This window comes from Lutra lutra, chromosome X (assembly GCF_902655055.1).
Source record: "Lutra lutra chromosome X, mLutLut1.2, whole genome shotgun sequence".
NCBI classification, from domain to species: Eukaryota; Metazoa; Chordata; class Mammalia; order Carnivora; family Mustelidae; genus Lutra; species Lutra lutra.
The window spans coordinates 78,729,087-78,801,175 of NC_062296.1; the positions used below are offsets into that span (position 1 = coordinate 78,729,087).

At 38.7% G+C, this 72,089-nt stretch overlaps 1 long non-coding RNA gene across 2 annotated transcripts; it reads right to left on the reverse strand.

Annotated features, from left to right (window-relative positions):
• Positions 1–31,246: 31,246 nt before the first annotated feature.
• On the reverse strand, positions 31,247–42,839 carry LOC125092289 (uncharacterized). Of its 2 annotated transcripts, none has more exons than XR_007124861.1 (3): positions 42,561–42,839; positions 41,778–41,828; positions 31,247–31,315 (listed from the first exon to the last, which is right to left on the reverse strand). It is a non-coding gene; the product is annotated as an uncharacterized LOC125092289 (long non-coding RNA). The 2 variants fall into 2 exon arrangements; XR_007124862.1 differs by having other exon boundaries at positions 31,271–31,315; positions 42,492–42,839.
• Positions 42,840–72,089: the final 29,250 nt, after the last annotated feature.

Below are 72,089 nucleotides of genomic sequence, written 5' to 3' on the forward strand. Positions count from 1 at the left end.
GGGGAATTTAACACTCCCCTCACTGAAATGGACACATCATCCAAGCAAAAGATCAACAAGGAAATAAAGGCCTTAAATGACACACTGGACCATATGGACATCCCAGATATATTCAGAACATTCCATCCCAAAGCAACAGAATACACATTCTTCTTTAGGGCACATGGAACATTCTCCAGAATAGATCACAACCTGGGTCATAAATCAGGTCTCAACCAGTATCAAAAGATTGGGACCATTCCCTGCATATTTTCAGACCACAATGCTCTGAAGCTAGAACTCAATCCCAAGAGGAAATTTGGAAAGAACCCAAATACATGGAAACTAAACAGCATCCTTCTAAAGAATGAATGGGTCAACCAAGAAATTAAAGAAGAATTGAAAAAATTCACGGAAACAAATGATAATGAAAACACAATGGTTCAAAATCTGTGGGACCCAGCAAAGGCAGTCCTGAGAGGAAAATATATAGCGATACAAGCCTTTCTCAAGAAACAAGAAAGGTCTCAAATGCACAGCCTAACCCTACACCTAAAGGAGCTGGAGAAAGAACAACAAAGAAAGCCTAAGCCCAGCAAGAGAGGAGAAGTAATAAAGATCAGAGGAGAAATCAATGAAATAGAAACAAACAAACAAACAAAAAAAAAAAAAACAATAGAACAAATCAACGAAACTAGGAGCTGGTTCTTTGAAAGAATAAGATTGATAAACCCCTGGCCAGACTTATCAAAAAGAAAAGAGAAAGGACCCAAATAAATAAAATCATGAATGAAAGAGGAGAGATCACAACCAACACCAAAGAAATACAAACAATTATAAGAACGTACTATGAGCAACTCTACGCCAACAAATTTGACAATCTGGAAGAAATGGATGCATTCTTAGAGACATATAAACTACCACAACTGAACCAGGAAGAAATAGAAAACCTGAACAGACCCATAAACAGTAAGGAGATTGAAACAGTCATCAAAAATCTCCAAACAAAAGCCCAGGGACAGATGGCTTCCCAGGGGAATTCTACCAAACATTTAAAGAAGAATTAATTCCTATTCTCCTGAAACTGTTCCAAAAAATAGAAATGGAAGTAAAACTTCCAAACTCATTTTATGAGGCCAGCATCACCTTGATCCTAAAACCAAACAAGGATCCCATCAAAAAAGAGAATTACAGACCAATATCCTTGATGAACACAGATGTGAAAATTATCAGCAAAATACTAGCCAATAGGATCCAACAGTACATTAAGAGGATTATTCACCACGACCAAGTGGGATTTATTCCAGGGCTGCAAGGTTGGTTCAACATCTGCAAATCAATCAATGTGATACAATACATTAATAAAAGAAAGAACAAGAACCATATGATACTCTCAATAGATGCTGAAAAAGCATGTGACAAAGTACAGCATCCCTTCCTGATCAAAACTCTTCAAAGTGTAGGGATAGAGGGCACATACCTCAATATTATCAAAGCCATCTATGAAAAACCCACCGCAAATATCATTCTCAATGGAGAAAAACTGAAAGCTTTTCCGCTAAGGTCAGGAACAAGGCAGGGCTTTCCACTATCACCACTGCTATTCAACATAGTACTAGAAGTCCTAGCCTCAGCAATCAGACAACAAAAAGAAATTAAAGACATCCAAATTGGCAAAGAAGAAGTCAAACTATCATTCTTTATAGATGATATGATACTATATATGGAAAACCCAAAAGACTCCACTCCAAAACTGCTAGAACTTGTACAGGAATTCAGGAAAGTGTCAGGATATAAAATCAATGCACAGAAATCAGTTGCATTTCTCTACACCAACAACAAGACAGAAGAAAGAGAAATTAAGGAGCCAATCCCATGTACAATTGCACCCAAAACCATAAGATACCTAGGAATAAACCTAACCAAAGAGGCAAAGAATCTGTACTCAGAAAACTAAAAAGTACTCATGAAAGAAACTGAGGAAGACACAAAGAAATGGAAAAATGTTCTAAGCTCCTGTATTGGAAGAACAAATATTGTGAAAATGTCTATGCTACCTAAAGCAATCTACACATTTAATGTAATCCTTATCAAAATTCCATCCATTTTTTTCAAAGAAATGGAACAAATAATCCTAAAATTTATAGGAACCAGAAAAGACCTCGAATAGCCAAAGGAATATTGAAAAAGAAAGCCAAAGTCGGTGGCATCACAATTCCGGACATCAAGCTCTATTACAAAGCTGTCATCATCAAGACAGCATGGTACTGGCACAAAAACAGACACATAGATCAATGGAACAGAACAGAGAGCCCAGAAATAGACCCTCAACTCTATGGTCAACTGATCTTCGACAAAGCAGTAAAGAACATCCAATGGAAAAAAGACAGCCTCTTAAACAAATGGTGTTGGGAAAATTGGACAGCCACATGCAGAAAAATGAAATTGGACCATTTCCTTACACCACACACAAAAATAGACTCAAAATGGATGAAGGACCTCAATGTGAGAAAGGAATCCATCAAAATCTCTGAGGAGAACACAGGCAGCAACCTCTTCGACCTCAGTGGCAGCAACTTCTTCCTAGGAACATCACCGAAGGTAAGGGAAGCAAGGGCAAAAATGAACTATTGGGACTTCATCAGTATCAAAACCTTTTGCACAGCAAAGGAAACAGTTAACAAAACCAAAAGACAACTGACAGAATGGGAGAAGATATTTGCAAATGACATATCAGATAAAGGGCTAGTATCCAAAATCTATAAAAAGCTTAGCAAACTCAACACCCAAAGAACAAATAATCCAATCAAGAAATGGGCAGAGGACATGAACAGACATTGCTGCAAAGAAGACATCCAGATGGCCAACAGACACATGAAAAAGTGCTCCACATCACTCAGCATCAGGGAAATACAAATCAAAACCACAATGAGATACCACCTCACACCAGTCAGAATGGCTAAAATGAACAAGTCAGGAAATGACAGATGCTGGCGAGGATGCGGAGAAAGGGGAACCCTCCTACACTGTTGGTGGGAATGCAAGCTGGTGCAACCACTCTGGAAAACAGCATGGAGGTTCCTCAAAAAGTTGAAAATAGAGCTACCCTGTGACCCGGCAATTGCACTACTGGGTATATACCCTACAGATACAAACGTAGGGATCCGAAGGGGCACGTGCACCCAAATGTTTATAGCATCAATGTCCACAAAAGCCAAACTATGGAAAGAACCTAGATATTCATCAGCAGAAGAATGGATAAAGAAGATGTGGTATATATATACAATAGAATACTATGCAGCCATCAAAAGAAATGAAATCTTACCATTTGCGACAACGTGGATGGAACTAGAGGGTATTATGCTTAGCGAAATAAGTCAATCAGAGAAAGACAATTATCATATGCTCTCCATGATATGAGGAAGTGGAGTGCAACGTGGGAGGTTTGGGGGGTAGGAAAATAATAAATGAAACAAGATAGTATCGGGAGGGAGATAAACCATAAGTGACTCTTAATCTCACAAAACAAACTGAGGTTTGCTGGGGGGAGGGGTGTCGGGAGGAGGTGGTGGGATTATGGACACTGAGGAGGGTATGTGCTATGGTGAGTGCTGTGAAGTGTGTAAACCTGGCGATTCACAGACCTGTACCCCTGGGGCTAATAATACATTATATGTTTTTAAATAAATAAAAATAAATAAATAAAATTTAGGACATTTTAAAAACTTATCACCTCAGTCCCTGAACCAGCTTCCTCTCTTGCCTTCTCCATTTTTGTTATTGACGTCATTCTCAGATTCACTCACATGCAAAACTTTGGAGTCAGCTTTTTTTTATATAGCTTTTTTTATATGAAGGTTTAATTTATTTGAGAGAGTGAGAGAGAGAGAGCATGGGCACACGCAGAGGTGGAGGAGGGGCAAAGGGTGAGGGAGAAGGACAAGCAGATTCCACATCGGGAGTATGGAGGCCAAAGCAGGGCTCAATCCCACAACCCCGAGACCATGACCTGAGCCAAAACCAAGGGTCAGACATTTAACTGACTGAGCCACCCAGGTGCCCCTAGAGTCAGCTTTGACTCTATCTCTTGTTTGTGCCATTACATGTACTACCAAGTCCTCTTAAGTGCTCTCCGGACAACCCTAATTTTTCCTTTCCACCCCTATTACTCCAGTTCAAGCATTTCATAGTCACACTCTGGGAACAACAGAGTTACCAATTAATAACCTCTTAATTGGTTTCCAAGCCTTCAATGCCATAATCCTCCAGTCTGCCTCCATACAAAATTGGCTACAAAGATTTACTAAACAAATACATGCCAGATTAATTTTCCTAAACCATTCCTTCACAGCCTCCCCTCCCCAGAAAAATATTTGACAATTCACTTCCAGATTTCATAAGGATAAACTGGAGCTTCTCAGTCTAGTGTTGAAGATCTTTCTTAATAGAGCCACTAGATTCTTTTCTAGAATTTTCCTTTCAGATTCCTCCATCTGAACTTTTATCTCCAGTGAAAATGATCCTTTCACTACCCACCCTCAAATCTCATCACTTTCTAGCATCTTCCTAAATCTTTTCCATCCTTTAAGATGCAGTAATTATCTTCTGAAGTTTATTATATGCTCCCTTTTATTGTTTGAAATCTGTGTAATGTCACCTTGTAAATTCCAGTGTAACCTATTAGGTTGAACCATATGAAGTTGTCACTATTTAACCAGTATTTTGTCAAGAAAATAGCAAGTTCGTATGGTTCAATACAATAAATGCTCTATCTTTATGCTCCAGAGTTCTGAGAATAAGCCTCACAAAATAGATATTCACTTCTATTTCATCCAGTTTTCTTACCCCATTTGTAAGCTGGGCAAGGAAGAGGGGAAGATGATAATTCACTAGAATAGAGGTGGTAGTTTCTGTCAGGTTTGATATCCCTGCAGGACCATCGTAACTTTGACTTAGTAGTCACATTAACACTTCCACACAGAAAATATGATTTCCTGCTTCTCTTAGGAAAAGCCAGCCTGTTTAGCTATGATGCTTCAGTCATAGAACTCTGATAAAATTAATACATTCTATATTAGTTTCCTAGGGCTTACCACAAACTGAGTGTCCTCCAAACAACAGAAATTTATGTTCACACAGTTCTAGAGGCTAGAAGCCCAAAATCAAGGTGTCATCAGCCATGCTTCCTCTAAGACTTTAGGTAGAATCCTTTCTTGCCTGTGCTGGCTTCTGGGAGTGGCTGGCAATACTTGACAATCCTTGACTTGCAGCCACAGAATTTCAATCTCTGTCTTCACCTCACATAGCATGCTCCACCCATCTGTGGGGTCTATGCCTGTGTCTCTTCTTCTTCTTACAAGGACACCAGTCATATTGGATTAAGGCCCCACCAGACCCTAGTATGACCTCATCTTAACTAATTACATCTGTGATGATCCTATTTCCAAATAAGATCAGTCTGAGCTACTGGGAGGTAGGAATTCAATATATCTTTTTGCGGCGGGGGATACAATTCAACCCATAACAGGTTCATTCTTGAAAGTTATAGTTTATGTGAAATGAAGAAAGTTGTATTTTTATACAATGCATCTTTAAATAACTGAACTTTTTAAAAGTATACAATTTAAAGTAAGCATTTAAAGTAAACAAGCATGCAAACATTATTTAGTAGCCCTGTCAACTATTATTGTTCTAGTCCATAGCCTTATGCATAGAGGCAGTACAAATTCATCTTATAACTTACATAGTAAGGAATTCAACCCGATCTCTAAGCTTATACAAGGTCCAGATACTCGGTTATTACCTGGGACGACAGTCGCTGCAACCCCTTTCCTGAATTCATCAGTTTTTCTCCTGTTATTACCGGACCTCTGCAAATAAATGGAGAAAAGAGATCACTTTACCTTTTAACCTTTCCTATTCCTTGTTTCTACTTAATTCTTGTCAATGTTTCCAAACACATTCTAACTGAACTTGCCACTACTTATCAGATCTCACTCTGAGGCCTTCTTTCCTGCTCTATACCTGTCATTCATCTCTCCTTCTCTCCTTTATCACCTTACCCAACTCAGTACATTGTCTCTACAATCTCTTTATACTATGTACTGAAAAGAACAGTATCCACTGGAGACAAAACTTTTGATATTCTTAGAGAAGGCTGTGCTGTCCCATAAACTCAACTCAGAAAATGAGTCCTAAAATTATGTACCAAAATAGAAGCACTAGAGGCATAAAAATCATAAGTATACCATTGGATATCATAATCAATCATTTAAATAATCAATATTATCCACAGTATATATAATATATTCTATTATAAAAATCAGTATAATATGAAATAGCTATTAATAATTATTGACTATTTAAAAATGAATATGCGGGGCGCCTGGGTGGCTCAGTGGATTAAAGTCTCTGCCTTCAGCTCGGGTCATGATGCCAGGGTCCTGGGATCGAGCCCCGTATGGAGCTCTCTGCTCAGCGGGGAGCCTGTTTCCCTTCCTCTCTCTCTGCCTGACTCTCTGCCTACTTGTGATCTCTGTCTGTCAAATAAATAAATAAAATCTTTAAAAAAATAAATAAAATGAATATGCATATGTAATATTAATAAAAATCTATCATGAAAATATTTCTCTGAATTCTTCATAGCTATGGAAATATTGTAAGAAAATAGTGGTACTAATGGATTCTAGAAGTGGCAGAAAAATATGCTTAAATGTGTGGTAAGTTTTAAAGGTAGCTAATAGAAAAGCACAAATAGCACGTATAATTATCAAACAACTGAAGATAAGAACCAAAACAAATAAAATTCAATAAGTAAAACAAAAGGCTGGAAATGATAATTAAAATCATGGGTAAGAGAAAACATAGCATCAGATGTCAAGAATGTATCCAAAATGTCAGAAGTAAAAATAAACATACAAGTTGTTAAATAATCATGTTGGAAGACACAGAATCTCAGAGCAAAAACAAAAATAAAATAAATTCCAGACAGGTATTATTTACAAATGGTACTCTTCAAATAAAAAATAATGTTTTAAAATAAAGGGATGGAGGCACCTGGGTGGCTCAGTCAGTTAAGTATCTGACTCTTGATTTCTGTTCCACCCAGGATGTCAGGATTCTGAGATTAAGCCCCATGTCGAGCTCCACCCTGGGCACCGAGCCTACTTAAGGTTCTCTCCTTCTCTCTCTCCCTCTCCCTCTGCCCCTCCTCTTGCTCTCACCTTCTATCTTTCTCCCTCCCTCCCTCTCTAAATAAATAAACAAAACAAAACAAAACAAAATAAAATAAAGGGATGGGAAATGACACCCAGCCAACCTTAGCTAAATGAAAATGGAGTAGGATTGAAGACAAAACATTAAAATGGACAAAAATATTTTATATGTATTTTAAACTTTATGAATAGTAGAATCCAACAAGACATAAAAATCACAAACTTGTATGCATGTAACAGCATAATTTAAAATATTTAAATAAGAATTACTTATAAAAAGAGCAAATAAGAAAGAATAAATGATAAGTCATGAATTGCAGGGAACATTCTAACCACTTTTTTGAGAAATTCAGTTTACAAATTAAGTCAAAAGAGTGAGGAGATGGGTAAAAATGCAACTGCATATACTAGTTATCTTGGAATACTGTTGATGCCCAATAAGCAGAAAATATACCATCTTTTTAAATATTCATAAAAGTATTTACAAATGACTATGTTAAGCCATTTGGAAGTTTTCAAAAAGTTTTTAAAAGAACATTTGGGCCAAATTCTCTGACAAGAGTGGAAAAATACAAATTTAAAATTATTAAAAACTTTAAAATTCCTGTGAAGCCCAAACATGTAGAGATTCTTTACAACAAAAAAGTCCATTTTACACTAAGCACTTTACTAAAAGTTAAACTTTTTTTAATTTTTTTATTTTCAGCGTAACAGTATTCATTGTTTTTGCACCACACCCAGTGCTCCATGCAATCCGTGCCCTCTCTAATACCCACCACCTGGTTCCCCCAACCTCCCACCCCCTGCCGCTTCAAACCCCTCAGATTGTTTTTCAGAGTCCATAGTCTCTTATGGTTCACCTCCCCTTCCAATTTCCCTCCACTCCCTTCTCCTCTCTAACTCCCCTTGTCCTCCGTGCTATTTGTTATGCTCCACAAATAAGTGAAACCATATGATAATTGACTCTCTCTGCTTGACTTATTTCACTCAGCATCATCTCTTCCAGTCCTGTCCATGTTGCTACAAAAGTTGGGTATTCATCCTTTCTGATGGAGGCATAATACTCCATAGTGTATATGGACCACATCTTCCTTATCCATTTGTCCGTTGAAGGGCATCTTGGTTCTTTCCACAGTTTGGCAACCGTGGCCATTGCTGCTATGAACATTGGGGTACAGATGGCCCTTCTTTTCACTACATCTGTATCTTTGGGGTAAATACCCAGTAGTGCAATTGCAGGGTCATAGGGAAGCTCTATTTTTAATTTCTTGAGGAATCTCCACACTGTTCTCCAAAGTGGCTGCACCAACTTGCATTCCCACCAACAGTGTAAGAGGGTTCCCCTTCCTCCACATCCCCTCCAACACATGTTGCTTCCTGTCTTGCTAATTTTGGCCATTCTAACTGGTATAAGGTGATATCTCAATGTGGTTTTAATTTGAATCTCCCTGATGGCTAGTGATGATGAATATTTTTTCATGTGTCTGATAGCCATTTGTATGTCTTCACTGGAGAAGTGTCTGTTCATATCTTCTGCCCATTTTTTGATATGATTATCTGTTTTGTGTGTGTTGAGTTTGAGGAGTTCTTTATAGCTGGTTTTTTTAAAGAATCAATAAGATCGATAAACCATTGGCCACACTAATCCAAAAGAAAAGAGAGAAAGCCCAAATTCATAAAATTATGAATGAAAAGGGAGAGATCACAACTAACACCAAGGAAGTAGAAACAATCATCAGAAGTTATTATCAACAGTTATATGCCAATAAGCTAAGCAACCTAGATGAAATGGATGCATTCCTGGAAAACTATAAACTCCCAAAATTGAACCAGGAAGAAATTGACAACTTGAATAGACTGATATCTAGTAACGAGATTGAAGCAGTGATCATAAACCTCCCAAAAAACAAGAGCCCAGGACCTGATGGATTCCCTGGGGGAATTCTACCAAACTTTCAAAGAAGAAATACCTATTCTCCTGAAGCTGTTTCAAAAAATTGAAGCAGAAGAAAAACTTCCAGACTCTTTCTATGAAGCCAGCATTACCCTGATCCCCAAACTAGGCAAAGACCCTACCAAAAAGGAGAATTTCAGACCAATATCACTGATGAATATGGATGCTAAGATTCTCAACAAGATCCTAGCAAACAGGATCCAACAGCACATTAAAAAGATTATCCACGGGCGCCTGGATGGCTCAGTGGGTTAAGGCCTCTGCCTTCGGCTCAGGTCATGGTCCCAGGGTCCTGGGATCGAGGCCCATATTGGGCTCTCTGCTCGTCAGGGAGCCTGCTTCCTCCTCTCTCTCTGACTGCCTCTCTGCCTACTTGTGATCTCTCTCTCTGTCAAATGAATAAATAAAATCTTTAAAAAAAAAAAAAAAGATTATCCACCATGACCAGGTGGGGTTCATTCCTGGCCTACAAGGATCATTCAACATTCGCAAATCAATCAATGTGATAGAACAAATTAATATGAGAAGAGAGAAGAACCACATGGTCCTCTCAATTGATGCAGAATAAGCATTTGACAAAATCCAGCATCCGTTCCTGATTAAAACGCTTCAAAGTATAGGGATAGAGGGAACATTCCTGAACTTCATAAAATCTATCTACGAAAGACCCACAGCAAATATCATCCTCAATGGGAAAAGGCTTGCAGCTTTCCCGTTGAGATCAGGAACACAACAAGGATGCCCACTCTTACCACTCTTGTTCAACATAGTATTAGAAGTCCTAGCAATGGCAATCAGACAGCAAAGAGAAATAAAAGGTATCCAAATTGACAATGAAGAAGTCAAACTCTCTCTCTTCACAGATGACATGATTCTTTATATGGAAAACCCAAAAGACTCCACCCCCAAACTACTAGAACTCATACAGCAATTCAGTAATGTGGCAGGATACAAAGTCAATGTACAGAAATCAGTGGCTTTCTTATACACTAACAATGAAAATACAGAAAGGGAAATTAGAGAATGGATTCCATTTACTATAGCACCAAGAACTGTAAGATACCTGGGAATAAACCTAACCAAAGAGGTAAAGGATCTGTACTCGAGGAACTACAGAACACTCATGAAAGAAACTGAAGAAGACACAAAAAGATGGAAGACCATTTCATGCTCTTGGATCAGAAGAATAAAAGTTAAATTTTAAAAACACTTTTCTATTTAAAAATTATATTTAAAAATCCTCTAGAAATGACTGATAATCAGAATACTAGATATCAAAACATTATAATGCAGGCCAAGTGATACATAGAGGAAAAGTCATTGCCTTAAAAGCATTTATTAGAAAACCAAAAACTCTGAAAACAACATCACCCCAAGATAAAAAAAGAATCCAAAAAAAGTGGATAAGAGAATTATAACAATAAAAGTTAAATTTCCATTTCTAGAAAATCATATGGATATAGACAACCTGAACAACACTGTCAACCAACCTGAAGTGGATGACATTTATAGAACATTTCACCCAGGAACAGCAGGCTACACATTCATTTCAAATGGACAGGGAACATTCACCAAGGCAATCTTTTGGGCATAAAACAAATCTTGACAAATTTCCAAGGACTGAAATACTCTAACCTATATTCTCTGAAAATAACAGAATTAAGCCATTTATAGAAGATAAATAGAGCACATATATTTACTACTGATTTCTTCAAAAACACATTTAAGTGACAGCCAAGGCATTATTTATTAAAATAGTTACAGATATCCAAAGACAGAGAGAATAGAAGAGCAAATGAAAACACAATTTTGGAAAACAGAAAACAAATGAACAAATGGTGGCCTAACGTACCAGACTTGAGAAAGCTGAATCCTATGCCAGCAAAAGAGAAATCCAAGGAGGGAAATGATTTATACTACATATCCCCCCAAATGCTTAAGAATTTGCTGTTCCCATTACCTCCAAAATAGAGTGATGATGTAGCTAAAACAAGATGAAATCAACATCTGGTGAGGAAAAAAGATCTCTCCTCTCATTCCATGTGGTCAAATAAGCTCCCTCTCTTACCCTAGAAGAAGACTGAGGTTTATTCTCTGGAAGGGAGAAAATACAGGTTTTGTGGACTACAGGATATCAGGCACAAGTGAGAGAAGAGTGCCATACTAAAAGCAGAATAAGAAGCAAAATTTCATATGCTCAATGTTAAGACTTCCAACTTTCTTTTCTACATGGCTCTCAAAATGTGGCAGCCAGTCCTACACTCTTTAGGCAGGGAACCAGAAGAGTATTTTTCCAGGAATTCTAACATGTATATACATGTGTATATGTATACACACACATATGTATATATATACATGTATATACATGTGTACATGTATATACACACATATGTATATATACATGTATATACATGTGTATATGTATATGTATACATATACATGTATATAGGTATATGTGTATATATACACATAGACATATATGTGTACATACATATGCATACACATGTATATATGCATATATGTGTGTACATATATGTATATACACACAAGCACATGTATGATTTCTCTACAAAAGGGTTTCGCCAGAAACTACAGTCGACAAGTCTCAGCTATGTACAAAGAACTCCCAGATGACCATTTTAGTGCTTAATTGTTAAACACAAGTGAACAGTCAAAAATCCCCAGACATTAGAAATCCTTTACTATCACACACACACACACACACACACACACACAGATAAAAAAGCAAAAGCAACTTGGAAGAATTAGATTAGACAAAGGAAAGAAAACTTTAAGAAAAACTATCATTATTTTCTTCATACAGAAATACGAAGATATTGCTTCTCTGAAAGATGGATGCTATAAAAACAAAAGAATACTGAGTATTCAGAGAATTAAAAAGAGTGCTTGGAAATAAAAATAAATGATGCTAGTTTTAAAATCTTAGTAGAAAGGAAAATACTTTTGAAGAGATCACCCAGAAATCACAGCAATAAGCAAAGAGACAGAAGAAAGGAGAGAAAGTAAATATAGCACTCTTCCAGGAAGTCTGAAATCCTACTAAAAGGACTTTCAGAGAGAAGAGGCAATGGAGAAGAAGAAATCATCAAAAATAAGAAATAACACACAGGACATGGGGAGATGGAGAGGAGAAGGGAGTTGGGGGAAATTGGAGGGGGAGATGAACCATGAGAGACTGTGGACTCTGAAAAACAGTCTTCGAAGTGGGTTTCGAAAAACAGGGTTTCGAAGTGGCAGGGGGTGGGAGGTTCAGGGAGCCTGGTGATGGGTATTATGGAAGGCACATATTGCATGGAGCACTGGGTGTGGTACATAAACAATGAATTCTGGTACATTGAAAAGAAATATAAAAAATAAATTTAAAATATATATATATTTTTTTTAAGATTTTATTTATTTATTTGACAGAGAGAGATCTCAAGTAGGCAGAGAGGCAGGCAGAGAGAGAGGAGGAAGCAGGCTCCCTGCTGAGCAGAGAGCCCAATGCCGGACTCAATCCCAGGACCCTGAGATCATGACCTGAGCCAAAGAAAGAGGCTTAACCCACTGAGCCACCCAGGCACCCCCCAAAAAAATATATTACTCAAAAGTCTTTCCCACAACAGCAAGACACAAGATTGAAAGGCCCGCCAATAGATAAAAATGCTCTCCAAGGATCTATATTTCACATGATCAGGAAATCTCAGAACTCTGAATAAGAAGATCCTCAGTTTTGAGGGAGAGAAAAAAAAACAGGTCTCATAAAAAATCAGGATGGCATCAGTCTTGGGGTGCCTGGGTGGGTCACTCAGTTGAGCATCCAACTTTTGGTTTCAGCTTGGGTCATGAGCTCAGGGTCCTGGGGTGGAGCCCCTCATTGGGCTCCATGGCCAGTGGGGAGTCTGCTTGAAACTGTCTCACCTTCTCTCTCTGCCCCTCCCCCAAATTGGGTGCATACACACTCTTTCAAATAAATAAATAAATCTTTAAAAAAAAGAATGACATCAGACTTCTCAGTGTCATCAGTGGAAATTAGAGGACAATGAGGCATCTTATTTCAGATTCTGAAGAAAAATGATCTCCAACCTCCATTTCTATAGCCACCTAAAATATTATTCTAAAGATAATTTCTAATGGAACAAATAATCCTAAAATTTATATGGAACCAGAAAAGACCTCGAATAGCCAAAGGAATATTGAAAAAGAAAGCCAAAGTTGGTGGCATCACAATTCCGGACTTCAAGCTCTATTACAAAGCTGTCATCATCAAGACAGCATGGTACTGGCATAAAAACAGACACATAGATCAATGGAACAGAATAGAGAGCCCAGAAATGGACCCTCAACTCTATGGTCAACTCATCTTCGACAAAGCAGGAAAGAATGTCCAATGGAAAAAAGACAGCCTCTTCAATAAATGGTGTTGGGAAAATTGGACAGCCACATGCAGAAAAATGAAATTGGATCATTTCCTTACACCACACACAAAAATAGACTCAAAATGGATGAAGGATCTCAATGTGAGAAAGGAATCCATCAAAATCCTCAAGGAGAACACAGGCAGCAACCTCTTCGACCTCAGCCGCAGCAACATCTTCCTAGGAACATCACCAAAGGCAAGGGAAGCAAGGGCAAAAATGAACTTTTGGGATTTTATCAAGATCAAAAGCTTTTGCACAGCAAAGGAAACAGTTAACAAAACCAAAAGACAACTGACAGAATGGGAGAAGATATTTGCAAATGACATATCAGATAAAGGGCTAGTGTCCAAAATCTATAAAGAACTTAGCAAACTCAACACCCAAAGAACAAATAATCCAATCAAGAAATGGGCAGAGGACATGAACAGACATTTCTGCAAAGAAGACATCCAGATGGCCAACAGACACATGAAAAAGTGCTCCATATCATTCGCCATCAGGGAAATACAAATCAAAACCACCATGAGATATCACCTCACACCAGTCAGAATGGCTAAAATGAACAAGTCAGGAAATGACAGATGCTGGCGAGGATGCGGAGAAAGGGGAACCCTCCTACACTGTTGGTGGGAATGCAAGCTGGTGCAACCACTCTGGAAAACAGCATGGAGGTTCCTCAAAATGTTGAAAATAGAACTACCCTATGACCCTGCAATTGCACTGCTGGGTATTTACCCTAAAGATACAAACGTAGGGATCCGAAGGGGCACGTGCACCCGAATGTTTATAGCAGCAATGTCTACAATAGCCAAACTATGGAAAGAACCTAGATGTCCATCTACAGACGAATGGATAAAGAAGAAGTGGTATATATACACAATGGAATACTATGCAGCCATCAAAAGAAATGAAATCTTGCCATTTGCGATGACATGGATGGAACTAGAGGGTATCATGCTTAGCGAAATAAGTCAATCGGAGAAAGACAACTATCATATGATCTCCCTGATATGAGGGAGAGGAGATGCAACATGGGGGGTTGAGGGGGTAGGAGAAGAGTAAATGAAACAAGATGGGATTGGGAGGGAGACAAACCATAAGTGACTCTTAATCTCACAAAACAAACTGAGGGTTGATGGGGGGAGGGGGTTGGGAGAGGGGGTGGGGTTATGGATATTGGGGAGGGTATGTGCTATGGTGAGTGTTGTGAAGTGTGTAAACCTGGCGATTCGCAGACCTGTACCCCTGGGGATAAAAATATATGTTTATAAAGCTGTAAAAAAAAAAAAAAAAAAAAAAAGAAAGGATGAATACCCAAGTTTTGTAGCAACATGGACGGGACTGGAAGAGATTATGCTGAGTGAAATAAGTCAAGCAGAGAGAGTCAATTATCATATGGTTTCACTTATTTGTGGAGCATAACAAATAGCATGGAGGACAAGGGGAGATGGAGAGGAGAAGGGAGTTGAGGGAAATTGGAAGGGGAGGTGAACCATGAGAGACCATGGACTCTGAAAAACGATCTGAGAATTTTGAAGGGGTGGGGGGGTGGGAGGTTGGGGGCACCAGGTGGTGGGTATTGTAGAGGGCACGGATTGCATGGAGCACTGGGTGTGGTGCAAAAATAATGAATACTGTTATGCTGAAAAAAATAAAAAATTAAAGATAATTTCTAAAATATCCTTTTCTGAACTTGTCTCTGTATGGCAGTTATTGAGAGAAGTGCTCTACCATAATGAGGTAGTATACCAAGAGAAAGGAAGACACAGATTCCAGGAAACCATGCATAAACACAAGAGAAGAATCAGGAACTCCCAAGAGGACAGTGGAAAAGGCACTGAGGTGACTATTCGGCACAGCCTTAGAGAAAGCAACCAGGCAAGGCAAGTCCTGTTCTGAAGGCTCCACGAGTGAGTTCTTCAAGAAGACAAAACCAGCAGGGTACATGACGAACATGGAATATATTGAGAGCTGTTTGGGGGTTGAATTAGGAATAAGAACATAGAAAATTAAGCAAATATAAAAACAAGATAATTATTAGCTCTGAGAGAAATTAGAGTAATCAGCTGTGAATAACATTTCCTTGGTTCTCAACCTTGACCAAACACTAGAATCATGTAAGGAGTTTTTAAACTTCCAGAAGCCCAAACTAAAACTCCATCAATTAAATCAGAAATGGGCAGTGGTATTTTTTTAAAGCTCTCCAAGTGATTCAAACGGTCAGCCAGTATGAAAACCACTGACTTGTTCTTAATAATATAAATCCTGAATACTGATGTAAGCAAAACTACAACAAACTGGGAATATGAGGAACATGGTCAGAAAGTGGGGGGATGGTAGAGATGGGGAGTAGTTGAACAGAGAGTTAATTCTCCATCTTATGTAACAGGACGTCAGTTGATATGCCTGAAACAGAGCCATCAAGAAGTAGCCATATAGGCTTGCTATATAGTCATATGGAGATACATATGAAATAAATCATCTAAAACACCTGGGAGTGAGAAATAGGAGCAGGGGGTGGCGGGGGGGGGGGGGCTTCATGTTTCCTATAATAAGCTTTGTAGAACTGTTTGACACTTTATATTCATGTGTGACTCTGACAAAAATGAAAAGTAAATTTAAAAATTTTAATAAAATTCTAAAACAATGAATAAAGTAACCACAGGAAAACCTAATCTGGCTTTTTGAAAAAGCTAATTAAGTAACATGAAATTTTAGCCAAGAAAAGGAGAACACAAACATCCACATGGATATAACTAGAGACAGAGAGAATACAAAATAAAATTGTAAGAAAATAAAATATATCACTTTATATCTACTAAATTAGAAAGTTAGGTGGCCTGAATGATTTTCTAAGCTATGTAAGTTAGTTACCAAAATAAACTCAATAATATGTAAGAAACATAAACTAACTGATAACCATGAAAGAAATATCAAAACCTACCATGACAAAAGTCCCCAGGCAGAGAGAGTTTTAGGGAGAAAATATTATAGTATCATATGTAAATACTTCCAGACCCTAGGAAAATAACAAAATCTCAAATTAGAACACAAACTTGATATAAGCCCATTACCAAAGCAGCCCCCAAATTTTTAAATAAAATCATGACACTGATTTATAAGTATAGATGAAAAATTCTAAACAAATATTAGCAAACTGAGTTTACCTGTAATTAAATAATATATTATGATCAAATAACTAAAATGGAAATATTTTTACCCTTTTTCCCCATCAATAACAAAATATTAAAAGATTTTTGATATTCAATGTTGACAGTGGTATGGGGGAATATTTGGACAAATATGTATGTTCAAGGGTGCTCACTTCAACATTATTTATAATGTCTGTTTCCTTCTCCAGATTAAGGATGTTTTCAGCAATTTTTTCTTCAACTACATTTTCTGCCCCTTTTTCTCTTCTTCTGAGACTCCTATAATACGAATGTTATTATTTTTGATGGAGTCACTGAGTCCTCCAAGTCTATGCCTGTGCTGAATGATTGTTTTTCCTCTCTTTTGTTCAGCTTCATTATTTTCCATTATTTTGTCTTCTAGGTCGCTAAATCATTCCTCTGCTCTTTCAGCCTGCAGTTCATTGCATCAAGCCTGTTTCCAATCTCATTGATTGCACTCTTCATGTCTCATTGAATCTTTTTTAACTCTTTTATCTGTGTGGTAAGGGTCTCATTGATGTCTTCTATTCTTTTCTCAAGGCCAGTGACTATCCTTAGGATTGTCGCTTTAAATTCTCCAACAGGCGTGTTACTTATAGCTGTTTCACTTAGATCTCTGGCCATGGCCTTATCTTCTTCTTTCATTTGGGAGAGTAGAAAATGAGAAACAATCCGAACGTCCATCAGCAGAGGAGTGGCTATCTTATGCTCCATCTGTGTTTTGAAATACTATGCAGCAGTTTTCAAAATTTAAGTGGATTTCAATCAAAAGAATTGTCAAAAATAGATTATGTGGGGCGCCTGGGTGGCTCAGTGGGTTAAAGCCCCTGCCTTCGGCTCAGGTCATGATCCCAGGGTCCTGGGATCGAGCCCCGCATCGGGCTCTCTGCTCAGCAGGGAGCCTGCTTCTTCCTCTCTCTCTGCCTGCCTCTCTGCCTGCTTGTGATCTGTCTGTCAAGTAAATAAATAAAATCTTAAAAAAAAATAGATTATGTGAAGAAAGTTTGTTGCCCAACTGATTTAGTTTAAATATATATTTGCATTTGTATGTGTACATTTGTATGCATTAAAATACTTTGAAAGAATTAAATGGATATGTATTAAGCCTTTAGTAGCAGTTAAGGACAGCCTAATGAGGATCACAAGGCTTCAGGAGAGGAGTAAGTGAAGGTGACTTTCACTTTTTACTCTACATACTTCTGTGTTTGAAATTTTACAGTGAGAATGTATCCAATTGTCCAATTAAAAGGTAAAGATCATGTATGCATGTGGAGAGATCCCGAAAAGAAAAGAAAAAAAAATTTAATGAGAGCAATTGTTTGTTTTTGTTTGATTTAAGGTGGTGTGATTCTTTTTTTTTTAAGATTTATTTATTTATTTTAGAAAGAGCAAGAGAGAGAGAGATCTTGGGATGAGAAGAGAGGTAGAGGGAGAATGAGAGAGAAACTCAAGCAGGCTCTGCACTGAGCACAGAGCTTGACCTGGGACTCCATCTCATGACCTGGAGATCACAACTTGAGCCAAAAACCAAGAGTCAGACGTTTAACCAACTGCGCTCCCACCAGGTGCTCCTAAGGTGGTGTGAGTCAAATCATTTAAAAAATATATCCTAGGGTTTTATATGGAACTAGGTTTGTATGGATGGTCCAACCCAAATAGACACTTGAAATATTACCAAACATACGTAATATTTGGTAGATTTTAAAAACAAAATTTTGAAGGGGGTGACAAACAAGCCCATTCCAAAATGTGTCACTGTTTCACAATCTAGAAAAAACATATATATATCCTTGGGGTGTTTAAAATTTCAATTTAAATATAGTATCACCTACACATTTTAATAATCCAATGAAACACGTGCCTGATGTAAAGATATTCCTGGGCCCAGCAAGCCCTCCCAGAGTAGATAAGAGGGATTTTTTTAAACCAAACAGGCAACTTAATGCATGATTAAAGAGAATATACAATTGGTCCCAAACTATTTCCCATTTCCCCTGATAGTAAACAAATCTTCTGATATGCATAAAAAATTCAGAAATCAAATAACTGAGTGTGATGTAAAATGCTTTGCCTTTGAGGCAGCCTTAAAAAGTAATCCATTTGATGGAATCAATCCTGACTTCGGTCTCAAAAATCCAACCTTCATATATATAGTAATTTAAGTATCTAAGATAGAGTTTCTGTCCTGTGGCCCTAAAAAAAAAGGTTAAATGTGAAGCATTTGGCACAACTTAGTGACAGAAAAGTCTCTGTCTTTACCCTGTTTCCAACTTGGGGTATTATTCCCTTTCATTTTCCTAGTTCCCTTAGAAGCAGGATGTTCAGGCCCATGATTTACTTTAATGAAATTCTGAGAACAGAATTTTCACATAAAACACTGCCAATATACTTCTATACCCCTAATTTAAGGATCCCTGTTGCTCACCATAAATATTACTTGGTCACTCCATAACAAATTAGACAGCAAAAGCACTTAGAGCTGTACATTAATGTTCCGCACTTTGTAGACTCCAGGGGACCATTTAAAGTACTGCAGTGAGGGGCGCCTGGGTGGCTCAGTGGGTTAAGCCGCTGCCTTCGGCTCAGGTCATGATCCCAGGTCCTGGGTTGGAGCCCCACATCGGGCTTACTGCTCAGCGGGGAGCCTGCTTCCTCCTCTCTCTCTGCCTGCCTCTCTGCTTACTTGTGATTTCTCTCTGTCAAATAAATAAAAATCTTAAAAAAAAAAAGTACTGCAGTGAGGTGCGGAGGAAGGGGGAGCTCATGGGAAAGAATTGTGAGGTTGCTTCCCTGCGGCCCTCCTCCCGTCACTGAGATCACTGGCCCTCACCTTAAGGCTCATCCAGCCTTTGAGATAAATCTTGACCTTAGTCTTCAGAAATCCAAGGTGCTATAGTCTATGACACTGACTCTGGGTCGAGTTACCCTACACGTGTAGCATTGTCTAATGGTGTGCCTAATTATAATCTCTGGGTTTCTTCCATCTTCTTGAAATCAAGTTTCTATCAGTAACATTGATCTGGGAGCTGGGTGCAGGCCTGGTTCTCTAGTTCCAGAATCCCTGAGAATCTAGAGTCTAAATAGGACAGACCTTGACTTGGATCTCAGCTCTACCACCTTGCTAGTTCTGTTACTTTGGGCAAGTTCTTAGTTTCTTCAAACCTCAATATATTACCTTAAAATGCAGAAAAAAATCCCTACCATACAGAAAATGTAACATAGTGTATGGCACACAGTAAATGCAGATAAATGTTAATTCCTATCACTCGCATCTTTTTGTTGATTTTTCCTTGATAATCTGAACAGTGTATTGGAACCTCTGAAATTGGAATTTGTCTTGCTGTTCTTCCAAATCTATATGGCAGCCCTGAGGCTAAGCCTCTACTCCTACTGATGGAACTCAGCAACATCTCCTGCCTACTCAAATCGCTAACTTTGCCCATTACTGACCTCTGTGAGACCCTTGCTCCTTGGGAGACGTATGACTGATATTTTCTTCTTTCCTAATGTTCTCTCAGAATGCTTTGCTCCATCGTGACTCAACAGCTCCACATCCAGTGAACCTGGATTTGTACCCCAGTGCCTACCCTAGTGCATTGGGTGATTCCTCTAAGGACGGTCTCTTAGATCCTGCTGAGATGACTCACAGGGTCTACCCATGGAATGTCTTCCAACACTCATATACCACGAGTGTTCCTCACTTTCAAAACAGAAGAAAGAAAGAAAGGGAGGGAGGGAGGGAGGGAGGGAGGAAGGAAGAAAGGAAGGGGAAAAGAAAGAAAAGAAAACCTAAAAACAAGTGGATTGACTTTTCCCCAGTTCCCGTCCTTCACTTGGACCCCAAAAGAGAGATGTAGAATAAATGGGATTCCTCAGCTTGGTGGAAGAGAGGCACCAAATTACTGTCTGGTTTGTGCTGTATGTGCCAGCATTATGCTAAGAAATCTACATTCATTGGGTGCCTGGGTGGCTCAATGGGTTAACCATCTGCTTTGGGCTCAGGTCGTGATTCCAAGGTCCTAGGATCAAGCCCCATGTCAGGCTCCCTGCTCAGCAGGGAGCCAGCTCCTCCCTCTCCTTCTGCCTGCAGCACTGCCTATTTGTGCTCTCTATCTCTCTGTCAAATAAGTAAATAAAAACTTTAAAGAAAAGAAACCTAGATTCACTACTGCAAATCCTCACAACACTGAAAGATAGCATTGCCCTCACTTAAGAGATGGGGAAACTGAGGTTCTTTAAGGTTAAACAGTGTTCCCAAGTTCATATACCAGCAAGGAAAAGAACAAGAATATGAACTCTTTTATGTCTGATTTCAAAGTATATAAGGTTTGTACAAACTGGTGGATTCCTTTCTCACTATACTACATTTCCCCTCACTATACCAGCACATATAAGTCAACAGGTTGCTTCAAAATATTTTATTTTATTTTATTTCATTTTAATTCAGGTTAACAGTGTAGTATTTGTTTCTGGAGTAGAATTTAGTGATTTGTCACTTACATAGAACACACAGTGCTTATCCTAACAAGTGCTCTTCTTAATGCCCATCCCCCATTTAGCCCATCCCCCACCAGCCTCCCCTCTGGCAACCCTCAGTTTGTTCTCTATAGTCAAAAGTCTCTTTTGGAGTAAATGAAACAAGATGGGATTGGGAGGGAGACAAACCATAAGTGACTCTTAATCTCACAAAACAAACTGAGGGTTGATCGGGGGAGGGGGGTTGGGGGGGTGGGGTTATGGACATTGGGGAGGGTATGTGCTATGGTGAGTGCTGTGAAGTGTGTAAACCTGGCGATTCACAAACCTGTACCCCTGGGGATAAAAATATATTATATGTTTATAAAAAAATTTTTTAAAGTCTCTTTTGGTTTGCCTCCCTCTCTGTTTTTATCTTACTTTCTTTTTCCTTCCCTTCCCCTATGTTCATCTGTTTTGTTTCCTAAATTCCACGTATGAGTATGAAAATACCACATATGGTATTTGTCTTTCTCTGACTGACTAGTAACACACTCTTAGTTCCATCCAAATTGTTGCAAATGGCAAGATTTCTTTCTTTTTGATGGCTGAGTAATATCCCATTATACACATACACACACACACACACACACACACACACACACACACACCACAGCTTCTTTATCTATTCATCAGTCAGTCAAATATTTGGGTTCTTTCCATAATTTGGCTACTGTGGATAGTGCTGCTATAAACACTGAGATGCATGTGCCCCCTTCAAATCAGTATTTTTGTATCTTATGTATTTTGGATAAATTACCTAGTAGCACAATTGCGGGTTGTAGGGTAGTTTTGTTTTTAACTTTTTGAGGAACCTCAGAAAACAACAGATGCTGGTGAGGATGTGGGGAAAGGGGAACCCTCTTACACTGCTGGTGGGAATGCAAACTGGTACAGGCACTCTGGAAAACAGTATGGAGGTTCCTCAAAATGTTTTTTAAATGTTGAAATTCCCAGAGTAATTTACCTCTTGATCAACAAAAATTAGCCCATGAACCTATACATATAATTCTTTTGTCTAAATGATAGTAATAGCTAGAACTTCTTTGTTGCTTATTAGGTGTCTGACACTGATCGATTTATGTATATGAACTCATTTAATCCTATGCACTAGGTGATATTAACATCCCTATATTAGAGGTGAAGAGACTAAGCAAAGAGGGGTTAGGTAAGCTGCCTGAGATCCCACTGGCAGAGCTGTGGTCAGAATCCAGGCAGTCTAGCTGCAGAGTCCAAGTTCTCATCACCATGTTTTACTGCCTCTCAACAATCAAAATAATTGTGTAAATCTCTACTTGACTTTGCATGTAGAAATAACTTAAGGATCTAATCAATTCCTCTAATAACTGAAACTCCCAAAACGCATTTGCCAAAAGACAAGGAGTAGCATTTTGTTTGTGAATCACGTTCCCTGATTACTTGCCACACTTCGGTATCTGGCTCTCTTTCTCCATAAAGACTGAAGATACGTAATTCTGCATATTACTACAGAAGTCATACTTACCTGGAAAGGGCACAATTCAGGATAAAGTAGAATCTTTTTCCAAGAAAATAATTTCTCCTTTCATAACTATAAATATAATTTTACTCCATTTGAGTGGCACTCCTTAGATTCTGGCATGCATATACTATACCAAAACCAGAGTTTATCATCTAAAGCTTGTAGTAAAGTCATTTTTGGAAAAAATTTATATACTATATACCCAACAATCTCATATAGTTTAACTTTTTGGTGTGAACGACGATAATAAATAAAGCATTTAATTTCTAAAAATTAGGCTTGTTTTGTTTTTCCATTGTATGAATCAGTATCTGGCACATGAAAAAGTAAAATGTAGAAAATGAGCTTATAAATCACAGTAATCTCCCTGATAATCACTACTCATTTAGTGAAGGGACAATGTGCTCACTACATGAGGCATTCTTATAAAAGACACCAAGCTGCAATTAATGATCTATAGATCTCATTTGCTCTGAATTAGTAAGTGCCCTGATTCTAATAAATTCTCGATACCTAAGGACCTTATTCTGATTATTTTTATCTCATGTTCCTTGCCCACAGAGAAAGGAAAAGGAAAATGATTTCTTCCCAAAATGCCAGCTGAGTGTATTCTCTTCTCCCGGTTTATTCCTACATCTACCCAGAAAGGTATTGCAACCAAAATAATGTCAGAACATATTTCATATTTTAAAAAGATTATAATATTCCTCCACATGTCTTAACCAGAGCATATAGCTTTTACAAGAATATTATGAAAAATAATGTTTAAAATTAGAATTAAATTTTAGAATTTTAGAATTTTAGAATTTTAGAATTAAATTCTAAATTAATTTTAGAATTAAATTAGAATTAAAATTAAAATTAAAATTCCTTAGCTAATGAAAACAAATCCTAAAGTTCCTTCTAAATTACACAGGAAAAATTAAATTGACCTAGCTTTATTATGAAATATTTATATTATGCTATGAAATGTTTATTCTTATTTCTCAAATAAACAAATTACCTGTATGCAAAATAATTCTACATAAACCAGAATGTGATAACCGTAAAGGTTCCATTGCACAGACAGAACATATAATTTAATACTTTCTATTTTATCATTTCTTATCTCATAACAAAACAGATACAACTTCACTATTCCTGGCAGGCACTGGGATTAAAAAATAATGCAAAGAGGAAAAATCACCCAAGGACTCAAGTTTGAGACACAAAAGAATGAATCTAAAACAGATTTTAGAATATAAACACTCATTAAGTTAAATCCCCAAAAACCCTCTAATCCATTGCTATTGGGTTTTGTCTCAGTCAAGTGCCCTGCTATGAGGCGCTAGATTAGAATAATGCAAGTAGAGTTTAAGAGTTCCATTTTAAAAAGAGAAGGAGTTTAACGTTTATAAAGATGTGGGCAGGATGGAGTTCCTGTCCTAAGCATATCCTTCCTTCTTTTAAGCAAGGCTGAGAGAATCCTATGGCTGAGATCAGCCACAGGTCATACTAATTGTGTAAAGTGTTAGAGCCAATGTCTTTGAACCAAGAACAGAACAAGGACTTTCTCAGAACAAAAGGACTCTCTCATCTCAAGTGAGCTCTCAGAGGAGAGGTATATCACTTTGAGAGGTGACCCAAAGACTCAGCCCCTGATGGAGTCTCTAGATATGTAGACAGTAATAACCCATGCCCAATGATAAGGATCTCTAACCTAACACATTTCTGCACAGAGCTGTGGGAGTTGGAGAAACAGAATCTTCATACAGGAAGGTAACTTAGTCTTAGCCTGATGCATGAAGGGAAGAGATGAGAAGATCATACCTCAAACATCAGGAAGGCTGCTATGAAAAGCCCTTCCGCCCAGGACCTGTGACATCAGAACACATTCTTTGAAACCCCTGAAGGCAGGGGATTATGAAAGGTATTTCTGTTACCATAACCTACCAGTTACATTAGAAACGTATCTGCCAAGCAAATCAAGAGAATTCATGTTTTTGGTGAGAAGTGAACTCGCATCATAATAAAGCAATTCAAGTTTTTTGACTATCTCAATTCCAAACCAAAAAAAGCACTTCTTCCCTGCCTTCTCAAGTAAAACATTAATGCATACTCATGTGACGAACTATGAAACACATGAAGCTTCTATCTCCTTTGGGATTTGCCTTCTCCCACCAATACAGAAAATAAGTGGTCACCTCCTGCTCCTGCCATTTTTTTCTGTCTTTACCAGCTTTCCACTCACCTTCTAAGTTTAGGCTTTTCATTTGCTATCTTCAGAATCGACATATAAAGAAACCTGTTAAGAACCGCATATGTAAATATACAAATATCTGAGTCAGTGTTAGATATTTAGTGTGGTATTATTAATTCTGTTTTTATTATTTGATTCCTCATTTAAGAGTTTTTAAACTTCTCACCTGCAGCACCACACTGTACAAAGATTTTGAAGTAACATACAGGAACCCATAGAGGAAAGTAAGACAAGAAACAAAATTGAGAAAGACAGAAACACAGTAATGAGAGCAGGTGAAATAGAAGTTAGAATTGATGGATAAACCCTAAGGAGCAATTCAGAATGCATATATACCACCCATGGGAGACTACACTATAGTTTATAGCACAGAGAAGCCAATTTGTACTTGAGCTCACAGGCAGCTAAAGAAAAAGAGGAATTACGGTCTTCTGCCTGGTTCATAATGCCCAGAATATTTTCTTATTACCTTCCAATTTCAGGTCACTGAAGATACCAGAAATCTGACCTCTATTCCATATTAAAATCATATGCTATCTGAGATGGAAGGGACCAAAGATTACCTAACTCAGTGAGAACTAGAGGGATCAAGTGAATTTTCAGTCCCACGAAGAAAGAATAAAAGAGCCAGGTATAGGGACGCCTGGGTGGCTCAGTTGGTTGGATGACTGCCTTCGGCTCAGGTCATGATCCCGGAGTCGCGGGATTGAGTCCCGCATCGGGCTCCCAGCTCCATGGGGAGTCTGCTTCTCCCTCTGACCTTCTCCTCGCTCATGCTCTCTCTCACTGCCTCTCTCTCAAATAAATAAATAAAATCTTTAAAAAAAAAAAAAAAAAAGAGCCAGGTATAGAACACTGACATCTAGAGGCCTCTACGTAGTTCCGTGCTTTCTCCCATCAGCAACACTGCCTAGTCTTCCTCCAGTAGAACAGGAGTTGGAGAATCAAAGAATCTTCTACCCAGGCCTCATTAAATTAAAACAACCATGCTAATTTCCTGGTTGACTGGCTATATCAGGGTAAGTGTCCGAGGCCAAATCTAGATACAGATTTAGCCCTCATGATTGGAGGTAGCCCTGGCTCATCTCACAATTAAGAAAATTTTGTAAAGTGAGGAGGCAAGATAAAGATTGTATGTATATTTACTAGAGCACTCTTAGAGCCAAAAGTGAACCAAGAGAGTTCTCAAACCAGATAAACACAAATTACCTTGGTACCCTAATTCTGGCTCTATTTAGTAGTCTCTGTCTCCATCTTTGTTTCTGTCTCTGTCTCTGTCTCTCTCTCTCTTCCCCTCTCTGACTCACACTCCTCCCGACTGAATTCACCCAAATTGCTTACAAGGAATTATGAGGTAGCAGGGAGCAAAAATTCCTAGAACTCACATGGGGTTAGGAACCATTAGTGCTCCCACTGACCAAAGTAAATAGATTTCAAAGACTACGAAAATCGTTCAGAGACATCATAAGAATTATTAGTCAGAAGTCAGGCCAAATCAGCAACCAGATCTGTCCTGTAAAAAGAATAAAAACAAGATTTGAATGATAAAACTGATTCAAAGGTGCACTGACTGTAGAACAAAGCCCAACACACTTTAAAAGAATAAAACTAAACTAAAAAATAAACAAATAAAATAAAAAATTTTAAAAAACTAAAAAAAGAATAAAACTAGATCCAACACTCAACAATGTAAACTTCACACTGCCTAGCATCCAAAAAAACAAAACAAAACAAAACAAAACAAAACTACTGGACCTGTGAAGCAGCAGGAAAATTTAACACATAACCAGGGGAAAATAACAGTTAGTAGAAAGAGAACAAGAAATGACAAAAATGGTAGAATTAAAAACATTAGATTGTTAATTAAAAATATTAAGACAGTTAAGGGCACCTGGGTACCTCAGTCAGTTAAGTGTCTGCCTTTGGCTCAGTTCATGATCCCAGGGTCCTGGTATTGACCCCCATGTCGGGCTCCCTGCTGAGCAGGCAGCCTGCTTCTGCCTCTCCCTCTGCCCCTCACCCTGCTTTTATGTACTCTCTCTTTCTCTTTTTCTCAAATAAATAAATAAAATAAAATCTTTTAAAATTGAGACTATTAATGTTAACAACATTATAAAATGTTAACAACATAAAAATACATTAAAATTGCAATGAAAAAGATGATCAGCATGCTCAAAATTTTGAAGGAAAACATGAACATAATGAGGATAGAACAGATATGTAAATAAAAGTCAAATGAAAAACTCATTATATGAAATTGGATTATCAGTTCATTAGATACTGCAGAAGAAGATATTGGTAAACTTGAAGGCACAGCAATAAAAATTATCCATACTGAAACACAAGTGGGAAAAAATCTGGGAAAAAATGAAAAGAAACTCAGTGACCTGTGGAATAATAATAAGTGGTCTCACATGCTAACTGGAGTCCCAGAAAGAAAATACATGGCAGAGGAATGGAAAAATTATTTGAAGAAATAATGGCTGAAAATTTTCCAAAATCACGTAGACTATAAGCCCACAGAACAAAGAATATCAACAAAGCCCAAGGAAGATGAACAAAAGGAAAACAACAGGACAGCACATCACAATAAAATTATTAAAAACAAAGTATAAGATGCAGCCAAAGGGGGTGGAGAAAACGTGTGTTACATAGAGGAACAAGAATAAGGATTAATGCAGACTTGTTGTAAGAAAGAACTCAAGTCTGAAGACAATGGAATGACACCTTTAAAGCACAGAGGAAAAAAAACTGCCAACCTAGAATTACATATCCAGTGAAAATATCTTTCAAAAAAGGTGAGGGAGACTTCTGGTTTCAGCTCCAACATGGAAAGAATTTAGAAGTTGTCAGGCCCACCCTTGGAATAAGAGTAAGCTGGGCAAACTAAAAATCAAGACTATCGGGGCACCTGGGTGGCTCAGTCAGTTGGGCGGCTGCCTTCGGTTTAGGTCATGATCCCAGGGCCCTGGGATCAAGCCCCACATCAGGCTGCCTGCTCAGCAGAGAGTCTGCTTCTCCCTCTCCCTCTGCCTGCTGCTCTGCCTACTTGTACTCTCTATCTCTCTGTCAAATAAATAAAACCTTTAAAAAAAGGTTTAAAAAAAAAGACTATTTTTGGACCCATCAGTGAAATGAGGTCACAGGACAAACCACCAACTTGAAATCCAGACAGATGAACTCAGAGAGGCACAACGAAGATCTGCTTACCTGGAGCAGAAGCCATGGAAACCATAAACCGGTAAGAACACTTAATAGTAGTTTTTAACAAACTGCTGGAGACTGAGCATGCTAGTAGGAGAGCAAGAAATTTCTGGCCACCAAGTCTGAGGGGGACTCCACACTCTCATAAGATTTACCTCCAGGAAACTGAACAGGTTTCCTGAATGGTAAAGATTTTAAGGAAAATCCACTGACGGATCTGGTAGGGGAAAGGGAAAGGTAATCACTGTGAAACATGTCTAGAACCTTCTCCATGATGAAGGCCTACTCTCCAGAGGAAAAGACTTTTCCAGTGCTTTATCACTACTGGGGAAGGCATTTTTCCCACTCCAGTCCCTTATAACATTTTTGTCTCACCTAAGATAGATTTTTTATAAAACCTATGGCACTGGAGAATAGTTTGTGATGTTCACAGCCCAGATGCACAGGCCCAAGAAGCAATGGAGTGTGTATCACACTAAATTAGGCCTAAGAAGTACATCAAGAGCTGAGCAGATAATCATATTGTGGAATAGATATACAATGGAATACTTCCTGGCAATAAAAAGGGATAAACTACGGACACATGCAACAACATGGATAAATCTCAAAAACTTTATGCTGAGCAAAAGAACCTAGACATAAAAGACTACATACTGTATGAATGCATTTAGGTGAAACTCCTTTTAAAAAGGCAAATCTACTCTATAATGACAGAAAGTAGTTAAGTAGTTGCCTGGGGGCAGGGGTAGATAGGGGGTTGACTAGGAAAAACACAAGGAGACATTTTTGGGCCATGGAAATGTTCTGTATCTTGATTTGGGTAGTGAATATATGGGTATATAAATTTGTCAAAACTCATCAAAAATGAACACTTGAAATAGGCGTACTTGGGTGCCAAATCTTTTTTAAAAAAATACACCTTTAAAATTGTCTGATCTACATGGTACAAATATTTCATTTTGTTCCTTCTTCAGAATGAAAAACATACCCTTCACCAATGCTCACATGACTGATCTCCAACTTGAAGCTCACAGCCCTGTCATCCCACATTCTTCTCTTCTGGAAGAGAAACAATGGGAATTACATTAATCTCTTGTCATCCCTTGTATTTACCAGCCCTTATATTATGCTAATTACATTTATCATCATAAAGCAGTATTTACTGAACACCCATAGGGTGCTGTGCAACTCTTCTTTATTCTTTCACATGTCAGTTGAGTACCTTTAATGCTCTCCATAATGTCATTTTAAATTATTTACTTATTTAAATAAAGAAATTACTATAATTTCTTTTATTTAATTGAAGTGCAATTAACATACAGTGTTACGTTAGTTTCAGGTGTACAATATAATGATTTGACAATTCTAGACATTAATCATTTTCGAAAAACTGGTCTTGAATTACATGTAAAAAGACCAAAAAGCAGATGAGATATTGTTCCTTGTCATATCTTAAAAAATATATTGTTTTTAAAATATATATATTGTTTTATCTCCAAGTTAAACCTCACAGTTCTTTCAAAATAGCCTGGCCCTTATGTTTCAAGCTTTCACCACAGAAGCTCAATAAAGAAGCCTTTCCTTCCTATCTCTGATTTTAAAACACTTGCTCACAAAGCGTTCTTCTCTTTTGAAACTCAAACCTTTTCTAACGATTCCCTGGTTAGTTAGAACAGTGATAAAAATTGTCGCTTATTGGGAGACCTGGGTGACTCAGTTGTTTAAACATCTGCCTTTGGTTCAGGTCATGATCCTGGGGTGCTGGGATAGAGATCCGTATCGGGCACCCTGCTCAGTGGGGAGTCGACTCCTCCCTCTCCCTCTCCCTCTGCTGTTCCCCCGCTTGTGTTCTCTCACTCACGTGCTCTATCTCAAACAAATAAATAAAATCTTAAATAAATAAATAAAATGTCCCTTAGCTAAAGAAGCAATTTTCTCTACTTGCCACTACATTTATCACCGCTCTACAACACATTTCTCTTTTGCTGATAAATAATGGCAATGAGTTAGTGGTCTTCCTTGAATGGTTGTTTAGATGACTACACATCCCTTATGTTGGGCCAGAAACATCTAATGAGTGTCCACTACTTGATTTGTATGTGATACTTCTTAAGAAGAGAATGCATAAAATCAACATAATCATCCCACATCCTAAAGGTAATCACACACTATGTGCTCCTGAGCCAGTTCTGGGTTACTATTAGCCAAAGAGAAATATTAATTTATATAATTCTTATAATCAGCCTCACTACAGAACTGTGTACAGTATCTTTACAGAACACAATATACATCTAGAGCCTAAGAAATTAAAGTAAGTCTTTATTCCATCTGCCAAGGCATGACGGAAGCTTGTAATTATCTGGCTGTAGACAGAAGAGATCCATTGCAACTGGATGCACACGAGGGCACAGGTTTATGCCTCAGATGACAGACGGCAGATAAAAAGCTCTAGAGTGCAAGCTTTCTACCAGACCTTTTTAATTTATTTTCCCCAAACGCATCAAATTTTAATGCTGGCTCCCTGACCCAGTATGTTAGCTTTTTTATGAACTTATGATTAACTAGTACCATAGTAGCAGGAGCTAAATTTTCTTCCATTTAAAACTAAATTTCACTCATAGGAGTTATAACCCCTAAATATTAGGTGAAAGAGACCAAATGAGGAATGAAAGTATTTTTAAAAGACAAATGTGAGGACTAATTATGTACTATACAGTGGCTAACTGAACATAATAAAAAAAAATAATAAATAACAGACAAATGTGAACAGAAAATTTAGTCTTACTCTATAATTACCAGAGCATCTGGAATTCCATGAGCCAAATCTAGTCAGTTCCAACCCTGGGCAATTCAGTCTGAAAAGCAGGGTTCAAGAATTAGCCATATCAACTACTGCCAAGTAGTTTAGTCCTCCAAATTAAGAAGATCTCGTCCAGGCCATGTGGTAATGCATGGCCTTGGGTGGAATCATAATGGTACTTACAAGAGCTACTTTTGCACCCCTTGTATTCAAAGACTGCAAGATATAAGACTATAATTCAGGTCCCTAAATTATGTGGATAGGACCCAGACTTCCAAATGCATGGCTTGGTTGTGAACTTGGCTCTTGGCTGTCCTGGAAGAAAGAAACAAGAAAGTTAAGTTATCAAACATATGGTAGTGTCCTCTGGCCAGGTAGTAGCTTCAGCCATTTTGAACACCCTCCATACTCACAATGCACCCTATGGTTATTAAAAGAAAAATTTGTGAAAAGATTTCCTAAAATCAGTGAACAAAAGCAGATTAAAAATTTCCCCCCAGGGATGCTGGTTAAGGGGCAAGTCAAAGCTTACAACTTGGCATTGTCAAAACAGAACGCAAGTCTCAAAGAGATTCATCCTTCACCTTTTTTTTTTTTTTTTTTTTGGCTACAACCGTTCCAGCACATTTTACTGCAACATCCTATTCATTTCAGAACCAAGCTCAGTAACATGTATTATCATCAATATCACTAGAACTCATTTCTGAGCATACTATCATGAAAAAATAAGTCCTGGAACATGTAAGTAAATGTCTTAAATTATTTCAATTCTCTCTCACTAATGAAATAACACCACAGTGAATCTAAAACAGGACTGCTGTACTTCTAGAATGTCTAAAAATGTTTTACAAATTTCAGTTTGCTTTTTTCAAATATGCCTCATTTTCTCTCACACTCTGCAGGGAGCTAGGTGTGTACAATGTCCTACATAAGGAATGATCCCATATCCTATTACACTGTCATGTTTTTCTATAATCTGTACTTTCTTAGAACTCAAGCATTTGTCCTTAGCACTGTTAATCTAGAGTTTTTCATTTTCAGATAAATTAAGATATATTTATCAGAGTACATATGCTGGTGAGTTTTGGGGGGGTAGAGACTTCAGATATATGTCTTTGCATCCCTCATTGAACCTAAGAGAGCACTAGAAAGCACTGAATCATTGTTAATTACCTCCTACCTAATCCTTGGCAGTAGTGATAAGAGGGACACATCCAAATCCTGGATGAGGCAAGTCAAAATCCAACTAACCAAGCACACATTTTTTAAACTTTTTATTTAAATTCAATTTAGTTAACATATAGGGTATTATTAGTTTCAGGGGTAGAATTTAGGGATTCATCACTTACATATAACAGCCAGTGCTCATCACAGAAAGTGCCGTCCTTAATGCCATCACCCAGTTTTGTTTCTTAAATTCCACATGAGTGAAATCATATGGTATATGTCTTTCTCTGACTGATTTATTTCACTCAGCATAATACCCTCTCATTCCATCCCCATCATTGCAAATGGCAAGATTCATTCTTTTTGATAGGTGAGTTACTATTCCATTGTATATGTATATATAGACCACATCTTCTTTATCCGTTCATCTGTCGATGGACATCTGGGCTCTTGCCATCTTTTGGCTATTGTGGACGTTGGGGTGCATATGCTTCTTTGAATCACTATGTTTGTATCGTTTGGATAAACTCCTAGTAGCGCAACTGCTGGATCGTAGGGTGGTTCTATTTTTAACTAACCAAGTATACATTTGATCAACAATTATCGAGTACATCCTACTTATCAGGCATGGGGATATAAAGATAAAGTAAAACATAGTTTCTGTCCTCAAGCATCTCACCAACTGAAAGAAAGGGGTAAACAATTGGATGTCATATGACAGTGTTATGAAAACGTTGCTTTAGGGTGTCGTCATCATCATCACCACTCCTGCTTAGGGGTGCTTACTAGGTACCAGGCATTATTCCAGGAACTCTTAGTGTGTAAATTTAAATTACATACTCACAACAGCCCTATGAGGTAGTGGCTAATCCATGGAAAGATCAAGTAATGTGCTGAAAGTCACACAACTGGTAAAAAGTAGAGCTTGGCTTCAAACCCCAGTAGTCCAGACCCAGGAGTCCAAACTCACAACCACTAGGCAATAATGACTCTCATAACCCCCAGGAGAGTACCATTAATTCTGTTAGTGGATGAGTTTGTATGGTTCAATGGAAGGCCTTCCAGGGAAGGTGACACTTACTCTGGTCAAGCCAAGAACAAAAGATGAACGGAGTCTTTGTTCATCTTTTTAGATTCAACCAAATTTTTAAACTTAACTTATTTTGTAATAATTTTAGATAATACAGACAATAGAGAGATCTATTATATCCCTTACCCAATGAACCCCTCTGTTAACATCTTACATCTCCATCATATATTTGTCAAAACTAAGAAACCAACATTGGTACATTGCTATTAACTAAACCCTGGACTTCATTTAATTTCACCACATTTTCATTAATATTCTCCCTCTGTTCCAGGATCCAATCCAAGATACTACATTGCATTTAGTTTTCATGTCTCCTCAGTCTCTTCTGTTCTGTGACAGTTTCTGAGAAACTGTATATATATACTGTATATATAATGTACTGTAAATAGTACATTAATATTTTACTTTAAGATAGTATTAGCCAGGGTTCTGCACTATTTCTCCCTTTCTCTAGTCTATTTTCTAGAACAAACACACTCTATCTAGCCCTGATTTGGGTGGGGAAGGAGATTAAGCTCTACTTCTGGGGTGGGGCGGGGGTGGGTGGGTGGGTGGGTGGGCACTATCTGTATATGTCAAAACCAACTTGTTTTAGAGCCAATGAAAGTAATGGCCTTAACCAACCACAGAGGGAAAGATTACTGGATTAGATAACTGGACTTCAAACTTGTGACTAAACTTCCATAAGCCTCAGCAAAGTCAGGTACAAAGTTGTACTGATAATTTACCCTTGTCTCAGAGTTATTATTGGAATCAAATACCACACATCTGAATTCACAAATCTTGGGATCAAAGTTATAGACCTTATTATCACAAAAGACACATGATACAACTTTTTGTCCATTACTGGGGATCCTCACCCATGAATGTTTGGTAAAAATCCCAGTGCTAAACTAGTACTCCTAAAATGTTAAGTCTCATCATATTAGAGAGGACACCATTTCAACTGAAGTTAAGTTTCCAGGGAAACAAAGCAAAACAGGGATAAATCCAAAAAATAGTAAGCCCATTTCATCTCACCGAAGGCCTACCACTAGAGAGAAGCACAGAAAGCTGTGAGTCCACATGGGTTTATATCACATACTTCGATGGCTCATCCCATGTCTGCCCTCAAACCCATGCCCTAGGACAGGCACATGACTGGGGCTGGCCAAGCAGGGAGCATATCCAGACTGAAACCACAGTTTCCTTGGCTTTAGCACTTGAGGAAGTAGAGTTGATGCGGAGGCAACCAAAGTAGCATGATTTTTTTTCAGCACACATTATTTATAATTTTAAAATCTAACGATTAAAAAAAGACCTGTAGGCAGAGATTATTTTATGAAAGATAAAGAGATTTATTTTAAATTTTTACTTAGATGACTGCAGTGTTTAATAAAACTGTTCTTTTTCAAATTATTTAAAACAAATTAATGCTTATAATTCTTCAGGCTCTGCCCACAGATGACACGCATATTAAGACTTTATCTGCTGAAGCGAATGAGTAAATTGCACTTAAATACCAACATTATAGGTCTATTTGTTCTGAAATCTTCCTCACAAAGTTTTCTCCGCCTTCTCGCCTCCCTCTTCCAAGCCAAGAAGGTCACTCATTCTTACTGTAGTGCAGCACTATATTTTCGTTGTAGATGTTACTGTTAGTCACTGCATTAGTCATTTTCAACTTCCTTGAAGGGATACTGAGACCTCCTTTGCCAACTCCATTACCTGCTATGACTAGAGCTGAAATCACCCCTTCGGCCTCCTGGGTCTGCCAGACTCTCAACGCAATGACTTACGGGATGGTCATGTGAAATGGGGTATGGCCAGAAGAGAGGAAACAGCAGAGAGAAACAAGGGACACAGTCTATTGTTGTATCTCAGCTGAGCATAATCCCTCATCACGAAGAAATTTTCTTTCCCCTGCACAATTTTCTCAGTGGTTAAGCCATTTTTTTTGCAAAATTAATATGAATTATTTTTTTTTTAAAAAACCTGAGAGGCTCATGGAGCAGCAAGGGATGGGCATTGTGGCCCCTAGCACCCCCCCTCTTTTTTAAGGAAAAAAAGAACTCATCCCTGTACCTCTCCTTCCCATGCTCCCAAAACAATATGATTGTTTCAGGGGATATAATTTTGCATTTCAATTTCTTCCCAGCACACGGCGGAAAAAATTGCAAAACTGGAGCCTGAAACCAGAAAGTCATGCAGAGCTTTGTGTGTGCCGTGGGGGGAAGGGGGGAGCTATGAACAAAAAAAGAAGCAGGAACCCATTGTGCTGCTCTGGTCTGCAGCCAAACTACCCTGCTCACTCCTGCTTCTGGTGCCTCAGGGAGTTTGTTTTTCAAGCTTTTTATGGCAAAAAAAGAAAAATGTATTGGGAAATAGGGGGAAAAATTTGTTCTTCAAAATGATATTATTTAGTTCTATGCTGGCAATCTATGGTATACAAAGATGAAGGCAGGCGATTGACTTTTTTAAAAAATCTTATATGAAAGAGATTTTCATATGTAATTGCCGTATCCTCTAAAGATCAAACAACATCAGTTCTTTGATGTTAAAATCTGAAGTTAGTTTTTAATTTTTTCCCAACAATCCAATAAGGGTTTCTGGTCTCCACTTTGCGTATTTGGAAGTAAAAGAAATGACCACTCCCGCTGGCAACTCAGGAATAAGTCTCATGGAGTTGCATGCTTCATTAGACCCTGACAGGACAATGGAGTGCCATGTTGGAACGCAGAGGGCCACCAGTGAGCAGATGCATTATAAAAGGTCATGTCTCAATCTGCTGACTCCCCTGAAAGCTGGAGGCCTTCTCCTTAGGAAAACTCCTCAGTCTTAGAAAGCCGAGAGGTTTAAGAAGTCAGTTTGCCCTCCGTGTATCAGACTATTTTCTTTTCATGAAAAGGTATATGAAGAAAGTAAAGGATTAGCCATTAACTCTTTCCACAATAGTGTTACCAGAACAGAATACTATTATAAAGTTAGTCATCTGGCCTCGTTAGGGTCTGTCCAATGTGACCTCTCTTGAAAGGTGATAGATAAATAAATAGATGAATTTTTAAAACCTCTATAATAGATCATTTGTAGCAAAATATGCAATATATGTAATATGCTATATACACATCTAAAACTAACATAATATATAATAAATATACATCATATGCGCATATAGTATTATACTGCAAACATCTAGCGATAGTTTAACAACTTCTTTTCTCAAGCATAAAAAGATAGACTCTATGGCGAGGGCAAAACAATTTTGTTAGGAACCTACTTTATATTCTACGACCCTGGTATTATATTAGGAGTAAGTAATAGAAGCTTTGGGTTTAAGTAAACAAAAACAAGATAACGATAAATGATCCTTACTGACAAAACAATGTAAATCCACTGGCTTATTGTCAAGTAAGTTCTTGTTACTCTACCAGAGCCTCCATTACCAAGTAAGTTGATCTCTAAAGCCAAGAATGATTTAAATTCTTGACAAAATAAGGATACTAGATGTCAAAACTAACACCCAGTGCATGAATATCTTCAGACCACTGAGACAAACAACTATATATGAATGGCTTTTCGAGAAGTTCTAATTCATGATAATGAATTAAGAGTTTCCAGGAGCGTGGAAGCTCACCACACCTCATGGCAGGGACAAAGAACGAGTCACTAACTTTTTGCCAAAAAAGATCCATCCATTTGCCATTTATTATGTGCTTAAGACATGCCAGACACTGTGCCAGGCATAAAATGTGAGCACTAGGTCTAAAGTCTGTCCTTGAATATTTTACTTGAGCATAATTATTTCTCTCATTGAGTTCCACTGAGCCCCTGAAGTTCCAGAAACTCAGGAAAAAAATAAAGTACAAATTCTTTTTTGTTAAATTTTTGTATTACTTACAGCAATAAGTTTTCATCCCCATAAAACACTTATTTGTATTTATGGCAAATACTTAAAGTATTAGAATCCCTTTAAACCTACAACCTTCCTTTCTTTTAATAGTCTGAGAGGGCAAATCTCTGGCAACCCTCTTTCTCTTTGCTCTTCTCAAACAGCCGTGCTACTTTTCTCGGACTCCTCTCTTTAGGATATAAACCTGCTGCATTTAGCAGGAGTCTGGCTATTTATCTTGTGAAATTCTACATCCCTGGAGGTTGATAAAAATCCAGGAAGCACAGAAGTCACAGTTGTCAATCCCAGAACCCGTGAGACAACCGTACCAGAGGTGAGAAAAAGGAAATTTGCCACCTTCTTTCTGCAGCCAACTTTGGAGCATGCTATCGAGTTGCCTACCTCCCAGAAACTACAGCCATGGGAGCTAGCCAACTTGTCCCGAGGTACTTCGTTTTTTTTTTTTTTCCCTTTTTAAAGATTTATTTATTTATTTAAGAGAGAGAGGGAGAGAGAGAGCACGAGTGGGAAGGGGCAGGGGGAGGGAGAGAGAATCTCAAGCAGACTCCCTGCTGAGCATGGAGCCTGAGACGAGGCTCGATCTCACGACCCTGAGATCAGGACCAGGGCTGAAATCAAGAGCTGGTCGTTTAACCAACTGTGCCACCCAGACACCCCCGGACGTACTTTAAAAGGAGAATCTGCTCGGCCTCTACTTCCCCCAGAAGTATCTTGAAATCAAAGAAAGCCATAAGAAAACATAAAGCCTTCATGTGTTCCGGCAGAAGGCTCCATTTTGAAAGGCTGCATTTTTACTCTTAAGCCTCTGAAATAATCTCAAAAATCTAAACTCTGAAACTTTCAGAGTTAAGGCCACAAACAGCTGTTAAAGTAGTGACATCTTACTATAAATTATTTTTTTAGTGGCCAACTTACTGTCTTCTTAGAGAGACCAGAATTGCAGTCCCCAGCTTCAAATATTAGGTTCACTCCCATTAGGAGCTGTGACTGGCTGTGTTGTTAGGAGTTTGTCTCTCTCCTTTCTCTTCTTCCCAGTGTGCTTTTTCTCACATTCCCCTCATCTACTATTATGTCTCCCCTCTCATAATTCCTATAAGTAAAATAGGTATCCATAACAAGTTGCTTTTGAAAAATATAGAAAGACTGGATTTTAGGCTCACAGAAATATCAAGCATGTAAAATGTTTACACAGGGAGGTCAGAGTTTTGGCTTAGAAATGTAATAGGGCAACGTTCACAAATAAAATATGGATTTGATCCCTGGACCAAAGTGGTAAACAATAAGATAAATGAACATGATATAAATACGCTAATGGTGTCCTCCAAGGCCTCAGCTTGCTAACGCGATGAAGACCTCACAGGCCCTCAAGGCATATGTGTGAAGTAACATTTTCGTTTGGCAAATTTCACCCTCCATTTTTGGGGTGTTGCAGGATGGGGGCTGGCCCGAAACCTCTTTGACGTGGCTGAAAGAGAAGGATTTAAGTTGAGTTCATTATCTCTTTAGTGCCGAAGTCTGGGAAACGAAGAGGCTAGACCAGGGAGGCTCAATCCATCTAGCGTTCCTTTTTGTTTTTCAAGCTGCCCTGACAATAATGCGGTAGGGTGAAAAGATCAGGAACACTTTATACACATTGTGCTAATTACTGCAAGTACTTAAAGTTGTAATTAGCTTATTATACTGCAGAGATCCTAACATGGCATGTCTTTCAAAAGAATTTCTCTCCAGATCATTAGTGGGAAAGCTAACAACATCTGCTTCAAATAAAATCAACCAATTAGCACAGGCAACTCCACATAGTTTGCAATCAGAGAATTATATTGTGCCAAGTGCTAATTTCAATGTGAATGCTATCTCCTTCTCATATCCCACGCTTCTCTGCCAGCACAGCTGGTGTTTAACACCACTGACTTCAGCGAAGTCTCCAAAAACTTATGTTAATTTGAAATAACCTAATCAGAAGTGTGCAATACAGACTGAGGTTGATCTCAGCTTAATTAAAACTGACCTTGTCATTTCACTGCCTGTAAAACACCATTATCTCACCATTTATCGCTCAACTACCACAAATATTCCATTTATGTGAAAACCCAGGAAGACGAGTTCCAAACCACTAGAGCTATTTTGAGCGCTGCAGTTTAATGGAAGGAGAGGTCTGCCTTTAAGTACCGGGTAACAATAAAGGTAATTCAGCAGACTCAAAATAACTTGTCAGCCCTACCCATGAAGGCTGCTTCTGCCCACTTCCGTTGGCTCGAATGGCACATTCACTCCAGAGACTGACAGGCATTAGCAGATGTGAAGGCTTTCATTTTAAAATTAATATCTCACCCAGTACCTTTCAGCAAGCTGAATCGTTCAATCAATAAGCATGACATGGCAGGTGTGATGTGTACAAGGCACTAAATTCTTCTGCCAAAGGTACTAGAAAACATCTGCTCACATGCGTGTGTGTGCATGTCAATGGATGAACTGCTGAGGAAAATGACTGCAAGTAGAATATATAATATGCTTGTAGTCAATGAGATAAAATTAAAAACAAAGATCATATTCTTACAGTGCAGACCTGCCATCAAACACACCTTGTTTAACCAGCCTTGTCTATAACCCTATGTTTTTATAGGTACGTGGTCACCTGTCTGTCAAATTAAGCAACCACCGTTCTGGCTTTCTGCACTTTAATGGAAATATCTCCAGCTTCTCCTTCTGGGCTTTGTTTATTTTCATACCATCTAACTCCATAAAGTATCCAGGACAATTCTGTAAGTATTGAAAAATATATTCATGAAATAATTCAAATGATTCCCATCAGGAAGACTTTTTATCTGTCCACACATCACGTGCTCAGCCATAACTCAACATAATTGCCAATGCTTTTCATCCAGTCAAGCAAGCCTTTTCTTCTTGTTCTCCCCACTGAGCCAGACCCAATCTCTGATTATGACAGCCCACGTGGACTTCACCCCATTACACTTACTTGCTAGGCCAATCTTTTGATACAATCAGATTCAGACTATCTGGAATTGTTTAATGTGTTCCTGTTTTATCTTGGCCAAGTCATGGAGAGCCAGTCTCATTCCATTTGCAAGGAGACCCTCTGATCTTTTGGAACAAGCAGAGGACAGGTTGCAAAAATATTTGAATTCTTCTCTTGATTCGCCTGACTCTATGACCTGGGTAAGTGTAACCTGGAACCATATACCAAACGGTCCAAGCCCAGGTCTCCCCTATAGGGGATATATATATAGATATAGATATAGATATAGATATATAAATGAGATTACTAATACCTATCTAGGAAAGTGGATTTTGAGATTAAAAGAGATATTACGAGAGATGTGAGTGAGTCTACGAGTTCAACAAATGTTTAATGAATAAGATACATGGGAGGTAACCAAAGACAGTGAAACACTGTTTCAAAAAATGTAAGACCACCAGGAAAAAAATTTACTAAGGAAGGAAATAGAAAATGGCCATTTTAGAATGTTCATATAACTAAGCCTATGTGCCAAGGAGAGGGGTTATTTACATTCGAAACCTTGTTTTTAAAAGTTAAAAAAAATGGTATTCAGGCACAAGACAACAAAGCCCATGTCAATTTGAACCAATGTAGGTGAGTAAAGGTATTTCCTTCTCACCAATGAGGTTAGAGCCCTGTGAAATGTTGGTGTAACTGGTAGAAATGAATGCTTTGTGATGCTAAGTGCTAACAATGTGAAGAGAGATTATGGAGACAGGATAGCTCCATCTCTGTTTTCGCTGCAAAGACTGTTTTATTTTGGCTATTACTATTATTCAGGTTACTTCGGAAAACCATATGAAACAAGACTCCAAATGAGAAATAAATGTGGAACTAAACCCTCAGACCCTCAGCTTTTCAATGAAAATCTTCATCATTTTTCAGAGAACCATTCAAACAGAAGTTCAACCACAGTTAAACTGACGAACCAAAACCAATACCAAAACCTGTATCCACTGAAGTGCCATTTGTCCAAAACAGATATAAATTATAAGAGCCTACAATTTAAAAATTTTTCACTGCTGTTCATATGACCCTGAGGTCATCGAATTGACATGTAATCTGTACTAATTGTGTTTTATCAACTCATAATTTTAACGTTGTTAAAATGTGTATGTTTAACTATATTGTAACCATTCTGGCTTTTCCAAAGCCATCTCAATTTTACATTTTCTATTGTTGTATAAGTAGATGTGTGTTTGTCAGACCATATAGCCCAACATGGGGTGTAAAAACTCTGGTCTCCACATTTAACTGTATGCCTTCAGTTCACTTGACTGTGTCATGAACCAGAAACTCTATCCCAGGTCATTGGGACTGTGTTTCCAAACTTAAGTATTCAATTTATGCTTTATAAGAAATATTTCTGTACCACCTGTGTGTCACTTCATGTGTGGACTTATCAACAAAGCGAGAGAATTCCCAAGAACAGATTCGGGCCAGTTCTGCTTCAGTACAAATCTGTAATTACAGATATTCCCCTAGAGTCCTTTTCTCAGTTTTTTTCAGCTTCTTTTTCCTTCTTCTCTGACTGCATAGTAAAGTTTCTTAGTGCCCATGTTATAACAACTTCCATTCCAAAAAGCCCAGACAATGGATGATGTTTGCTTACTGTTTGCAAACAACAGAATCCACAGCGATGCCAGCAGATGCCCTTGATTCACTGTGAATGAGAAAGGGAATTAGAGGAAATCAGCGCGCATTATGTGTCCAGCTGAGATGGATGCTGGCCGAGGAGGCTCCAGGCAAAATTTCAGAGCCCAAAAGTGTATCATCTGGGCCTTTCCCACTATGGAGCAGTCCCTTAGAGGCTGACCATCTCCCTTGTATCTCTATTCAAGATATGTCCACTTTTCAATTCTTTAAAGCCATCTTTCATTTTCTCAAGACCTGCGAGTTCTGACATCATACTTCCCAGGTAATCTTATATTTCAACAGGGAATGTCGAGAAATTCTATATCCTAACCTAAAGCAATAGGTTTCGAAAACAAAAAATACCTTGTACCACATTAGGTCAGCGAAGAACCATTTACCAAGAACTGAGAATGGTCTGAGATTTTACCTTCTCTCTCTCTTTTTTTTTTTTAAGGATTCTATTAGTTATTTTAGAAAAAGAGCACGTGCAAGTGGGGGCAGAAGCAGAGCAGGAGGGAGGCGGAGGCGTAAGAATCTCCAGCAGACTCCACACAGAGCACGGAGTCCAATGTGAGGCTCCCTCTCACCGCCCTGAGATCATGACCTGAGCTGAAACCAAGAGTCAGACGCTGAACTGACCAAGCCATTCTGGTGCCCCGATTTTACCCTACTTTCAAGCTGATAGACTAACCTGCCAGTTTCACAGATGCTGGCAGAGGGCAAAATCCTGGATCAAAGTACAAAGGACTCTCCTACTCACAGTACAACCCAAAGCATGAGTCTCATGTTTGCATTGATTCCTTTTACTCCACAATCCCAGGAACTGACACAGAAGGGCTCCACTGGATCCTGGCCTGCGGTGGGTGCACAGCACAGCTGAGGAACTCCAAGATTAGGGTAACCGAATCTTCTGTAATGGGCAGCCAGCATGCCTGCCCTTTCCTTTCAGAAAAATTTTTATAACACTGGACAGTAAGTATATCTGCCTTCTTCTCCAGGGGGATGTGATCTGTATCTTCCAAGGCTGTTTGCCGTATAAACATCCTAGAAAAGAGAACAAGGCCAATCAGTGCCTCCATCCACAAGATGTCCAGAAATAAGAGAGCCCTGGAGATTTGTCTCCCCCCACTATTCAGAAAATGATTTTCACCAGCCATCCCAAGTATGGGATGGGATAGCTATACAATATGTCATATGGACTTTTGGTTCTCACCTGGAGAACTAGCAGACATGCCATACTCTCGGGCCCCACTCCAGAGATGCTGATTCAGTAAGGCTGCAGTGGGGCCTAACAGGTCATTTCTAAAAGAACCCAAGGAAAGCTGATGCTAGCGTTCCCTAGACCAACCTTTCTGCACTACTGTAGATGACAATTTACCGATGTCTAGGAAATAAGTGGAATTAGAAGAAAATGAAAAGGTGACAAGGTCCACAATTAAAAGCAAATAAACAAAGAAGGAAGAAATAGTGAAGCTGGTCTGATCTTACTCAGGGTGAGCAATATGGGGCCTTGGATTTCGGGTTGTATACTTGGCAGTGAATTCTTACCTACGACTTCCAGCTAGATGTGGACAAGGTTATTTTGCTTTCCTAAGTTCAGGACTCAGAACTGGTGAGGTGTGATCTTCCACAAGCCCAATCTGAGAGGGGAAGTCCATGCTTAACAAATGCCCCTGTTTGGGGCACCTGGGTGGCTCAGTGGGTTAAAGCCTCTACCTTCGGCTCGGGTCATGATCCCAGGGTCCTGGGATCAAGCCCTGCATCAGGCTCTCTGCTCTGCAGGGAGCCTGCTTCCTCCTCTCTCTCTGTCTGCCTCCCTGCCTACTTGTGATCTCTCTCTGTCAAATAATAAATAAAATCTTTAAAAGAAATAAATTTAAAAATAAATAAATAAATAAAAACAAATGCCCCTGTTCTCGTTTGTTCCTTTCTTCTGTAGGAGCTCCATTTTACCCGGCCCCTGAGGAAAAAAGTTTCCTGAGTGATACTGATTTTCTCTAAGAAACATTGATCTATTGATATGGTATTGATATGGTAACATGCTCGTGTTAGCATTTGTCACACTGACAGTATAATAAACATATATAACTACATGAGAAATTTTTTTCTTATGTGACATTGTATGCTATTCTGAGAAATTAGGCCAAATTATAGCTTTATTTTTATAAACACAGTTTTTCTTCACCTCAGAGACAGCTTCAATGAGTCTCCAGAGATACTAAGAAGTATCCTGCTATTTGTTATTTTTGAAGCCTGACATAGTGTACGTGTAGTATACACATGATGCCCTCTGAGATCAAAGCGACAGCAGCCAATTGAAAACAAGGATGCAGAGCCTACAATGGGAGAAATAATGACTCTTTTCCAGTCTTCACCCCCTTCAACTTCTCTCCTCTATTTGATGTTATTACTCATGATCTCTTTGAAACATCCTACTCCCTTACCTTCCAGGACATCATATTTTGGACATTTTTTACATAATGATTTTTATCATTTTTATAAAATTTAACCATGCTTTTTATTTTTTAAAAGATAAGTAATAGAGAAAAGTTTGGGGAAGCAAAGAATTACTCCAAATCCTATCAAACAAAAGTAAACATTGTTAAGATTAGGTGAACAATATGCCAAACCTCTCTCTATGCCTGTAGAGATGAGATGCACAGATGGGTAAGGGTATATGTAGATCAGAGAAAGACAAAAAGAGATAGGGGAACATAAACAGGAAAAGACAGCTTGGTAAAGACCACCAAACAAAATGGGATTACATTCTAAATGTAGTTTTAAATAAGATGTATTGGAATGCCTGGGTGGCACAGTCAGTCAAGCATCTGCCTTTGGCTCAGGTCATGGGATCAAGTCCTGGATCACACTCCTTGCTCAGCAGGGAGCCTGCTTCTCCCTCTGCCTGCCACTTCTCCTCCTCATGTGTGCCCTTTCTCTCGCAAACAAACAAAATCTTTAAAAATAAATAAGATGCATTAACATTTATATGAATGTTATATGAAAAGAAAGAGGGGCTCTTGGGTGGCACGATTGGTTAAGCACCCAACTTGGTTTTGGCTCAGGTCATGATCTCAGAGTCATGAGATCCAGCCCTGCATCGGGCTCCACACTCAGCAGAGTCTGCTTGAGACTCTCTCTCTCCCTCTGCCCCTCCCACTCGTGCTCTCTCTCTTAAATAAATAAATAAATCTTAAAAATTTTAAAATATTGGGTTATGGACATTGGGGAAGGTATGTGCTACGGTGAGTGCTGTAAAGTGTGTAAACCTGGCGATCCACAGACTTGTACCCCCGAGACTAATAATACATTATATGTTAATTAAAAAATAAAAATTTTTAAATAAAAAATTAAAATAAAAATAAAAGAAATTGAGGAAACTGAAGGGATTTCCAGTAAAAACTGATAGGTTAAACATATGTGCTTACCACTAATACATCTTGAAACGTCATTAAAATGGGAGAGAATGAAAAAAGAAGAAAACAATGTAGGTCCACAAGGATGAAAGACAATAGAGAAGAGACCATAGCACAAAATTTTCGGGAGGAGAAAGCCCATACATGAGTGGAAACCCATATGCCTGTGTGCCAAGCCAACAGTGGGAAAAGCAGAAACATACCCCAGCCTCCTAAATAGTTTAGGCAGTGACACAGTGACACAGAAGACAGGGCTCAAACACTGCTGGAAAGTTGCTTTAAGAAGCAGTTAATACCCTCATACATGGCATCTGTAAAATATTGCAGACGCTCTGAAAAACAATCTGACAGTTCCCCAAACAGCTAAGCACAGTTATGGTATGAACCAGAAATTCCGTGCCCAAGAGAACTGAAAACCGAGGTCCACACAAAAATTTGTGCATGGGGGGTGCCTGGGTGGCTCAGTGGGTTAAAGCCTCTGCCTTTGGCTCAGGTCATGATCTCAGGGTCCTGGGATCGAGCCCCGCATCGGGCTCTCTGCTCAGCGGGGAGCCTGCTTCTCTCTCTCTCTGCCTGCCTCTCTGCCTACTTGTGATCTCTCTCTCTCTGTGTCAAATAAATAAAATCTTAAAAAAAAATTTGTGCATGAATGTTATCAGCAGCATTTTCATAATAGCCAAAAAGTGTAAACAACTTGAATGTCCAACAACTGATCAATGAATGAACAAGATGTCACATAACCATACAGTGGATTATTTGTTCATAAAAAGGAATGAAGTACTGACACATGCTACAACAAGAATGAACCTTGAAGACATGATCCCAAGTGAAAAAGAAACGTCACAAAAGGTCACATATCATGTGATTACAATGATAGGAAGGGTGGAGAATAGGCAAATCCACAGAGACAGAAAGCAGATCAGAGGGTGCCAGGGGCTGGGCAGGTAGAGGAGAATGGGGAGGGACTACTAAGAGGTACTGGATTTTATTTTCTGAAAATATTCTAAAATGTATCATGGTGATACCTGCACAACTCTGAATATACTAAGAAGTACTTAATACTGTAAATGGGTGAATTGTATCTCAAAGCTATTCTTTTTAATAGCTTAAGGGCCGCCTGGGTGGCTCAGTGGGTTAAAGCCTCTGCCTTCAGTTCAATTCATGATCCCAGGGTCCTGGGATCGAGCCCTGCATCCGGCTCTCTGCTCAGCAGGGAGCCTGCTTCCTCCTCTCTCTCTGCCTGCCTCTCTGCCTACTTGTGATCTCTGTCTGTCAAATAAATAAATAAAATCTTTTAAATAAATAAGTAAATAAATAAAAATAGCTTAAATTCCACATATGAATGAAATCGCATGGTATTTGTCTTTCTCTGTCTGTCTTATTTCACCTAGTATAATACCCTCTAGGGCCAGCCATGTTATTGTAAATTCTAAGATCTCAATCTTTTTATGGCTGAGTAATATTCCATTATATATACCGCACATCTTCTTTAACCATTCATCCACTGGTGGACACTTGGTAATATATAGAATTTTTGAACAATTATATGGCACATCTGAAGCTAATACAATGCTATATATATTTTTTAAGATTTTATTTATTTATTTGTTCGAGAGAGAGAGAGAGAGAGAGCATGAGCACAGGCAGAGTGGTAGGCAGAGGCAGAGGGAGAAGCAGGCTCCCCGCCGAGCAAGGAGCCCGATGTGGGACTCGATCCCAGGACACTGGGATCATGACCTGAGCCGAAGGCAGCTGCTTAACCAACTGAGCCACCCAGGCGTCCCACAATGCTATATGTTAATTATACTTCAATTAAAAAAAAAAAAAAACTTAGTCACTTACACTCCCAGATGTCTTCCCCACTTGGCACAGTCAGGCCACAGGCCCTCCCCCCCATCTCTTCAAAAAATCAGAAACCTGTCTTCTGCTGAGGGTAAACCTGTAGGCCCCTGGCCTGGGTGGCAGCAGGCCATCTGAAGGCAAGAGCTGTAGCAAAAGCAGGGTAATTAGATTAAGGGAAAGTTCATGCACTGAACATAGAGATTCTTAGCCTTCTTTCCCACTCAGATCCCAGAACGTTGGCTGGCAGGCAGGATTTGCAAAGGGGAGTGTTTCATAAAACCAAGACATAGACATCAAGTACCAGCCTGACCTGGAGCCCTCCTGCACGACAGTGGTAAGTAAGCAGGTGGTGGTTATGTACACCAACTAGGGATCTGATCTGTCCAGGCTAGAATCCTAGCTATGCTGGTTATTGGCCAAGAGGCCTCTAATAAGTTACCAACCTCTCATAGCTCATCTACAAAATGGGAATAATTAGAGAATCTATGTTATGGGATTACTGGGAGGATTCAATGTAAACATTGATGTAAATGTAATGTAATGTAAACATAATGTAAAGGGCCTGGCATAGAGTAAGCCTCTTTTTTTTTTAAGACTTTATTTATTTATTTGACAGACAGAGATCACAAGTAGGCAGAGAGGCAGGCAGAGAGAAAGGTGGGGGGAAGCAGGCTCCCCGCTGAGCAGAGAGCCCAACATGGGGCTCGATCTCAGGACCCTGGGATCATGACCTGAGCCGAAGGCAGAGGCTTTAACCCACTGAGCCACCCAGGTGCCCCTAGAGTAAGCCTCTTAACAGTTTTTACTATGATCATTTATGCCCCATTTTTAAATGTAATTAAACCAGGGAAACCAGGCAGTTAAGGAAAGTCTTTACCATGAAGGACAGAAATCAAGACAAAGAAACAAAAACAGGGGGAAAAGCCACTGGGAACAGAAAGCATGAAGGGAGAAAAAGAAAAATATCCCCCAACTTATCAACAATGTCCTCAGAGAGAGAAGGGAAGATACTGTCACCCTGAACAAGAATGGGATGCTACTGGGGCACCTGCAAAGCAAGAATTGCATCTTAAATTCATATCTTCATTAGTATCCATTAAAATGCCTTGCACACAGAACACACATCATTTATTTGTAAATTCAGTAGAAAATTATTCTATGCCTATTGCACACCTAGAACTACTAAGGAAAAGTTGAAAGACACAGATGTGGAATCAAGAGATTTGGGTCTTGATATGTATGACTTGGGGCAAACTGATTATGCACATTAGGCCTCGGATTCCCCAACAGTAAAACAAGAATGCCTTCAGTCAGAATGCATTGAGCTGCAGATTCATGTGCAAGGGATTTATGAAGCACTCCCAAGAAAGGCGAGGGTGCAGAATGTCAGACAGAAAGCTGAAAAACCAAAAAGGGTGTGAGCATGGTGAAGTCCCAGCCTAAATCTGCTCAGGGAGCTTGGGATCACACCTATAAAGCCCCAACACTACCCTACTTGAGTCACAGGTGGACTTTCATATTCAACACCTGTCAGTCACTGGCCGAGATGCCTCGATGCAGGGACGGGACTGGGATGGGGATGGTAACACTAAAGTCCCGGCACTTCCGGCTCTGGGTCTGGGCAAAGTGGATTCAGCAGTGCAAGGCCCGGCCATTCTTCAGAAGGAAGTCACAGGTGGAGGCCTCTGGAAGCAAAAGAACACAGAAACCATGGGAGGCATGGCATTTTGTGTAGAGGTCCATGGTCACCACAGAGGGTTTTGGGCTAGGTGACCACCAAATATGTTTTCTGAATCCAAGTTCAACAACAGTCTATTATATTTAATATACAAGACATAATCCTTACATCTATTGGAGGAGATAAAATAAAAACATATCACTAGATGCTAGGTCAATGTACATTCAAACATAAATGCCATTCAGAAAAAGGGAAAATGCAAAGTTCAATCTGAAAGATATTCTAAAGGAAGTAAAGTTGTGAGTTAGCCATGAAGGAAATGTGGCCTTGTAATGGGACCTCATCGACACAAATCACTGTTTCCCTAAAATCCTAAACAACAAAGTATTTCCTTTGAATCCAGCTTTCTTTCTCCTCACCTCCTTTTGCACTGAACTTGTATTTCAACTCTTTATGGCATCCAGGCTCTCAAATCCTCTGTCTTCCATTCCTGTCATTATTTCCTCACTTATTCTCTCCACACATATACACACAGATCCCTGTGTCTCCTTTACAGTTTTTCCATCCTAGAATGTTCTTTTCCCTTTCCCAAGTTAGTATTTTTTTTTTTAGAAAGCGGTGGGGGGGGGGGCAGAAGGAGAAGGAGAGAGAGAATCTTAAGCAAGCTCCACATCCGGAGCTGAGCCCAATGCAGGGCTCTATCTTATGACCCTGAGATCATGACCTGAGCCAAAATCAAAGAGTTGGACGCTTAACTGACTGAGCCTCCCAGGCATCCCTCCCAAGTTATTTAAAAAGCACAGTTCCACAACAAAACTTCCACAAATACTTCAGAGATTCTCGAGCTCATAAACTGCCTCTAACACCCACAAAATGATTAGAAACGATATGACAGTGTATAATTAATGTCTAAACCCTACAGTACTAAATCTGGCTGCTACAAGCATCTCTTCTTTCTCTTCAACTAGGCTGTAATCCCCCAAGAATGATGTATTGTATCCCTTCACACCACCTAGCAGAGATCTAGAAAAACCACAGACAAACATATGTGAGAGATGACTTCGCTCCCTAATAAAAATAATGATTACCAAATACAGTCTTACAACATAAACTTCACTTTATAAAATAACATGAATACAATGCAGAATCAGCTTACGGATGACTTCTGACACATTACCTCAGGATGATAAAGCATAAAATGAAAAAAATAAAGAAAGAAACTCTCAGAAACACTTTATAAAATACACATCTTTAAATGCATCTTTGGGTTGATTCATTTAGGTGTTTACATTTCTGAGGATCGTGGTTTATCACATTATTGTGATAAACAGCATTTTATGTACAGACATTCAGCTCTTAAGAAAAATAGGAAACACGGCAGCCTACGGCAGTAAGCATGAGAGCAAAGCAGTGCCAAGCTTCTCTGAAATGGCAGATAGCTGACTATAACACAATGACTCTGCTTTATCTGGATGTCAATATTCAATTTTTTTGTATGTTCCCTACAGTCAGTCTTAGGATTTAAATTTCCATCCTAGAGAATACTGCCCCAAATGAGAAAATGCTTCCTAGGGTTATTGCATCAAATGTTACTGATTCCATGAAAATATATTTTTGAACAAAAAGAGAACATTTGAGGAAGAAGACAAGAATGGGTCAGGCAGGCGACATAGACTAGATTATCTGGGGTTCACCTATGCACAGGGCAGACACACCTACCTTCCTCAGTGCTTCCAATGTTGGCTTCAGAATATGCCCATTTCATTCTCTGCCCATGTCTTTGGTTCCTCCATTGTCCTATTCATTCACCTTCCTTTTAAATTTTTTTTTATTTGACAGACAGAGATCACAAGTAAGCAGAGAGGCAGGCAGAGAGAGAGGAAGGGAAGCAGGCTCCCTGCTGAGCAGAGAGCTCCATGTGGGGCTCAATCCCAGGACCCCGGGATCATGACCTGAGCCGAAGGCAGGGGCTTTAACCCACAGAGCCACCCAGGTGCCCCTTCATTCACCTTCTTACCCGCTGGCCTCAGCACCCCAGAGCTTCTAAGCCTTCAGCATCTTCATCACTCCCCAGTGTGGGCACTGCACAAGTACTGGAATGACTTAAAACTCAGCTCCAGCTCACTGATTCCAGGTCTGTGACTGCCTTCCCGAGCTTCAACCTGTTATATCCCTCAGCTCTACCTACCTTTCCTTTTCCTTAACTGCTTCCTAAGTCTCTAACGGTTTGCTATCCTCCAGGAAAAGGAAGCTATGTTCCTTCTGGTGCCATGTGATGCCACTGAAATGTGTAATTGATACAGATAATAGAATCTAAATTTCCTCACTCTTTCATACACCTCTCATATCTACTTAAACATGACTAATTTTTAGAGAGCTTGGTTTACCACATTTATTCCTTTATGGTTCATATTTAAGAACTCTTGGCAGAAGAAGAAATAGAAATGGCAGATAAGCACATGAGAGGATGCTCAGCATTACTTGTCATCAGAGAAATGCAAACATACAATGGAATACTACGCAGCCATCAAAGAATGAAATCTTGCCATTTGCAACAACGTGGATGGAACTAGAGGGTATTACGCCCAGCGAAATAAGTCAATTGGAGAAAGACAATTATCATATGATCTCACTCATATGTGGAATTTAAGAAACAAAACAGAGGAACACAGGGGAAGGGAGGGAAAAATAAAACAAGACAAAATCAGAGAGGGAGACAAATCATAAGAGACTCTTAATCATAGGAAACAAACTGAGGATGAGGTAACTGGGTAATGGATATTGAGGAGGGCATGGGATATAATGAGCACTGGGTGTTATATAAGACTGAAGGATCACTGAACTCCATCTCTGAAACTAGCAATACATTATATGTTAATTAATTGAATTTAAATTTTTAAAAACCCACAGGGAGGTACCACCACACACCCATTAAACTGACTTTTTTTTTCTATTTTATTTTTTTTCAGTGTTCCAGAATTCATTGTCTATGCACCACACCCAGTGCTCCATGCAATCCGTGCCCTCCATAATACCCACCACCAGGCTCACCCAACCCCCCACCCTTCTCCCCTCCAAAACCCTCAGTTTGTTTCTCAGAGCCCACAGTCTCTCATGGTTTGTCTCTCCTCCAATTTCCCCCAACTCACTTCTCTGCTCCATCGCCTGGGTGGCTCAGTCATTAAGCGTCTGCCTTCAGCTCAGGTCATGATCCCAGGGTCCTGGGTTCAAGCCCCATGTCTGGCTCCCTGCTCGGTGGGAACCCTGCTTCTCCCTCTCCCACTCCCCCTGCTTGTGTTCCTGCTCTGTCTCTCTCTGTCAAATAAATAAGTAAAATCTTTTAAAAAATGATTTTTAAAAAGAGAAACACTAAGCATAGACAAGGATGTAGGGCAACTGACTCTCTCATTACTGTACGCATAGCACACATCTACTCTGCAAAACAGGTCAAGAGTTTCTTGTAAAGTTAAACATAGTTAACCTACGACACAGCAATCCTACTTGTAGGTATTTACCTGAGAAGTGGAATTGTGTTCGCACAAAATTCTGTACACAGCTGTTAACAGCAGCTTTACCCATAATCACCAAAACCGGAAATAACCCAGATGACCGTCAACTGGGGAATGGGCACACCAGCCATAGTACAGCGATCCAATGGAACGTTACTCAGCAAAGAAAAACAAAATGAAGCTCTGAGAGCTGCAGTGACATGAGCAAAAGAAACCAGAAACGTGACACTTCATATTGTATTATTCCATTTATATGACATTTCTGGAAAAGGCAAAATGACAGGGATGGAGAACAGATCAACGACTGCCAGAGCCTGGAGATGGAGGGAGGACTGACTATGAAGGGGCAGCTGAAGGAGTACATATTGGGGTGATAGACCTGTTGCACGTCCTGACTGTAGTGCTGGACACACAGCTGGACACAGCTGTCAAAAGCCACAGCACTGCAGTCATTTACGAGGGAGCACTATGATGTGCAAGTGTCAGAATAAAAATTTTAAAAACATGACGTGTAGGTGAGGATATAGAGTAAATGAACATTTATACAATTTTTGGGGGGTGTCAACTGGTATAATCACTTTGGAAAACAGTTGGGTACTGCTGCAGAGAGTTGAGTGTGGACATATCAGATGGTGTGGCAATTTCACCCCATGGAGAAGCTTGTGAATCTGTACCAGAAAATAAATTTTAAAAATATATATATACATATATACATACATACACATACATATACATATGGTTTTTATTACAAAGTGCTGTTATGGGGCATGCATACACACACACACACACACACACACAAAAGTATACATACAGCACTTTGCAATAAAAAATAATTCTGGGGGCGCCTGGGTGGCTCGGTGGGTTAAAGCCTCTGCCTTCGGCTCAGGTCATGATCCCAGGGTCCTGGGATCGAGCCCCACATCGGGCTCTCTGCTCAGCGGGGAGTCTGCTCCCCGCCCCCCACCTTCTGGAAACAACCTGAATTTCCATTAGCAGGTGGAAGGATGACTGTATTAGGAAATGCTAAGGGGCAATACTCAGTTCAGTGGGCGTTGTAGTAGGCCGCTCCTGTTGAAAGACCTTTCCAGCAGTTCCTGTTGGCCAGCTCTTGATTCTGCAAACCCTCTGTTATGGTCTGAATGTTTGTAGCCTCTCGAAATTCAGATGCTGAAATCCTAATCCCTACGGTGATGGTATGAGGAGGTGGGGCCTCTGGGAGGTGATTAGACTGGGATTAGTGCCCTGGTAAAAGAGATGCCAGACAGCCAGCTTGCCCCTTCTGCTATGTGAAGTCCAGGAAGAAGATGGTCATCAGCAAGGAGGGAGGCTCTCAGCAGACACCAAATCCGCCAGTGCCATGGTTTTGGACTTCCCAGCCTCCAGAAGTGTAAGAAATAAATGCTGTTTATAAGCCACCAGCTTGAGGTATTTTTGATACAGCACTGAGACACTTCCTATCAACTATGGAAGCCCCAATTCTTCGAGCAAATTTCTTTTTTTCTTATGAGGGCCTGACCTGGTTTATGTTTCTTGCAGTCAAGAACACTGAAAGGATCAAAGCCCAGTCTAAGCTTAACATCTGCCTTCAACACATGGAAAGCCATCACCTTCCAAATCATTCACACTCAAACCTGGCAGCCCCTTTAACAACTTCATGTGCCTTACCACCCTGTCATTTCTTTTTTCTTTTTTTTTTTTTTAAGATTTTATTTATTTGACGGAGAGAAATCAGAAGTAGGCAGAGAGGCAGGCAGAGAGAGAGGAGGAAGCAGGCTCCCTGCTGAGCAGAGAGCCCGATGCGGGGCTCGATCCCAGGACCCTGGGATCATGACCTGAGCCGAAGGCAGAGGCTTAAACCACTGAGCCACCCAGGCGCCCCCACCCTGTCATTTCTACCTCTTTAACATGTCACACATCTTTCCAAAATAAAAACAGACCTGTGAAATCACAGCGGCAGACAAACCTGCTTAAATCTTACTCATCCCTTGAGAACTAGTTCAAAGTCAGCCCTCGCCTTACCCCTGCCTCCTATGCCTAGCCTGATAGAACCACTCTTCAACCTGAACTTTTCTAGCACAATGTACCTGTCTTCCTGTCCTTGTTACTGCATTCAGCTAATCTTTAACGTGAACTGACTCTGAATCAGGTATTGTTCTAAGGGCTGGAAACAGAGCAATAAACCAAAGAGACAGCGATCCTTGTCTAGTGGGGAGACTACAAATAAAGAAAATCTTAAAATATACAGCAGATTAGTTGAGTGTTCAGAGAAAAAGTAAGCAGAGAAGGGGTTAGCAGATGTCCTGGAGTATACCACTTTCGATGAGATGGGCACCAAAGGGCTCAGAAAAGGTGACATTTGAGAAAAGATCAGAAATGAGTGAGCAAGTGGCCCAAGTGTCTATCTTAGATCATTGGAGACAGCGAACAACAAATGCAAAGGCCCCAAGTCTGAAGCCAGTCAGAGTTTTGGTGGAAGAATGAAGGGGCAGAGAGAACAAGAGGGAGAGAAGATGAGTGAAGAAATGATGTGCCAGATCACGGAGGGCCTCCGTGATCCTGGTAAGGAACTTGGCTTTTTCTGAGTGAGATGGGGAGCCGTCTCATTCAAAACATGGTCTAACTTACAGGCTCATTCCAGGTTGAGAACAGACTTAGGGGAGGAGGCTGAGGAGAAGCAGGGAGAAAAGCTAAGAGGTTGCTGTCCTTTGGCGAGACACTGGTGGAGACAGCCTAGACTTACAATCTCCCTAAGCTCCTCTGGAAAACAGAAAAATCAAGTAGGGTCGTGTAAGAAAAAAAAATGAATTCAAATGAATCTTCACGAACCCAGAATAGAAACTGGATACAAGAGGAATGCGGGAATAGCAGGTCTGCACAAAGGAGGAAAGACAGAAGGATTTCTGGTGGTCTCAGAGCCAGGGAACCTAGAAATTGGCCAGCAAATCATCACCATGAAGAGAAGTCCCTCCTGGAATCGGAGGGCTGAGTGGGATAATCTGAGAAAAACAACGGGAACAGGAGGGGCTTCTCAGACACACTTGCAGACATGAGGTGAGGGCAGGAAGACCACAGGCAGGGCTCGGCGGCTGGGCAGCCTGATCCCACAGGCTTATGAGAAAATGAAGAGCTCCACACTGAGGCTACCCCCCGGGGCAAGAACTCTGGGATGGGGGGATAAGAGAGAGAGTCCAGATCTAGCGGGAGGGTGGGATGGGAAGCCAATAGAGGCAATTTTCACAAACAACTGGACAGACGGCTACCCTGAGAGACCACGGTTTTTTAATATATTGAAGAAACACAAGAACAGGGAGCCCAAGAGCTTTGCAGCTCAGGAAGCTATCCTGGCCCAATGCTCACCAACTCCCCTGTAGAAGCCTAAACAAACTTAGCTTCGTTAAACAGGAGTAGCAGAAAAGGAGAGCATGCGATCTGATATGCAAAAATATCAGGTTCTTTGACATTTTTCTTCTTTTCTTAGGGATGAGGGCAGCATGAAATGGCTGTGTGCTCTAACGATACAGCTATAACACAACCGTCAAAGTTGGGAGGCAGAAGGGGACGGCAAGGAAAGAACAAGCTTGCTGGTGACCTGCTAGGAATAAGAGGAAAGGACTCCAGAACAGATGTTCTGGGAAAGTGTGAGGAGGCCAGAAGCTACTGACTTAATATCGCTCCTGGTCGACAGAGAGCTGGCAGCAGGCAAGAACGTCTGAGCCTGTGGGATATGGAGGTAGGGAACGTCTTTGCATTAGGACCCTAGAGCCTCTTCAAGAATAACGACGACGACTTTGGAACTGGAAGCCACACTCCCAGACGTCGAGGCACATTCCCAAACATTCAAACAACTTAGGAGAAGTGCCCTTGGAAAGTCAAGGAACTTAACCCCACAGCGAGGAGCAGCCAGAAATCATATGTGCACTATTTGGGGGACACAAGCCAGCATTGCCTAAGGAAGCATATGGCGGTGTCAGGAGACCAGCTCCTCCATATGCTTCTAGAACATTTAATCTCAATTTTTGAGGAGGGAGACAAAAGATCTGTTACACAGAAGACAGAGTGTCTATGCCTGAGCATAACAGCTGCAGTGAGAAGTAGTCTGGCAAGTCGGAAAAAAATATGAGCTCGAAATCAAACGGATCTAATTTCAATTCTAGCTTCACTAAGGTTATCTTGGGTAAATTCCTCATTTTTTCTGAGCTTCCGTTTTCTCATCTCTACGGTGCCACTAATAATCTCTCCAGCAATACCACGGTGAAGACTGGCATGTGGAGGTATAGAATGTCTTAGTCCTTCCTTCTCTTGTTCTCCTTCCCCTCCCCCACTCAAACCCCCATTGTAGATCAAGTACAACAATATCTTACACATTGGGAGACTACTTCTTGTTCTGGCTTCAGGACTTAAAACAGTAGCTCTCCCTCTCCAAAAACTTAACTTTTCTAAAAATTTAACTTCATGTATAAAATAATACATTCTATTTGGCATACATATTAATGATGTTTTAAATAGCTTTTTATAGTTCCTGCCCTACTGTTTTGTTATAGACCATTAGGCAGTTGTTACATTCCATTTGTGGTTGAAGTTCTCTCTGCTTTGCTTTTACTGTGCCATATTGGTTAATAAACCATGTGGGAAAACTGCCAGATGAAAGGCTCTTCATCAATGCAAGACATTAGTATTCTATCTTCTTAGAAGAAGAGTTTACTCTCTAGGCATATGGAATTGAATCTAATTAAGGGCATTTGCATCATTTAGTTCTAGCAAAAGCAACACTGTCATTCTGTCATATTAATTTTATTTCTGTCACCTTAATGTTTAATGGCTGGGTCTAAAAAGCAGGGATGCTTGGCCAACCAGGAGAACAGGGAGGAAGGCATTGTGAACAGTATCGTCATTTGCTTCGTACTCGCTGGCAATCCGAGGGGCTTCCTGAACTAAGCTCTGGTGTTATACAGCCATAAGGATCCAACATCCCAGTTTCCCACAATGTAGCACTGCCCCAGGAGCAGGAGACAGGAAGATCATGCTCGGTAGACAAATACACAAAACAAGCTGGGCAGAGCCATTGGAGGCAGTGTGGCTCCTTTCTGGGAAAAAAGGGAAGGGGGAGAATCACTAACCTACCAGATAGCAAACAACCATTACATCTTGCTTGAAAGAAGCAACCATGTGCAAACAAATACTTTTCCTCACAGGAACTGAATAACCTCCCCCAAATAAGCCAGTCAAATTCCCATGACCCCACACCAGGTCACTCCCCTACTCAAAACCCTCCCCACTGACCGTAAGGGCAAAAGAAAAATCCCTAGTAGAACTTACTCAAGGATTTCAAACTCAGGTCCTGTATTAGAGGATAAATGACAAGTGACCCTAGGCCTGTGTGCCAGGAAGGTATAGGAAGTGATGCGGACTGTGCTGAATTGTGGTGCACATGGACCAAACTACCTGACTGGCTGTTGTCAGGTGGAGTAATCCAGAGCTTCTGACTGATTAAGAGAAGCCAGAAAGCTAGATTTTACTTTTTTTTTCCTAGAAAGCTAAATTTTAAAATCGGGTTTTTACTTTATTTTTACTTTGTATTATGTTATTTAGTCACCATACAGTATATCATTAGTTTTTGATGTAGTGTTCCATGATTCGTTGTTTGCATATAACACCCAGTGCTCCATGCAATCCGTGCCCTCCTTAATACCCGCCACCAGGCTAACCCATCCCCTCACCCTCCTCCCCTCTGAAATCCTCAGTTTGTTTCCTGGAGTCTATAGTCTCTCATGGTTTGTCTCCCCCTCTGATTTCTCCTGTCTCATTTTTTCCTTCTTTCTCCTAATGTCTTTCACGCTATTCCTTACGTTCCACAAATAAGTGAAACCATACATTAATTGACTTTCTCTTGACTTATTTCACTCAACATAATCTCTTCCAGTCCCATCCATGTTGATGCAAAAGTTGGGTATTTATCCTTTCTGATGGCTTAGTAATATTCTATTGTGTGTATGTTCATAGCAGCAATGTCCACAATAGCCAAACTGTGGAAAAGAACCAAGATGCTTTTCAAAAGATGAATGGATAAAGAAGATGTGGTCCATATTTACAATGGAATATTTTATTTTTTTAAGTTTTTATTTTAATTCCAGTTAGTCAACATAAAATGTTATATTAGTTTCAGGCATATAGTAAAGTAATTCAACACTTCCAAACATCTCCTTATGCCCATCATGACAGGTGCACTCCTTAATCCCCATCCCCTGTTTCAGCCATCCCCCCCCAACTTCTCCTCTGGCAACCAACAGTTTGTTCTCAATAATAAAGAGTCTATTTCTTGATCTCTCTCTCTCTTTTCCCTTTGTTTGTTTGTTTTGTGTCTCAAATTCCACATATGAGTGAAATCATGTGGTTTTTGTCTTTCTCTAACTGACTTTTTTCACTTAGCATTACACTCTAGCAAAGTTGTCATTGCAGATGGCAAGATTTCAGTCGTGTTTATGGCTGAATAACATTCCATTACATCTTCTTTATCCCTTCATCTGTCATTGGACATTTGGGGTGCTTTCATATCTTGGTTACTGAAAATATTGCTGCTATAAACATAGGACTGCACATAACTCTTTGAATTAGTGTTCTTGTATTCTTTGGGTAAATACCCAGTAGTGCAATTGCTGGATCCTATGGTAGCTCTATTTTTTACTTTTTGAGAAACCTTCATACTGTTTTCTACAGTGGCTGTACCAGTTTTCATTCCCAACAACAGTGCACGACATTTTTAATAATTCAAACTTAAAATACCAGGTAAGCCAACATTCTGCAGAACAAACAAAAGCAAATCTGGACTAAAGACCACCATTTTGTAGCTTTGGCACATGCCAAGAACTATATGTATACACACATGACACATACATATCTATGTGCATATTTTAACTATATATATGATATGGTTGTATGGTTCTATATAGTTCTGTATACACATACACATACACACACATACATAACACACACACGGAATGGTTCCAGATATATAACTTACCTATAATTTAAGTCATTTAATACTGTAACATAGTAGGAAATAAATACATGGGAGAATCTTCAAACTAAGCAAGAATTTATCACTAGGATAATTTATGTCATCTAGCCTGCATTCCATATTTTTAATCATTTGGGCAGGAGCTAAGCTGAAGTATCACTTGGTACTGATTATAAAAAGATAGCCTTACTAAGCAAATTTATGGCATCAATTTAAGTGGATTCTTAACTTCTTAAAATTAATTAATCCCAGAAACCTCTGAGTATTCCCTAACACAGAAGGCAATTATATCTTAGTCAAGACAAAAACTGATTCTTCATTAAACTAAGACATATATTAGATTGCTGTTTCTGTCCTATGTCCAGAATACACCAATATTCTCAATTGTCATTTTTAATGGGAACGATTCAAATATTTCACTGTTTTACATGGACTTCTCCAGAAACCAGTTCAAAACAGACTTTTAACCTAATATGATTTTATTACTTTCAACTTACACTTATTATGGTTAAAATATAAGATTGTTTCCAGTGACTTCGTTTTTGCTTCTAAAGATTAGAAAACTATACTTGAGTTTGAGAAGGGATATCAGTATATTCTTTTGCTAGTTTCTTGCATGACACATAAACTAGCTTCAAGGAAGTTCCAGGAATGATTTTCAAAAATGTTTGAGCAACAGTAACATCCACGTAATAAGTACCTTCTCCCAGGGTGATACTTTTGAACAATGAATTTATTTGAATATCTAAGATATAGAATAATTTTAAATATCTTATTTCTTTATACATACATGCTATGCAGTAAAATCTAATAAAAACGAAATGAAATAATTCCTTCCTATTCCCTCCAGTATGTGCGTATACAAATCTATGTAAAGGTGAAAAACAAACCAACCCTCATAATGGTAAGGATTCTTACTATTTCCTCATGAATGGATTTTTCACAACTGGGTCACTGGATAATTAACTATTGGCCTGAAAAAGCCACTTAACATATTGTGCATTGACATGTACTAAAGCTGAAATAATACATTCCCAAGTTTAAAAACACTTCCTTCTTATGCTTGTCTCACAACTGCAGAACACTGGAGGGTCTTGTGATTCTTGAATTTTAATCTTTATACCACAGCTTTATAAATAATCTGAAGCTTAGAAATACAGCAGAAGGAATCGCCTAAACAGAATCACTTGGCTGGCCAGTAGAAGTGTCTAGGATGATCCAAGTATTTATATGCAGCTATCATCTTGAAAAATGTCAGAGCTCCTTTGGTTCACCCACTGTCTGGAATGATGAGTGCTAGTGCCTTCCAATTCAGACACAGCTATAAGGACACCAAGAGGTGTCCTTTCATTTTGTATCTATTGTTGCCTAATGGGGACAAAAATGATTACTGAGCACCTGCCAATTTGATAAAGTGCTACAATTATCCTAACTGTGTAATACCTATCAGCTTTTTAACAGGGCTGTAAGTGGAATACACCCAGGGAAAAGTAGCTTAAGTCTCTAAGTAGTTTTAGGTTATATTTCATTATTTGGGATTTCTCCTTAGAAATCATGTCAAAGGAAAACTGTATTTTTCCACTTTAAGCCAAACTTGGACATACTAAAATACATAGTTGTTTGATTGGAAGAAATCATTTTTTGAAAATAAATTAATGTAATTCATCATATCAGCATACTATAAAAGAAAAACCATATGATCATATCAATAGATACATAAAAAGCATTTGATAAAATCCGACAACAATTCATGATTTAAAAAAACAACAACAAACTTCTCAGTAAACTAAGAATAGAAAGGAACTTTCTCAAGTTGATAACAATCATCCACAAAAAACCTACACCTGACATCATACTTAATGGTGAGAAACACAAAGGTTTTCTAAGGTCAGGTACAAGGCAAGGATGTCCCCATCTCAAGGATGTCCCCACTCCTTTACAACATTGTACTGGAAGTTCTTGCTAATAAAGTAAGGCAAGAAAAAGTACACAGATTGGAAAGAGTACATACAACTGTCATTGTTCCAAGAGGACATGATTGTCTATATAGCAAATTTGAAAGAATAAACATAAAAATTTCTGGAACTAATAAGCTATTATAGCAAACTTGTAGGATACAAAGTTAATATACAAATTGTATACAAAACAGACAATTGCTTTCCTATATACCAACAATGAACAAGTAGAATTTGACATTAAAAACACAACACTATTTACATTTGAACCCAAACAAAGAAACACTTAGGTATGATTAACAAGATATATACAAGCTCCACATGAGGAAAAGTATAAAATTCGGATGAACAAAATCAAAGAAGAAATAAATAAATGGAGAGATATTCCATGTTCCATGAATAGGAAGAATCAATCCTCTCAAGATGTCAGTTCTTCCCAATTTGATTAGTAGATTCAATGCAATGCTAATCAAAATCCAAGCAAGTTATTTTATGAATATTAACAAACTGATTCTTAAGTACGCATGGAAGAGAGCCCAGGTGCCTCAGTTGGCTAAGTGTCTGCCTTCGGCTCAGGTCATGACCCCAGGGTGGGGCCCTGCTTGGGTCGGGAGCTTGTTTCCCCCTCTCCCACTCACCTTGCTTGTGCATTCGTGCTTGCTCTCTCTCTCTCTGTCAAATAAATAAATAAAATCTTTAAAATAAAATGAAACTCTCCCAAGTTTGCATGGAGAGGCAAAAGACTCAGAATAACCAACCCAAAATTGAAAAAGAACAAATTTGGAGGACAAATACTTTCCAACTTCAAGACTCATGATAAAGCTGCAGTAATCAAAACAGTATAGTACTGGCCAAGGAATAAACAGATAGGTGACACAAATAGAGACTGAAGTAGATCACCATCACCATACATAACTGACCTTTGACAAAGGAACCAAAGCAATACAGTAGAATTCAGTAAATGTTACCACAACAACTGCAAACACATGTTAAAAAAAAATCTAGACATGGTCCTTTCACCCTTCACAAAAAATTAACTCAAAATGGGTCACAGACCTAACTGTAAAATGCAAACCTACAAAAATCCTAGGAAATAATGTAGGGCAAAACCTAGATGGCCTTGAATTTGCCGATGCCTTTTAAATACAACACCAAAGACACAATCCATGAGAAATCACAGATAAGCAAGACTTCATTAAAATTTCAAACTTCTGCTCTCTAAAAGACAGTGCCAAAAGACTGAGAAGACAAGCCACAGACTAGGAAAAACATATTTGTAAAAGACATGGCTGATAAAATACTGTTATAAAAATGTACAAGGAACTCTTAGGACTCAACAATATGAAAATAAACCAATTAAAATATCAGTCTAAGATCTTAGGAGACTCCTCACCACAGAAGCTATACAGATAGCAAATAAGCATCACAAGCAAATAAGCCCCACATCGCATGTTGTCAGGGAAATTCAAATTAAAACAATGAGATGTCATCACACACCAGTTAGAGTGGCCAAAATTCAGAATACTGACAATGCCAAATACTGAGGATGTGGAGCAAAAGGAACTCTCATCAGCTACTAGCGGGAATGCGAAATGGTACAGCCACTTTGGAAGACAGTTAAGCAGTTTCTTTAAAATCTACACATATTCTCGGGGCGCCTGGGTGGCTCAGTGGGTTAAGCCGCTGCCTTCGGCTCAGGTCATGATCTCAGGGTCCTGGGATCAAGTCCCGCGTCGGGCTCTCTGCTCAGCAGGGAGCCTGCTTCCTCCACTCTCTCTGCCTGCCTCTCTGCCTGCTTGTGATCTCTCTCTCTGTCAAATAAATAAATAAAATCTTTAAAAAAAATCTACACATATTCTCACCATACAATCCAGTAATTACATTCCTTGGTATTTACCTAAAGGAAAAAAAAACTAAGGCAAACACAGAAACCTGTACACAGATATTTATAGCAGCTTTATTCATTATTGCCAAAATTTGGAAACAACCAAAATGTAGGCAAAAGAATAGGTAAACTGTGGTACATAGAAAGAACAGAATATTATTCCGTGCTAAAAAGAAGTGAGCTAGAAGCCATGAAAAAACACAAAAGAAACTAAATGCGTCTTATTATGTGAAAGAAACCAATCTGAAAGGCTACATATTGTATGATACAAACTACATGATATTCTGGATAAGGGGAAACTATGGAGACAATAAAAAGATCAGTGGTTTTCAGGGATTAGGGGTAAAAGGATGAACAGACAGAGCACAAAGGATTTGGGGGTCGTGAAAATACCATAATGATAGATAGATGTCATTATATATTTTTCCAAACCCACAGGATGTAAAGCAACAAAAGTAAATAATAATGTCAACTACAGACTTTGGGTGATTATGACGTGTCAATGTAGGCTCTTCAGTTGTAACAAGTGCATCATTCTGATGGATGATGGTGATAACTGGGGAGGTTATACATGTGTGGGAACAGGGAGTATAGGGAAATCTCTTTACCTCCTCTCCATTTTGCAGTGAACCTAAAACTGCTCTAAAAACATAGTCTTTTCTTATGATTTTATTTATTTATTTGAGAGAAAAAGCGCATGATCGGGGGGAGGAGTAGAGGGAGAGGGAGAAGCAGACTTCCTGCTGAGCAGGGACCCCCCAATGTGGGACTCAATCCCAGGACCCCGGGATCATGACCTGAGCCAAAGGTAGATGCTTAACTAACTGAGCCACCCAGGCACCCTAAAAACATAACCTTAATAAAAAAATTAAAACATATTCTCCCATCATCATTGGGGATTTATCTAGTTCTCCTTGTTATCCTATCAATTTTGGCTTTATGTATTTTGAACATACATTATTAGGTGAACACAGATTTGGATTTTTAAAAATCTTCCTCAATAATTGGACTTTTATCATTATACAATATCCTTCTACATTGCCTAGTAACACTTTTCCCCCCTTAGACTCTACTTCCTCTGGTATTATTACAGTTATACTAGCTTTTGTGTGTGCATGTGCAAAAAGGGGCATTAGTATTTTCATGGTGTATTTTTTTTCATCTTTTAACGTTCAACCTTTCTATATCTTTATATTTTAGGTGTATCTCCTGTAAGCATTGGATAGCTGAGTTCTGTTCTTTTTTCTAGTCTGAGAATGTTTTACTTTAACTGGAGAGTATAGCCCTTTAAATTTAAAGCAGTTGTTGATATATTTGAGTGTAAATATACCATTAAAATATTTTATTTGTATTTGTCCCCCTATGTCCGAATTCCTTTTTTTTTTTTCTTTCTTGCTTTTGTTTGAATAGAATGAGATTTCTTTTCTATTACTTTATTCCTCTGTTAGTTTGGTAGTTAGTTATTCATTCTTTTACATTTCTTTAGTAGATAGCCTATACATTATAACATGTTTCCTTAACTTACTAAATATAAATTTATGTATTTGCCACTCCTCAGACAATATTTTACTGTTTATTCTACTACCAACTTAAGCTCTATTGTACATTTTAACACCACATATGTTTTAAGCTCATAATACATTATTATGGCTTTATACATCTAATATTCATTTAGCTTTTCCATTGCTCTTAATTTCTTACTGCATTTTCAACCTTCCTTCTGGGGTTATTTTGCATCCACTCAAAGAAGACCATTTAATATTTCCTTCTGTGTGGGACTGCTGGTATCATATTCTCTTGGTATTTGTTTTTCTGCACACATTCTTATTTTATCTACATTTTTGGAGGACATTTTCACTTAATAGAGGATCCTGGATTTGCAGTTAACTTCTTTCCGTACTTTAAAGATATCATTCCATTATCGTCTGGCTTGTTTTGTTTGACAAATTAGTTGTCAATATTATTATTGCTGTTTTTAAAAATCACTTATCTCTTTTCTTTGCATGTTTTCGACATTTCCTCAATGGTTTTGGTCTTTGCAAAGTCTGCTATGATGCCCCTTGGGGTGGTTTTCTTTATTCCTTATTGAGTTTCTTACGTACATGGATAAATGTCTTTCATCATTTTTTTATAATTCTCAGTCAATATCTCTTCAAATGCTATTTCTGCACCATTACGTATCTTCTCTCCTGGGACTCCCAATTATGTGTATGTAAGAAATTTTATTGAATCTTTGTCTCTTATGCTCTCTTATGCATTTTCTATTCCTTAGTCTCTTCATATTTCAGTCTGGATATTTTCTTCTGACCTATGTCCCAGTTTACTAATTTTTTATTTAACAGTATCTGACCTGCTAGAAAACTCATCCACTGAATTATCAATCACTGTAGTTTTCATTTATAATATTTCCATTTGGTTCTTTTCTAGAGATTCTAATTTGTTCCTGAGATTATCACTCTTGTCTTTTATTTCTTTAAAGACATTTTAAAGTGGCTCCCATTTATTTCTCTTTAATATTATTCCCACATATAGTTTCATCTTAAATTTCTCAAATTATCAATTCTGAAGTACAACTGAATGCATGATGAATATTCATAAAATTGGTTACTTAAAACCATTCATTGGAAATATATAACTACATTTAAATAATAGTAGTGACTAATAATTACATAGGAAAAGAGAAAACTTTTGTCCAATCCTCCTACTCTATACATACATGAAACCACTGGGAGTTTTTACTTAGCTTACAAGTGACTGATACTCTTAAATTTCTGAAAAAAAATAAGACCTTTTTTATCTGAGAAATCACGTATTTCCCTTTCTAACTGGCCAAGAGAAAACAACAGTTCTCCAGTTTGTTATTCTCCTTCTTCTCCACACTTTTTATTTAACTTTTTTATTTTCTTTTTTAGAGAGTGGGGAGGGGCAGAGGGAGAAGGAGAGAGAGAATCTTAAACAGGCTCGAAGCCCAGTGCAGAGCCCGACAAGGGGCTTGATCTCAACAACCCTGAGATCATGACCTGAGCCAAAATCAAGAGTTGGACGCTTAGCCTTAAAAGACTGAGCTACCCAGGTGCCCCCACATATTTCTTTTTAAATGTAAAAGGAAAGAGGAGCTTTTGAAAAGAAAGATACTAAACAGGTATTTTTAAAAGATCTCAGGTGCTGGGGCACCTGGGTGGCTCAGTCATTTAAGTAACCAACTCTGGTTTCAACTCAGGTCATGATCTCAGGGTCTTGAGATTGAGCCCTACATCTGGCTTCATGCTCAGCATGGACTCTTCTTGAGATTCTCTCCCTCTCCCCCTCTCTGCTCCTTCCCCCAATCTCTCTCTCTCAAATAAATAAATAAATAAAATCTTTAAAAACTTAAATTAAAAAAAACTCAGGTGTTGAATCTCCTCATGACAAGGTTTGTGAAACCACAAAATCCATTTGTCTTAGATATATATTATATTTCCCATTTCCATTTCTCCAAGTTATGTAACTATTTCAAAGTTTAAGTCTGGCTTCCATTATAAGAATACCTACTATATGTAAATCACTCAATACCAAACTGACATTACTATTCCTTAAACACATTTGGAAAGGGAATTAATAAATTCAAAATAATCCCATAGGGTTTTATAGAAGGAAATTGACTATAACCTAAGTGGGTCCTAAAAAAATCTGACTAACATATAAATAAAAAATCAGAAAAACTTGGCTCAAGCATATCTGCAAAATGTCAGAATTCCCAGAAGCAAATAATCTCTCATCCTATAGTTATATGTATAAATATATATGGCACATAAATACATATATATTATTTTAAAGTATTTTGATTTAAAAATGATTCCTTTCATAAGACTCCATTGCTCCTCCCAGATAAGTTTAGAAGTAGTTCTCCCATCCATTCATTGACCTTTGATATTAAGAATGCTGAGGTATATCTACTTTGTATATAGACACAAAAGTCAGTAAATTGGAAATAATTTTTGGTCCATCCAATCTTAATCAGAATGAAACTGTTAGTGTACAATTTATGGGCTTACCCTCACATTATTAATCCATTTAGCACAGTCATCTACTCTGCCCTATTTTTTATAAGATTAGATAACAGAAAAGCCTTTCTTAAAATCGTAAGTTCTTACATTATGCTAAGTGAAATAAACCAGCCATGAAAAGACATATACTGTATGATTCTACTTACATGAAGTATCTAAAGTAGTCAAATTCATAGAAATATAAAGTAGAATGATAGATACCAAGGGCTAAGAGAAGGGTGTGGTGGGGGAGGAAACGTAGTGTAGTGGGTACAAAGTTTCAGGTTTGAAAGATAAAAAATTTCTGAAAATCTTTTTCACAACAATGTGAATACACTTAACACTACTGAACTATTCAGGTAAAAATGGTTAGGACGATACTCTGGCTGCTCTTCTGACTCAATAAATTTTTTTCCTTTTACTAAAGAAATAGTTAAGATTTTTTTTTAAGTTCAAGTTTATTACATCAATGATATGATCTTGTCACACTAACCCTTTACAAAGGCAATTAGTCTACTTAATAATATTCCAATAAGCAAAATTATCAGAGTAATGTCACCAAATATACTGTTTTTAAGGACAGTGAAGTATAACTTCAAAGAACTAGGATGCCAATGCCCCCTATTATTTTCAAACTCCCAAATACAACTGGTAATATGAAGTCACTTCCCCTGAGACATGATATAGCTCAAGCAATTACTTTTCTCATTTAAAAGTACATGTTAAAGTCACAGTGGTAATAAGGCAGGGTAAATCATTTCTAGCCAATATTTACAGGAGCTGCAAATAAGCCTCTAAGAATAGAGCGACATCGCCTGGATTACATGCGTCGTCCTTGCACTAAGTCATGGCCAGAAGGCTTATTTTTAAGAGCTAATTCCTAAATCATAAGTAAATAATTCAAGGGATATCAAAGCTCTTTGATAGTATATAAAAACTGGTATTATTAAAAGTCTTGCTAGAAAATGCTAATCCCATTATGGGAAAAACTTACTACTATTACTCATTTTTGACAAATTAATGCATTTCTGAGAAACTGTAATAGCTTTTGTATTGGTCTTAGATCCCTATTTTCTATTCCTCTGTCTTTCTATCATTTACCACTCTGACTAGGGTAGGAAAAAGTTAAAACATTTTTAATACTGGAAGGAGCTTTTCTATGAGAAAAACAGCATTTCTGACATGAGCTGAAGTATCTGATTTAAAAGAATGGCAATTCAGTGGGGTAGCAATTACAACCTAATTAAGAATATATTTTAAATACCCTCAAAAAAATGTACAGATCAACAAGGATCATAAAACCAAAAAAGCTGCATGAGATCATCATAACTAGAGGACAAAAAAGACCCCCCAAAAAACCCCATCAAATTACCTGTAAATGGAAAAATAAACACCAGTTTCCAGTAGAGCTATCTTCCAAGCTTTCTCCTCAAACATCTGCAGAAAGCTAGTGTGACCCAGAAAAACTGCAGTAGCAAATAGAGGACAACAAAGGCCCTAAGACTGAGTTAAATATTCTCAGAAAGACCCTTATCTTACACCATATATAAAAATCAACTCAAAATGGATTAGACACTTAAACGTAAGACCTGAAACTAAGACTCCTAGAAGAAACACAGGATGAAATCTTCAAGACATTGATCTGGGCAATGATTCCTTGGACATAACACCCAAAGCAAAAGCAACAAAAGCAAAAATAGTCAAGTGAGACAACACCAAAGCTAAAAAAAACCCAAAAAACAAAAAAACATCTTCAGAGCAAAGGAAACCATCAATAGAGTGAAAAGGCAACCAATGGAATAGCAACAACATTTGCAAACCATTATTTCTGGTAGGGGTGAATATTCAAAATATATAAGGAGCTCCTGCAATTCAATAACAAAAAATCGAAGAGTCCAATTAAAAATGAGCAAAGGACTTAAACAGATAGCTCTCCAAAGAAGACATACAAATGGCCAACACATATGTGAAAAGGTACTTGACATCACTAATCACCAAGGAAATGCAAATCAAAACCATGAAAGTGTGTCACATCATATCTGTTAAAAAGCTGTTATAAAAAGGTAAGAAATAACAAGTGTTAGCAAGGGATGTTGAAAAAGGGGAACCCCTGTGCACTGTGGATGGGAATGTAATTTGGGACAGCCAGTATGTAAAACAGTATGTGGGGTCCTCAAAAAATTAAAAACAAAAATAGCATACGATCCAGCAATGTCACTTCTGGATATATATCCAAAGGAAGTAAAACCATTATCAAAGAGTTATCTGCATTATCTTGTTCACTGCAGCATTGTTCGCAGTAGCCAAACTATAGAAACAACCTAAGTGTCTGTCATCGATGAACATTAAAATGTAATACACACACACACACACACAGAATATTATTCAGCCTTTAAAAAGAAGGAAATCCTGGGGCACCTGGGTGTCTCAGTCAGTTGAGCGGCCAACTCTTGATATCAGCTCAGGTCATAATCTCTGGGCATGGAGCCAGTTTAAGAGTCTCTCTCTGGCCCTACCCCACCTCTAGAAAAAAAAAAAAGAAAAGAAAAATAGAAGAAGGAAATCCTGCCATTTGTTGCAACATGAATGAACCTGAAGAACATCATGCTAAGTGAAACAAGCCAGACACAGAAAGACAAATACTGTATGATCTCATTTCTAGGTAGAATCTAAGCAAGTTGAACTCATAAAAGCGGAGAGTAGAATGGTAGGTGCCTTCAACAGCTGAATTGATAAAGTAGATGTGATACACACACACACAAACACAAAAACACACACAGGAATAATACGCAGCCATCAAAAAAGAAATTTTGCCATTTGCAATGATATGGATGGAACTAGAGGATATTATGTTAAGCAAAATAAATCAATCAGAGAAAGATAATTATCATATGATCTCACTCATGTGTGGAATTTAAGAAACAAAACATAGGATGATCGGGGAAGAGAAGAAAAAATAAAACAAGAGGAAACCAGAGAGGGAGACAAACCATAAGAGATTATTAATCATAGGAAAGAAACTGTGGGTTGCTAGAAGGGAGGGGGGTGGGGGGATGGAGTAACTGGGTGGTGGACATTAAGGATGGCACATGATGTAGTCAGTACTGGGTATTATATAAGACTGATGAATCATAGATCTGTGCCTCTGAAACCAATAATACATTATACATTAATTTTTTTTAAAAGTGCTTATGCAATCAAGAAAGAATGGTAGTTGCCAGGGGCAGGGGGTTGGGAGAAATGGGTGTTGCTGTTCAACTGGTATAAAGTTTCAGTCATGGAGGGGTGCCTGGGTGGTTCAGTCAGTTAAGTCTCTGCCTTCAACTCAGGTCAAGATCCCAGAGTCCTGGGATCGAGCCCCACATCAGGCTCTCTGCTCAGCAGGGAATCTGCCTCCCCCTTTCTCTCTGCCTGCCTCTCTTCCTACTTATGATCTCTCTCTCTCTTTGTCAAATAAATAAATAAAATCCTTAGAGTTTCAGTCATGCCAGCTGATTAAGTTCTAGAAATCTGCTGTACAACATCATGCCCATAGTTAGCAACACTACATTGTACACTTGAAGAGTTGTTACGAGAGTATATATCTCATGTAAATGTTCTTACCACAATAAAAACCTTATTTAAAAACAAGCAATATTCCAAGGAAGTTTCTCAATCAGTCTGAATCTTTTTTTTTAAAGATTTTATTTATTTATTTGACAGAGATCACAAGTAGGCAGAGAGGCAGGCAGAGAGAGGTTGGGGGGAAGCAGGCTCCCCGCTGAGCAGAGAGCCCGATGCGGGGCTCAATCCCAGGACCCTGAGATCATGACCTGAGCCAAAGGCAGAGGCTTAACCCGCTGAGCCACCCAAGTGCCCCAATCAATCTGAATCTAAGAATGAATGAAGACAATGTGGAATAGAACTCCAACCCTGGACAGACAAGTAGTTTGAGAAATAAAGCTTTGTTGTTTAAAGCAAAAAAAAAAAAAAAAAAGAGAGAGAGAGATTTTTTGAGGGAGAAAGATAAAAAATTATACAGACAAAATTCTTTTGCTGAAAAAAAAAATGAGCAGAAGAGATGGTTCTCTAAATTACCCCACAAAAATCGCCCTTAAATACATGACAAGGTATTTAACTTCTTTCAAACCGATGGAAAAGCAAATTAAATCTATACCGGCACTCACCTAGCAGATTAATCAAACCAAATCAAACCAAAACCACTTTGTAACATATTTTATTGAGGTTGTGGGGAAACAGACCCTCTCCTTTCCCCAAGGCTGGGCTCCTTTTCATCTTTTAGGTGTCAACTGTGATGTCATAATAAATGTCCAACAATTATAAAATGAAAGAATGAATGACAGATTTCTAAATTCTTTAGAGAAAAAAAAATCTATGTGTGGTATGACAACTTTAGAATAGAAGACAGTATTTATAAATTCTAAAAATATGGATTCTCTCAGAATTCTAAGGACAAATTGATAGATCAGCATTTCTTTAGATATGAAAATATAAGAGGAATGAAATTCTACTTTCTGTAGGTTACCTTTAACATTCCTGTTTTAACTTAGAATTACTGTTTCTCACAAAGCAGTCCTGATATATTGTAATTATAAGCCTCAAGATGCGCACATCACCATGTCTTCAGAAAACATATAGCAAGGTTATCGCTGGGTGGTGAAATTACAGATTTTTGTTTTGTTTTTTTCTTTGGAATTTTTGACATTGAGCCTGAGTTATTTTTGTAATTAGAAAAAGGCAATAAATGTTATGTTTTAAAGGGAAAAAATAAGTATGGTTCAGGAAGGAGCAAGAAGGATGATTTTTAATGTGAATACATTTCATCCCAAAGTCTACCAGTCCAAGCAGCATCACTGGGAAGAAAAGGCCAGGTGTGTGCCTTTCAGCTGCCCCATTCAATACAGCGAGCTGGGCTGTTGTTGTTGTTCTTGTTCTTGTTTTTAATATCTTCTCCCAGATGCTGA